The sequence below is a fragment of the Anomalospiza imberbis genome, chromosome Z (assembly GCF_031753505.1).
Source record: "Anomalospiza imberbis isolate Cuckoo-Finch-1a 21T00152 chromosome Z, ASM3175350v1, whole genome shotgun sequence".
Lineage (NCBI taxonomy): Eukaryota > Metazoa > Chordata > Aves > Passeriformes > Viduidae > Anomalospiza > Anomalospiza imberbis.
Window position 1 is genome coordinate 68,994,327 of NC_089721.1, and position 72,089 is coordinate 69,066,415.

General features: G+C 41.6%; 1 protein-coding gene and 1 long non-coding RNA gene across 2 annotated transcripts in view; both read right to left on the bottom strand.

Moving 5' to 3' along the window:
- The window catches only part of LOC137464805 (uncharacterized), a 5,089-nt gene extending 3,281 nt beyond the window's left edge, over window positions 1-1,808 (bottom strand). The window contains exon 1 of the long non-coding RNA XR_010994434.1: window positions 1,611-1,808. This is a non-coding gene — a long non-coding RNA (uncharacterized lncRNA). The remainder of the gene's footprint in view (window positions 1-1,610) is intronic.
- Window positions 1,809-20,244: 18,436 nt separating this feature from the next.
- On the bottom strand, window positions 20,245-50,139 carry PCSK1 (proprotein convertase subtilisin/kexin type 1). Its single transcript, XM_068177496.1, has 14 exons — window positions 49,742-50,139; window positions 48,142-48,246; window positions 44,725-44,835; window positions 42,335-42,481; window positions 41,799-41,875; window positions 40,098-40,186; window positions 34,459-34,631; window positions 32,122-32,334; window positions 30,910-31,010; window positions 29,716-29,949; window positions 28,409-28,566; window positions 26,378-26,511; window positions 24,610-24,771; window positions 20,245-23,224 (listed from the first exon to the last, which is right to left on the bottom strand). The coding sequence occupies exons 1-14, from the start codon at window positions 49,922-49,924 to the stop codon at window positions 22,862-22,864; spliced, it is 2,250 nt and encodes a 749-aa protein (XP_068033597.1). The 5' UTR covers window positions 49,925-50,139; the 3' UTR covers window positions 20,245-22,861.
- Window positions 50,140-72,089: the final 21,950 nt, after the last annotated feature.

The window sequence follows — 72,089 nt, forward strand, 5'->3', positions numbered from 1 at the left end:
CTGGGGAAATTTACTGCTGCCCAAGTGATTTAAATCTTCAGCCCAGCAACTGCCCCAAGATAGGGAAATACTGGATCTACTTCTCTGTGAAAGCTTCAATGCCAAGGAAAAGTTCTTTTCCTAAAAGCAATTTTACTAGGAACTTTGCTTCATTTCACAATCTCAGTCAAAATATTTTGTATTAGCTTTTAATGTTGCTGAGTACAGCTAGCTATGTTGACATTTATGTGATCACCACTTTCTAATAGATTTTTACTTCAAACTCATCCCATTCTTCTGAAATTTCTTCCTAGCTGGAGAAGGATGAAACAACCAGAAGAGACATGGTGGGAAAACACAGAGAATTAGTGGACACAATGATGGGGAACATCTGTCAGATGCCAGGAAGTCAAGCCTCAAGAAGAACAGTGGAAAAACAGTTTGGAGAAAATACTAAAGACAGGGCACAAGTGAGGTGCTCTGTCCAAGAATTTAAGTTGATATTGTATGAAAAACACCACACGAGGAGAGCAAGGCCCCAAGAGACCAGGAAGAAGAAGCGGTAAGTTAAAAACTGAAAAAGAAATGAGAAGCAACACCATGACTATTTGGCTTCTTTGACATGTGTCACAATAAAAACAAAACCAGAGAAAAAACCCCAACAAAGAACAAAACAAAACTAACAAAAAACCCCAACCAAACAAAAAACAGTCTGAGAATTTTAAACCAACCGAGATTTTTGTAATATGTGTGTTCTCCAAATGAATGAAAGTGCAGATTTCTTATTATCTTTAAAAAAATCTGGCAGTATAAGTGCACTTGCAAGTTTCAGAATCTCCTTCCATCCTTGCAAGGTTACAAAGTCCAGGAGTGCTCCAGTCTTTTCAGTGAACACCAAAGGTTCACAAATACATCTCCTGTACTAAATTTAAAGAGTATTAGACTTACTTAGGTAACAAAAAATGCATCTCCCCAGCTTTTAAGTGTGAGAAATATCTCCCTGTTTGAGAAGGATTAAGAAAATTGGAGTTTCTGAATGCAAAACTAATAGGGGGGAAAATATGTAGGTAAACCCCCTCCTTTTCACATACTACTATCATAACACACGTTATATGTATAAAAACAAAACCAAGGACGACATGAAGAGGCCAGATATGAGCAATGAATAGCTAGAAATACCTGAAAAGTTGAAAGAAAAAAGCAGCACAATGAGAGCTCTCGGGGAGAAAGAAAAAGTTTTTGGAAAGAATGTAAACTAATAAACAGGATTAGATTTTATTTTTTATTTCCCCTGAAATGTAGAGGGAAGAACTGCTGGCATAATGATAAGCAGGAAGTGGAGAGGGACACCTTAATTACAGTTCTGTACACACCAAGGGAAGGAAGAACAGAAGGTGAGGAGCAAGAGGAAAAAAAAGGGATTGATAGGTTTAGCAGGTTATATTTAATTCATATAAGACAGCAAGGGCTTTCTAAACTCTTAGGAGCTTACAGAAGCAGATGAGTAAGATATGGGAAAATAAGAGACTTTCAAAAAAGGCTGTAACCGTAAAACCTTGTGCAATCTCTGCTTGCTTTCATGACTTGGGACTGATGTAGCCTCTGGTCTATGATTTTTGGGTTTTTATTACCTTGAAGTTCCAAAAGTTTGCTTTTTACATCCCACAGCTCGTCCTCTGCAGAATGCAGCTGTATATGAGCCTCTTTTCTAGTAAATGACTTTGCACTCTCCAGATGCTGATGAAAAGCTTCTCCTCTCTCAAGTTTCAACCTTAATTTCATTATATTTTTTCATAGTGAGATATCTAGAAAATAAATATTTCAGAAATTGCATTCACAGCTGCCATCTTATTCCATCTGAATTTGAAGTACAGTCCTGAAACTGCACATTTTAGATACTTTTTTTTGAAAACTGATCCTGTTCCTAGATCACTTTCGTGTACCTCAAACATACCTCTCTGTTTTTCCAAACATACTCTGCCTTAAGAAAATAAAAACTATAATTATATTCCACAGGCAATTTTCTGGTAACTGCATTTAGCCACTAGAAAAGCAGTTGTGTTGGGATACTAGATTATCAGACACCTGGTGACTCACTATGTAAACACAAACTTCAGTCCAATGATGTCCAACAGTCATAATAGCAGTTAATAGCAGTATGCTATTAAAGACAACAAACAGAACAAAGAAAAGGCTTCAAAATGGCTCTTATCTGGTGTGAGAAAGCTAATCTAGTCACTGCTGCCAAAAACTGGACCCAGGAAAACACATTCAAGCCATTTGAATGCAAGAAGGTGGAAAGTAAAACATGCACTTCTTCAGAACATCTACAAAGCAGCAGCATCATTATTAACAGGAGCTCCATTCATGGGAAATAATTGAACCCCATTACAAAGGTTTTCTCTGATGCTCTTGTGGCAAACTGGTACCTAAATGCAGCAGCAGTGAAAAAATACTCCATTAAAATTTTCTTTTGTTTGAATTTTATTACTGCTCTAAGTAACAATTCTACTCTGAGGAGTTTGTTAGGGAAGCTGGTGTGGGTGCTCATTCATCTGTCTTCTACTAAATACAGCCAATAAACAAGTTTGTTGTTCCCTATCCTTTTATTTAGAGATTCCTGCTTCTCCCGCAGTGACTTGCTCTTGTCGTGCTCCCACTGCTCCATCAGTGGTGGGGTGATTCTGTAAAATGGATCCCTGGAGTAACTGGGATTAAAACACTCAAACAAACCACATCTTACATTGAGAATTCCAAAACTGGGGGTGCAAAATATTCTTCTGCATGACTTTGTTGTTGTGAAGTGCTCAAGTTTCTTGCACACACCTTCAACAATTAGCAATGACGCTAGAAGTGATATCAGTTCCTACAGACAGGCGAAAGATGTCTGTACAATGCTACTTCGATATTTTCCAACTACTGAATGTGATTTTGAGTCACCTGATGAGAGGATTATTTCAAGGAAACAAATTACATTTATTCCAAGGGTAAAATAAAGCAAACAAACAAACAAGAAAAGTCCTTACCTCTTGATTGTGTTGATTGTGTAATTCCAAATTTCTTTTCTCCAGCCTATGGAGTTTTCTTCTCAGATCTTCAACAGTGTCCATTTCTAGTTGTTTTCTATCCTGAGACAACTGGAACTCTTCTATATCATTATCTGAGCTGAAAAATGTGTTTTTAAAAAACATGAGCATTCCTTTGATGTTTGAATGCTTCTTTACTTCAATTACCCAATCATGGGTCCAGGGTTTTAAACCTTCAAGTAAGTAAAATTATTTGGTGCAGTTTTCACTTTACTATTGCTCTCAGAAGGAAGGATTATATAGAATTGTGCAAGATTATAAAGATTATATAGAATTGTGCAAGATAAGAGAGATGCGGCAGCAGGAACTTTAAAGAGAGATTCACCTTGGATTAACAAAGTTGATATAAGTGTAACACATTCATTACTATTTTTCAGTATCTTTGTTTCCGATAATGAACTTCCTTCATTTTTGATAATTATCTTCCAGGAGGTATAAAAACATAATTCCAATTATGCAAGTTAAAACGACTGGCAAACTTTTTTGTCTCCACAATAAGTCTCATTTTTTAACATTAGTTACTGTCTCAAAACCACCTCTGTCATGAATCAAATGCACAGATGTGTGAAAAAAACCTCTCTTTTACTCGCTTTGTGTTCAGAGATACATACATTCAAACTACAGACATGCAACTGATCACAAACACAACACAAATTGAAGGTTTAGTTCTCCAAACTGCCCTGTTCTATCATAATTTCCATTACTATTGCAGTTAAAACAAAATCTACTTGGCAATTAGCAGAATCAGCCCTCAAGCACTGCAAACAATAACAATAAGAGTCCAAACCAAGTTTCTATACGTAAAGTGGAAAATGTATACAAAGAATATATAAATTTATATATATATACTCGCACATAAAAATGTATGTATACATATACATATGAATAGGTATAGAAGAAAAAGTATTTTATTAACCAGTTGAGTAATTTTAAGTGAAATTTTATATTATGACTTCAAACTGGAAAACTTCTAAGTTATTTCAGTTCTTGAAAATCAGTGTTTACATTATTTGATATGTTCATTTTCACATTATTTTAAGTATGTAAGACTGCCATAATTATTTTCTCCAGACAAAAGTGCAAGAGTTTATGGGCAATAAATGTGAAATACGCTGATAAAAGAAACATGATTAAATTAAGCACTAAACTGGTATCCTATAATACAGAAATAGAAATACTAAAATACTTTGCCTTTGTCTACATGAAGTATTTTGTACAGAAATAACATTGTACTGGCATTTAATTAATAGCTCTTTCTAAATAAAAAGTGACCACTTTACCTATAGATTTGTGTCTAGGCACAATTAACGTTTTTCATGACCAAAAATTACCCAATGACATATGTTTTCACACGGTTTTTTTTGACTGGCCAAAGAGACACAAATGCCATCAACAAGTGGATCGGTAACTTAGATTAAATCTTGGCTTTAAAGACATTACTACTGTTAAAGAATGAAGTTTCAGGTTTTTAGCTGCAGACCATAAATATTTTAAAATTGAATAAATACTAAGTGTATTCCCATTTAAAAAGAAGACAGACTTCATCTGTCAGATCAGAACATCTATACGTGATCAGAAATTGTTCCACAAGGTGCCGTCCTCTTAACATATTTTCTGTATTTAATAAATGTAGGAGATAATAATCATTAAAACCTGCATGCACTGCAAGAAAACCACAAGCTCATTATTGGAGTTCAGTACTTACTACCAGAGCAAGCAATATGACTCAAAGAGCAAGAGATCAGCAACAATTAAAATCACTTTTTTAAATGCAACTCAGCTACTACAATAAGAAGATTTGGAAATAAGTGGAACCTGAACAGCCAGAGCATCTGTAAGCTAAAGAAAATATTGTTTGTGGACATTGTGTCATAGCTTTGAGTGACCGTTTTTTCTCCCTTTCTGGGGAAAACACAGAAGAAATAAGGGCAAGTAATTTTGTTTGGAGATGATGAATGAACTGCCAATCTCAGCTGAAAATAGATAAAAGCCAGGCAGCACCAAGGGGGAAAAATGAAACCCAAACTGAAAACTGGGGAAGACTTGTTCCAAGAAACACGGGTGATGGAAAGGGACCATTTATTTGGTCTGTAGGCAGCAGGAGAATCATTTGCCTTCTTTTAACCTGGTGAGATTTAACATTATTTTCATGGAGACCACACAGAATGAAAGCAAGAGAATAACCGCTTTTTGCAAAAACCTTTAAGACTTTAATTAATTACATTGGTTTGTATGGCAGTCAGAATAAAGAAATCTGTTTCTTTCAGCTCTCCTATGAAATATCCACCAACAAAAAATCATAAGGGAAAGACACATTAAAACTTACTCAGAGGAGAAACTAACTATGCAATTAACTATTCCGCTTAACTGAATCTGTGGGGGTGCTGTGGGGGAGAATAAAAAAACAAAACTATACCATGCACAAACGATATGACACCACAAGCATTAGCAAATTAAGGATGCTATGGAAATGAAAAATGTGTATTAGAGCATTAAAACAGAGAACATAATACTAAGTACTGGCAAAAAAAGCATTAGACACCTTTTGAAATAGCTTATGCACCACTTCTGAAGTTACAATACAATTGATGGAAACTTAAAAACATATATCAGAAAACCCTGATTTCTTTCTTAGTATAGAACAAAAAAAAAAAAAAAGCCCCAAACCAACAAAAACAAACAAATGAAAATCCCCAGCCAGCCAGTGCCAGCACTGTTGAACTATTGCTTATGTTACCCACTTCGTTTTGGTTGTCTACTTACACATTTTCAAATAAAATAGAAACTAGCCCGAAGAATTTTGTTTTCTGTGATACTTTCTTTAATTGTCACAGCATTGCCAGAAAATGCAGGACTTTATGAAAGCTTCCTACTACCACTTCTAGGAGATTTTTCCTTCCATCTTCATGTAACAGCTAGAAGTGCTACAGCCATAAAGCTCTCAGAAGATTCAGTCAAAGACAAAACCACACAAAGTCCCTGGAAGGTTTCAAAGTATGCACAATTTGCAGTCTAACAAAATTCAGAGAATGTTTTCTACATCCATTTTCATATATTAGTAGCTCATCAACCCTTCATTTAACCCTGACTTCAATTTCCCTGCTGCATGTGGGGAAAGGAGCTGTTTTCCTTGCTAAAAAACATGCCCTGCATGCTGTCATCAGTGACACAGGTGCTGGTATGGGAGAAGATGCCTTTGGGTTTGATCTCATCAGCCAGATTTTCAGCTGCAAAAAAGCAGCTTAAACATCACTGACCACTGCTGAAATTCAAGATGCAGTTTTCCTAAGGTTTAAGCAAATGGTACCAGTTTTTTATTAGAAAATAATTACTCTCTCTCTGACTTGAGAGATCTATCTCCTGTAGGATAAAAGCATAGCTCTAAAGAGCAGGAGTGTTTATAATACATGATCTTCTGCTTTCTTGCCTTCCTTGTCCAGGGTCCCATGCAGCTGATTTTACTTTGGGTTTAACCAGATGCTCGTCCCTTTCCTTAGTCTTGTAGTTATGCTCTGAGCATCTCTGGGGAATAAGAGGCTCCAATTTGTTCCCCAAAATGTTCCACCTGGTCCTGCACATCTACAGGTGAGCCTGCTTTGGGGTGATGCCTGAACTCCTCCCACCAAGACCATCCATGTCCATCCAGGTCCAGCCATGCCAGACATGCAGCTTTGTCCATCAGTGACTCCGACATGGACATTAAGAGAGATTCAATGCTGAGAAATGCAAGGTAGGTGCCATTAAAAAGTAATAAGTAAAAGGCCATCAGAAAGCGTGTCCATGGCTCTGAGAGACCCGCTGAGCTCCAGATCCCCGAGAGATGTGGTGGCCTCCAGCCCCCTTGGCCAGGGGCTGCTGCTGGTGGCCAGCAGACATGAGATGAAGCTCTGAGCCTGACGATGAGCTGGGTGTGCACAATCCCTCCTGCTCTCTGCACTCCTTTTCCCCTTCTTCCCTCCTGCACAAATGTGGAGCTGTGGGTGTGTAAACCATTTTCTTATTGAATGAGTGCTTATTTCAAATGTCAGTTTGAGGTTTTTCTTTCCCATCTGCATCTCTGACTTTTCTGCTTTGCTCTCTTGTTCACCACAGGCCCTGCTGGGTGAGGACTCAACCCACCAGTGTGACCAGAGAGTGGGGCCCAGTTGTGAACACAGAACATCAGGCCAGCTTCACTCTATTTTCCCGCTGAAAGCTGTGGGAGGCAGGGATTATTAGTGGACTCAGAAGGTTGGTAATGACAAAAAATGGAGATTGACTCAGACAGAGCCCTGGCCAAGAATTTCCAGGAGTTTGCTGAAGATGTTGGGGTAATTCTGCCATTCGGCCGTTCCTGTAATTGTGGCAGGAGGTCAATGTCCTTCCTGCAGCCATGGCACAGACAGCTCCCAGTATATTTAGAGGCCTGGAGACCAAACGAGTCATCAGAATGACCTTGCCCACCTTTGCAAGGGATTGTTTGTTCAGGAAAGTTTTTCATTATTTTTCTGCTCAGGTAGAGGGTGGCAGTGGTGATGTCATGCCGATGGCAGCTGAGGAGAGGCAGAAGTTGTCCTTCTTATTGCAGAAGAAGATTGCAGTTGCAGTGTTTCCCTGGGCTGTACTCCAGGTGCTCTCAGTCCCTGTGTTGCCTGCAAGGCTCAGTCCTGGCAGCCCCAAGCAGATTTGCTCTGAGGGATTCTCTGGTGGACCCAGGCCCTGTGGGTGGGCTTTGGGCCCCTCATCCCAGCCCTTTGGAATCAGTTTGGAGAGGTGATTTACCTCTGGCCAGCACACTGAACCTGGGCCCTGCTGGGTTTGGGATCAGAAGGCACCAGCTCTAGCGGTCTCTGCCCTAAATGACAGCATTTAGTAGCATTTGCCTGCTATCACTGAGTTCACATTCCCTAATGATGAGGAAGATTCTTTTCTGTTTTGTTCCTGTTTGATTGATACATAGGGAGTACTTGACCTCAAACAAAGCTAAAATTGGGGGAAGTAAAATACATGTCAATAAAAATGGGACATCGTCTCTGATCACAAGACCTGTGCTCTACTACAAGTGTTTTTTTCATTTAGTACCTGCCTTTCACCTTTTGACAGGTGGCCAAGTGGCAGAGTCACCTCTCCTGGAGGGATTTAATAACTGTGGAAATATGGTGATCAGGGACATGGTTTAGTGGTGGGCTTGGCAGTGCTGGTTTAACAGCTTGAATCAAGGATCTTAGGGGGCTTTTCCATCCTCAGTGATCCATGAGGCTGTGATTATACATTGTCCAGTAAAACACCATGGATTATATCCATTTTACCATTTTGTGAAGGGAGTTCCATTTAGGAATGGGGAAGCAGAGGCCAAGGGAATATGTTTTCAGCTGGAGGGAGACATGTTTGCCATAGAGAAATATGAAAGGATGGAATAAATCATGGCATTGATGAACCTAGGGAAGTCAAGGGGAACACTTCATGCAACTAATGATGAGGTGGCAGCCATCCTCATTTCAAGGTCATGCTTTAATTAGAAATGAAACATATGGCCTAGACCAGCTGAAGAAAAATGTGCAGTGCTTTTCCTGCAAGAGAGCAGTGACTTCCAAAAGTCCCAAGGCAATACGAAAATTACAAAACAGCTTTTCAGCTCTTCACAGTAATGTTGTTTTTTTCCTCCATTTTACTGATGGTGAAATCAAGACTACTATTTTAACTTGTATGCTGCAATTGTTGCACGAATAGATAAGATGATTTGGCAAGTAGAAAGAGCAAGAGGTTTTCATGCTGATAATACATATTATTGACAATTTGATGCTTTTATCAAGTAATGGTAATCAACCTTTACTTGCTTGATAAATACATAGCCCAGAGTGTTGATTTTATCAAAATTACCTTAGCAGTTAAGGGTGTAATTTTCTGCTGGTAAAATGACGGATGTTCTCAGTAATTCGTAATTGTCCAGTTATTTGGTATATTTTTTTTTTATGTTTTAACATGTTCCATGACTTTCAAGGCAGCTTGAGTGCTCTGAATACAATGCTGAATACAAAGTCACCTCTCAGTGTTTTTATTATACACAGTCTTCTTGCTAACTAGGAAAATAAGACCTGAGGGTGTTTTTTATTGCTGACTGTGAAAAACACATCACATTTACTCACACCAGATCACAAAACAAACATTACCCAATTCCCCTTCCACTTCAAAAACGATGTTATTTATTAGTGCTTGCCAGGGGACAAAATGATGCCCAGTTAAAAGAGTTCTATGTCACTCAGTGGGGACAGCTTCCACCAAAAATGTGATGATTCTGGGTGCAGTGTTACATCTGGTACCACCGATGCACTGCATACTTGTCTATCCAGAAATAAAGACTCTCCTGATAAAGATTGCAACCCCTGGGTGGGCTGGTGCTTCCCCTGGGCAGGAGGAAGATTATGCTGACAGCATGGGCACTCCCATCAGATGAGCTGCTGGCAAGATCCGCAGCAGCAGGATGAGAAAGGGACTGGCTTGCTACAGCTAGCTGCAATGAACAGGGCGACAAGTAACACCAGCAGCACCAGGAAACCCTTCAACCAAACCTGAGCTGTGAGCTGCAAAGAGGAAACCATTCTTAATTTACCTCTATTTACCAGCTTCATATGCTTAGCAGCCACTTTCCAGCCTGCCTTTCTCCATTTCCACCCCAGCTTTTCTTACACTATTACCTTAAACAGCAAGGAGCACATCTAAGTGTTTGCAGCTGAACAAGATGAAAACCCAACAGCTGTCTGAATATTACTCCTGTAGTAGGTTATGCTTAAGAAACAATACCCTATACCTGACAATTGTAGCAGATGAATTTTATCACTGTGAAAAGACTGTCTGGGTCTTTGCAGAGAAGTGAAACACAGATTACACACAGTGTTTGGTACCACCAGGAATTCAGAAGGCCAAAACCCCCTAAGCAGTGAGCAACAAGTGTTGCCTGGCAGTATTACTGTTGTTTTTATTCTGGAAGAATCCAAGCCAAAGAAAGCACTAGAGGGCACAGTTGCAGGAGAGCAAAACCAACCACATTTGGACTGCAGTGAAACACTTGACTCACTGACAAAATTCCTCTCTGATAAATTAATGTAAATCAGGCTTGGAAGGAACATTCTCATTTCCAAGTTGGCTGAAGGAGCAGAACAAAATGATAGGTGACCATATAGCAAACTGGGGAGTGTTTGTATAATACAATGACACAGGGATAGGTGTCAGGAGTTGCTCTATTTAAAACCCTCATCAATCATTCAGAAGAAGAAACAAGCAGAGAGTAATGAGATTTGATACTTGGGAGGATTAGTTAGAATTTGTGAGAGCTGCAAATTAATGCAAAGCAACAGACACCAGAACCACACCAGAATCACAGACACAGAAAAGCAAAAGGCACAAAGCACATGGATGGAATCAAAATTTAATAAAGAGAAACCTGGAGGAACTGCAGGCACAATAAACATCAGTCCAGCAAGAGGAAACCTAGGAAAGGGTAACATGGGAAGTTATCTCAGCAAGTTGAGCTGACAAGTTATCACAAGCCAGGTTGTGCTGTGAAGATGCTTCAGTGACATCTGCATCGCCCAGCAAGGAGCTCCAACACCTCTGGATCCCTTCACCATACTGGCAATTAATTCCCACCATTGTGCTCAGCTGCCCTGCCCTGCACATCCCTGCTGCAGCTGGAATCCAGATGAGAGTAGTGAGAAAGGAGCTGGGTTGCTCACTCTCCAGGAAAAGCCTGGAAGTGCTGCAGCTTCACTGCAGTAGAACAGATTGGGAAAGGCACAGCTTTGAGAAGATGGTGGGGAAGCATAACCATCACCAGCATAGGAAGGAGGCATAGGAAAGCAAAGAGCAGCTGAGAACACTAGAACAACAGCTTTGTCTGCTGAGCAAGGAAGATGGGACTCTTTCTAAAGTATTTGGGCCATAGTGTACATGGAAATTCCAACATTTCAGAATATTAGAGCAATCTGAGTAAATTGTATTGACAGAGAAATCCCCTCAGTGGAGGGACCTGTCCATTTAAAACTGCAGACTGTGGTTGCAGAGGAGCGGCAAAGGCAGTGAGGGTTATTCTATGTCTGGGCAGCAGTGGGATGTGGGTTTCTCTGCCTGTGCTGAGCAGAAAGCAAACTTATGTCAAGGAAGCTGCTGAGCAGCATCCAGGGAAAAAGAGCTCTGGAAGCTGGCAGCTCCCATCTTGCAGCCTTTCTGTTAAGAGCAGAAGAAAACAAGTCATTCACAGAATCCCAGGAGGGGTCAGGTTGGAAGGGACCACAGTGGGTCGTCTGATCCCACCTCCCTGCTCCAGCAGGGTCATCCCAGAGCACGTGGCACAGGGTTGGGTCCAGGCTCTGGAATATCTCCAGCGAGAGAATCTCCAAATCTCTCTGGGCAGTGTGGTCAGGGCTCGGTCACTGCACAGAGAAGAAGTTCTGCCTCATGTCCAGGTGGAACTTCCTGGGATCAGTCCCTGCCCGTTGCTCTGCTGCCATTGCTGGGCCCTGGAGCAGAGCCTGGGCCCTGCTCTGCCCCTCCCTGCAGACAGGGATACCCAGGGCTGAGGGCCCATCTCAGCTGGGGCTCCTCTCCAGGCTGAGCAGTCCCAACTCCCCCAGCCTTTCCTGGTGAGGGAGATGCTCCAGGCCCTTGCTCACGCCCAGAGCCTTTGCTGGCTCTGCTCCAGGAGCTCTGTGTCCCTCCTCCCTGGGGAGCCCAGAGCTGGGCACAGCACTCCAGAGGTGCCTTCCAGGGCTGGGCAGAGGGGCAGGATCCCCCCCTGACCTGCTGGCAGTGTCCTTCCAAGGGCACTCCAGGATCCCATTGGCCTCCTCGTCCCCAGGACAGTCTGCTGGCTCAGGACAGCTCTTTGTCCTCCAGGACCTCCAGGTCTTTCTCTGCAGAGCTGTTTGCCAGACCACCCTGGCCTGTGCTGGTGCTTGGGGTCATTCCTGCCCAGGTGCAGGACCCTACATTTCATTTGTTGAATTTTGGCATCTTCCTGACATCCTTGGCTAAATTGAATTCCAGATGGGCCTTGGCTTTCCTTGTCTCATTTCTACTTACTCTGACAACCTCTTTGTGTTCATTCCAAGTGGCCTGACCCAGCTTCCATCTCCTGTATATTTCCTGCTTACTACTGCATAATGACAGGAGTTCCTTTTTCATCCATGCAGGTCTCTTGCACCCTTTTCCCTCTTCTTCTTGCTTTATTCTGCTCCAACTCTGGTCTGCTCAGTTCAGGCACTGTCACACAAAACCTGTCTGCCAGCTGTCTCCGGCAGCCAGCTTCATCTTGTTCCAGGAGTGTTTATCGGGATAAAGCCAAAGTTTTGTCTAGCAGAGGAAAGCAATGCTGGGAATTCTTGTATTACCCAAAGCCAAAAAAAATAATAAATAACATTTTAATCTGGCTGAGGGACTTCTGGTCAACCCTATTTGTCAGCAGCACTACTGAGGATATGCCAAGCATTACCTCAGATCAGAAGGTTTTTGAACAGCAGTCACACAGATGGCACAATTAGCTATTAAACATGATATGCATAGGAAGATGACTCAGCCTTCGACTCTCAGGGCAAACAAAAGCAAATCCTGCCTGACCTGTGTTATTCTTCCGGTTAGCTGAAGTGCTAGTGCTTATCTAACAAGAGTTTTTTTCCAATATATTAATGACAAAAGCCAAGGTAGAATTAACATTGCCCCATTCCAGGATGAGGATGGTCACCTCACAAACACAAACACAGACAAGGCAGAGGTGTTTAGCACATTCTTTACCTCTGTCTTCAACAAAGATGATGGACCCTGGGAGTCTCAGTGCCCTGAGCTGGAAGACCACATCTGCAAGAACAGTTAACTCCCAGCTGACCCTTATGTGGGATCTGCTGCTCCAACAGGATCCCTACAGGTCTGTGGAGCCTGCTGAGATTTGTCTGAGAATTTTCAGCTGCTGATGTCATCCCAAAGACTCCCGCAATGATTTTTGAGCAGTCAGGAACTGCAGAGGTCCCAGCTGTCTGGAAGTGGGTGAACATTGTCCTGATTTTCAAGAAGGGCGAGAAGGAAAACCCCAGAAACAACAGGCTTATCAGTCTCATTTCACTGACTGGTAAAATCATGAAGAAGATTATTTTGGGAGGTATTGAAAAACACCTGAAGAACAATGCCAGCATAGCTTTATGAGGGGAAAGTCCTGCTTGCCAAACCTGATTTCCTTTTACAACAAGATAACCCTCCTTGTGGATCAAGGGAAACCAGCTAATGTAATCTTTTTGGATTTCAGCAAAGCTTTCCATGCTGTCTTTCCCAGGATCCTTCTGGACAAAATGTCCATCCCATGGCTGGATAAACTCATCCATGTGATGAGTGAGCAGCTGGCTCATGGGTTGGGAGGAAAGAGTTATAGAGAATCAGGTAACATCAGACTGGTGACCTGTCATTAGTGGGGTTTTGCAGGGCTACGTCTTAGGGAAGGTTCTCTTCAACATCTTCACAAAAGACCTGAATGCAGACCTGGAAGGAACACTAAGTCTGACAACAGCATTAAGCTGGGAGGAGCTGCTGACTGCCTCAAAAGAAGAGGGGCCCTGCAGAGGCCACCTTGACAAATTAAAGTGCTGGACAATCACTTGTGAAGTTCCACAAGGGAAGGTGCTGGATTCTGCCCTGGGATGGTCCTGGAGATCCTGTTTGATGGCCAGTTGGACATGAGCCAGCAGTGCCCTGGAGCCAGGAGGGACACCCCTGTCCTGGGGGCACCAGGCCCAGCATGGCCGGCTGGGCCAGGGGGGGATTTTCCTGGTCTGCTCTGGGCTTGGGCAGCCTCACCTGGATATTGTGTACAGTTCTGGGCATGACAATATAAAAATGACATTAAACTGTCAGAGACCAAAGGATGCCATGAGGATGATGAAGAGCCTGAAGGTGAAGCCCTAGGAAGAGTTTCTGAGGACATTGGTCTGTTCAGCTGGAGGAGACTGAGGGGAGACCTCATTAGGGCTCCAACATCCTTGCAAAGGACAGGTACCAATCTGCTCACTCTCTGACACCAGTGACAGGACTCCAGGAAATGGCCTGAAGTTGAGCTGGGGGAGGTTTATGTTGGATGCCAGGAAAGGTTTTCCCCCAGGGGGTTGGTTGGGCCCTGGAACAGGCACCCCAGGGCAGTGGTCATGGAACCAAGACTGAGAGTTCGGAAGCATTTGGACACTGCTCTCAGGATCATGGTGTGACTCTTGGGATGTCCTGCATGGGACCAGGGCTTGGACTCAATGATCCTGATGGGCCCCTTCCAACTCAGCATGATTCTATGGTTCTATGGTCTTTCTCCTGGCCACCTGTGGGCTGGAAAAAGTTAAAAACCATGACAGCCGCTGGAACAGGAGGGCTCTGCCACTCTGGTCTCCATTTGCTGTCTACAAAGAAGTGGGAAGCATTGTCACCAAAGGAAAATTAATGCTACTCAAGAGAGCAGTTAGTGATGCTTACCTTTGTGCGTTTCCACTGATTGATGTAGACATATATCTATGCTTGTTTGTGTATATTATTGCTAATTCTAGAGGACAATGACCACTACCTTCAGGTTGGGTAGTTATGTTTCAAATCCATCAGCTTTGGCTGTTTTACAACTTTCTGGTCCTGAGGATATTTTTTTCCTGGGTTAACTACTGTCTGGAGTCTGCTTTGGAACCAACAGGACAGCCATCATATGCCCACATGTTATGGGACCTGCAAATCTTGCAAGCAATGTGTAGATCCAAGTGATGGCAATAAGAATTAAATGTATGAGATACTGTTTTTTCATTAATTTCAATCCACTAAAAATGCCCTTCACAGAGGGTGAAGGCTAAGAGGATTGAGGGCAGCCTCTATGAAGCAAAATCCTTGTTGTTTTTAAATGTCTAAATCCCAGGAGGCTCTTCATATTTTTCATCATTTGCTTATTACCGAGGGACAGCATTGTGCTGATGAAAACCAAGCGCCTGAGCTAAAGAGCTCCACTTGTGACTCAGGAAAGGAGGAGATGATGGGGCAGGGTGATCTAGACATCAGGTGCAATGCTACATGCAATGCAGTAAATCAAATATTTTCCACTCTTACTCCCACACACAGGGAAACTAATTGCATGACTCCACACACTTCAGATACAAACACGAGGTATTTGGAAGCTGAGCCTTGAGTTTGAGCTTATAGAACATTCAACTTAGTACAGTGCATAATCACAGTTGGAAATCCATGCATGGATATTTTGTTCCAGGGAGGTGCAATATTGGCTGGGTTTTAAAATATATCTGAAGGGGTTTATCTTCTCAGATGCCACTGAAAGATAAGGAAAGTTGGGCCCCTCCTTCCCTCTGCTTCCTTTAAAAGTTTCTGTAAAGACAGATCCTTCCATCAGCAAGAATGGTGTGTGGTGGTCATGCTTCTGATAGGTGTCTGTAGTGTTTTTGAACAGTGCAACATGCTGAGCTGAGGAAATTGCCATTAGCTTTTCTAAGAAAGGTAAATTCTCATCATCTCTAAAGATAAGTACATGTTGATGACTGCTCCCAGAAATGGATAATGGCTTAGGCTCTCAGCTAGTAAAAAATTACAGGGGTGAATTCAAAGAACCAAGGTCATTAACACAAGCTGCAGAGCGGATAAACCTTGAATAGCTGGAAATGCTGGGCTTTGGATTTTATAATTAGACTTCTGATAGGAAAGAGAGACATGAGAGATCAAGAAAGCAATTAATTCTGTCACAAAACAAACCATATCTGACTCATCAACATGAGCGGCAGAAATATCTCTAAAATTTGTCCTTTGAAGCCAGGGTACTGTAACAGAGCTCTCTGAATAAAGAGAATGGAAAAGCACAAAATGCACAAAATGCGCTCCTTCTTGCCTGGCTCTGTTTCCAAACTGCCATCGTCTTTTCAGCTGCTGTGGAATAACACCCAAGTCAAATAATTGTCATCTGTTTTCATTTCTTGGGTATGTGAGTGCATTCAGAGTAAGCATTGCAGAATTACTCAAAATTAATAACAAGAAATCTATCTTCTGACTCTTCTTCAATCTTGATTCATCTGTACAGCCCCATAATATGAAAAGAAATTAATTGTTATAATACACTACACATGGTCTAGCTTCTTATAAGCTCCCACAGAAGAGTAAGGTCACACAGGTGTGAAATCCCTGAACAACTGACATGTTTCTTAAGGACATTAAGGTATCCTCTGTGGAAGTAAGGTCTCCAAATGTAAGATGCTTGTCAGGGGATCTGCAAGTGTTGTTTGCCTAATAAAGAAGGATTTGCATGCATTTCCCAGAGGGAAGGTGATTCACCATGCCAGGTTGAAACCTAGTACGCTGCAATGTAAGCAGCTCATGAGACTTGGTGGCACAGTGTATGGAATTCCAGGCATGACTCACACACTCAGTATAGGATTGCAAGGAGGTATTTGCAGTAATTGAGCAGAACTTTAGCATCATATACCCCCTGTTCCGTGCAGAAGTACCATGCAAGATCCTTTCTGATTCAGCCAAGTGTTCAGGGAGGTGCTTGATCCCACACACGCACTTAAACAGGACAGGAGACTGATTTAAGCAAGTAAATAGGATTAAGTGTAGGCCTAATGGTTTTGCATCACACGCAGCCTGTGCTTTAACGACTTGCTAAAACGAAGAATGCCTTTTGTTTTCTGAATTGATTTTTCTCAAGTCTGTGGGGTTGAGGAAAGAGAACAGTCCAATTGCAGAGACAATCTTGGACAGCAATGGGAGATCCTTGCAAGTTTTCTGTAGCCATCAGTGGACTGGAGTTCTCCATTGTCTGAACACACACAAGAGCTTCAGCCCAGCTTTACAAAAGGTGGACTCAGCATGGCTCAGCACCATCCTGGGAGCGAGAAGGGGGAAGGGATGAAGGTAACGTTAACACTGCCTAACTGTAGACACATAAATTCAGTGCCTGAATGAAGAGTGTGATTCACAATTGCTGTATACATCTGGAGACAGATAGTCTCCTCCATAGTGTGACTCAGAATGACCTCTGGAACCTATAGATGCTCTGGAGGAGGCTGTGTCTATTAATTTTAAAGTAAATACAAATAAATATTCAAGGTATTATGAATACTTCTTCCAGAAAAGCTTCAAATTTGATGCTCAAAGTCTTGAAAGAATTTTGACTGCAATGTTTTTGCTAGAGACTCAAGATCCAGTGTTTGCAGAGCCCAATACACACTTTTCAGTTGTGTTACAAAGCCAGCAATGTTTAACTGTCTTCACTGTTCAAAGCTCCCTGCAGAGTTATGGCTATCTTTTGCATTATAAGAATATAATTATTTTTCTGTTAGATCAATTGCAAAAATACAGAATTCTTTGGGAAATTCTTCACGGCTAATTGCCAAAGGGACCAAACAAGCAAATCTCCCTTCCTCTTCTGTCCCACTCCAAAACAACCTGCACTATTAATACTACTATGATGGAAAATCCAAGCTCCAATTTAGCTTTAAACTTTGTTTTACCAAATTAGTGCTGCATCTTCTTCCTTCTTGCTGTTCCTGCTAAGAATTTCTACATTCAAGCATCAAAGAGACTTTACATGGAGTTGTACATGGAGTTGTTACATGTGCACATGTGTGTATTTTTCTATGTAAAAGTGTAAGCAATGAACAACATTCAGATACCTTGATGCCTGAAACTTATGGATGAAGTGGTGTTTTTAATAACTATTGGTATTTTCAGAAAAACTTTCTTTCAAGGATGGTACACCTCTGTGAAGTGAGGTAATAGAAATATAGTGTAAAAAAGGAGAAGCTCATAGCTGAGAGTTCTTTCGAAAACCTCAGTTTTTAATGTCTCTCATGAACACTGAATGAGGATAGAAGTAGCTGAGCTCCCTGTTGAATTGTGGGGCCGAACTTCGTCCTGACATCCCGGATGTTCGTGGTGCTCTGCACCCCACCAATGTTATTCTGAAGAGGGCAATTAATTCTCTGGGTCTAATGGGGCTGGCATTTGGCTCTCCTCTTTGTCCAGCCTTTATGGGTCTGTTTCATATGAGCCCTTCATGCAGCAGCACACACAGAGCTGCATGCCCCTTGTTCTAAGTGCACTTCCTTATCAGAATATATGGCACTGCATTATGCTGCATGTTTATGGTTTGAAACACTGCCTGATAATGTGGCCATAGTCAAACAAAATGCTGCATGCAACAGCAGCCAATTCATTTGTTTTAGGGAAACAAATTTGTTTCCCATTTGTTTTAGGGAAAGAATATGACATTAGAAAGAAAGAGATATATGCTTAGCTACATTTGATTGGAGGCAGTCATATAGCTGAAATGATATAAACATTAAGATATATCTTCCTGATAACCACCCACTTTCATAAATTATGTATTTATTTTTCTCTGGTATCTAAGGTCTCTAAATGTAAGATGCTTGCCAGGGGATCTGCAAGTGTTGTTTCCCTAATACAAAAGGTTTATTAGGGACTTGGAAAATATTAGATGTACTTTTTTTCCAGTAGGCATTTAGTGCATTGCTGGAAACAAAATTTCTCATTCTTTCTGGTTACATTCATCTCACAATAGCAGTGTGAGAAGTGATATTTTTAATGGCTACTTGTGTAATTAAATACAATAATGTTCACAGAAATTAGCTTTATTAGTGCCTAGAGTGGTTGGAGTTTGAACCTTTTCAGTCCACAGTTAGAAATATTAGATAGCCATTTGATTCCGAGCAAAATAAACATTTCTAGAGTTTTCCTTTTCTAAAATGCTGCTGTGAATGGAATGGCTCCTCAGAGCTTTGAAAATGGACTTCCTGAAAGGAAATACTTGATCAAACAGAAAGGGTTTAGGCTGTGCAGTTATTCTGTCTTGTATAATAACTCTTTCTTTTTCTCCCTGTAATTTTTCTTCTATAATTATTTTTTAGAGCTGTACTAAATCAGATGCCAACTTTCCTTGGATTTGTAATGTTTGGAAAACTGCAGTGGCAGAGGCTGGCTTAATGTTGCAGAAGGAGACTCTCAGGGACAGTGCAGTCCCTCCTGTTGCTCCGATGCACAAGGAGTTAATTGTGACTGTCACCTCCACAGTGCGATCTACAAACAAAAAAAAAACAAACAAACAAACAAACAAAAAAAAAACCCACAAAAAAACCCCCAAACAATCAGGTGTTTCCCCTTCCCCTGCATGTGCTCTTTTAACAAACAGACCATGTCCTCATTTAATCTATGATACTAAGATAATGCAATAAGAAATACTAGAGCTAGCATTTTATTTGTAAGACCCCCCCTTTTCACTCTTAAATTCGCCTTCTGTTTACTGAAAATGCTTATGTTTGTTTTCAGAGTGAAGAGGAGAGGGAGAGATAAGAAAGAGGACACTTCATTTGAAAATTAAATTGACAAGTTTGGAGTTACAAGATGTGACTTATCAGAAACTCTGATTGGAAAACTCAAAGTGGTGAAGGTAAAAGCTCAAATGCAGCATTTTAAAACATAGTCAACTTGAGAGAAAAAAATACTGTTTAGTGTGGAAGCTAGGCTGTAATTTAGGCTTAGATTTCTCTGTTTTCTTCAGAAATCCATTTTCTGTTTACACTTACTGTAAGTATTTCTCATAAGGGAATGTATTGAAATCACATTAAGAATGTTTTAATTATCCTTAGGACATTTGACAAAGCAGATATTGTAATTGAGAGGTAGTTGGTTGCACTATGTAGATTGTACAAGGCTTTAAGGGCTTGTTTCTCTGCTGGCTTGAAACGTGAGTAGTGGTGGAGGGAATAACGATTATTTCAACTGTTTTCATGCAAAAAAGTGAAGACCCATATGCTTACCTTGACCCCCTGACTTTTTTTGCTTCATTACTTCATTTTAGTGCCTCTGACACACACATCTCTGTATTAAATAGGCAGAATTCTTTTAATTGTCTGAATTACAGACAGTGCTGCTGTCAGTGATGTCCACAGCAAACATTACTTGGCTGCTGTTGTAAGAAGGAAACAAGTGAGTATTGCTGAAGAGATCCCTTGAAAGCCCTCATTTTCAATATATTCCACATTTTTTTCCACCCAATCCTGGTTATTTCCTCAAGCCATTATTTTTCATTCTAAACTCAATTTCACATTCTTTTTAAGTCAATAACTTGACTTTATCTTACTGTTTTCTTTACAAATGTTAAGACCACACACTGAGCTCTGCTAACACATTGTATTATGCTACTAGTAGACAAATTTTAACATCACATCACATACATGTTGCAGTTGCTGTTGTAACATGCCTTTTAAAAAATACGTTTATTGGATGAAATCCTCTCTTTCTCAAGAAAAAATCTGGTTCTTCAATATAATTTATTATGCCTTTTAAAATTCTGTCTGTTCAATAAAATCTTTGCTATATTATAAATACCTGTAACGAAAATATAATTTAAAATTCTGAGAGAAAACTTTTTTTTTACTTTTACATTTTTCACAAAACCCACACAGGCACCAAGGAAAGACTAACAATAAAAATAATTTACTCCTGTACAAGCTGATCTGGGTTGGAAACATTCAAAAGAGAGATTTTAAACTTGTCATCTGTTGAAACTTTGGCTACAGCATAGGAACTGATCTTAATACAAAGGAGGGTCTTTTGTTTCCCACCCTTTTAACCTGAACATTTCTTTCAAGGCCTGATGGAGTGCTGTTAGTACTTTCCTCACTGTAGTATACATGAATGAGGACTGGCTAAATTTGTTGTTATCTGAAGAAACCAGCCTCGAAGCTTCATTGCACAGGACTAAAAGTGGCCCTTACCTTGCCATATGAGTCTGTTCTGAAAATTAAACATTAGTGAAAATAAGTGCTCTCATTCTGTAATAGCAGCAATTAGAAATTTTCATGGTTTGCTTGTTCATTAGTTATGCATTGCCAGAAAGCTCTTGCGTGGAAAGGACAGCAAAGGGAAAGGTTTCTGATCTGGACCACTTGCAGGAATTTTTTTTTTTTTGGACTTCTCTTCCTAAGCAAATTTCTTAGTGGAGAGGGAACGATTCAGTACAAGCAGCATTCAATAGCAGAGATATTATCCTTCAACTGCTGACTAGAAGAATATTAAAATATCCTTAAAACTGGCAAAAAGGCAGGCTAAGACCAAGATAGGCATGAAGCCACCACAAAGAATGGTTTTTTTTGAATCTTATGTTTGGTAAGAAAATTTCCAAGGTTGTCTTTAGAGAAGTCCTTTTTTCCACAGAAGTCTTAATTAGTTACAATTAATAGGTTTACCTTTAAATTACAGGATGTAGTGTAAAGTTTGAAAAACTTTAATTTGAACTGATGGATTATGAGCAAAATGTAAAATTCCTGTTTCAGAGACACTTGCATAATTTTAAGGAATAGACAGTGAAAAAGAATCTAATCAAATATTTATAGAGAGTCTGCAAAACACATGTCAGTAGTAGGCAAGAGTAAGAAAAGTAAAAATCAGTCAGTTTTTTGGGTTTTCTTTAGCACTTCAATGAGGTAATTATCCCCTGGGTATCTTCATTTCCTTATTCTAGATCCCCTAGCTTTTCTGAGCATCCAACATGCTTCTTTTTTTTTTTTTTCAATTATTAGAAGCAAAATAATATATAATTTTGACTCTCATTAAAGAGGTATGTGTGGAAAACTGCCAATGTTAGGGGATTACTCACCCTAGTTGCCTTCTGACAGCCACCTCTGCCTCAACCTCTTCTTCCCACTCCACATTCCATGCTCACCCTTCTTAGGGTTTTTTTCTTTTTTTAAATCTCAGACAAGTTTGCCTTGTCTTCCTAGATATTTTAGAAATTTTACAGTCTTTGGATGGACTTTTCTGCAACAGCTAGCCTTTCTGTTCCATTTGGCCTGGCTACTTGCAGATGCAGACATCACAGAAGGCAGCTTTCTACTACTTTGGAGACCTAACTGAGGCTCCACAGGTAGTGGGTTGGAGCCGAAAGCTCATATAATTGACACAAATAGATCAATACTCCATCAGGTGATTCATAACTGGCAAAAAGAAAGCCAAGTGCTCTGAAGTGAGACTTTGTCCTCATTAAACACATATGGCCTAGAAAGACCAGGCTCATAATTCAGGCACTTCACTTGGGTAAGCTCCAAGTCTGCTGGAGAGAATGCCATCCCATGGTCTGGGATGTCTCAGCGGGGGCTCTTTTTCATTAGTGTGTTTATGTCTGTAGTCTAAATTGTGAATAACTTCATCAGTGTTCACTGATGCCCCAGTCCAACTCCAGACTCCCAGATGTTCCTCTACAGGAGAACAGAAGGGCAAGGGAGCATTGTTTGGAGAAAGAACAAAACACCTATGACGGAAGCGGTACTGGCTGCAAGTATTAAATCTGAATAAATGACAAATATAACAAAGACTTCAATATTCATGACAAATCCATGGATGAGAATATATCCCCATAGCTTTGGCAGTTTGGTTCAAAACTGCTTGGTAATTCAGGTTTTGAATCCTACTGCATGCTTAAGTGAAGAGGGTGAAAGAATAAGTAATGTGAAAATTGTTTAAAATAGAGTATTAGGTTTTTCAGGGGAGTACTATTGCATTTAATGCCTGAGGGGGCAAATCTACTCTGAAGAAAGGTTTTGAAAAAAGATAATACTAAAAAGTGTAATTTTCCTGTCTTATCCCCTCACACCCGTTTTTCCCTTCCTTGATATTTGTATTAAATATGAAGCAATCAAAGCAGAAATCACACAACTAGAGCATACACAGACTTTGGAAAAAAAAACTACAGGTGGGGAGAACGAATATTTCCAACTCAGTGCCATACCCTATAGTTAATTTCCTTCATTTATGATATCAACCAACGCTTGCAGCAGTCTATCATCTCTATGCTTGTAAGGTTTGGCATTGTAAAAAAGATCAACGTAGTCACTGTACAGACTTTCTTCTGAGCCTCTTAACTGGGAGGGCTTGTTCAATTTTTTGAGGGCTTGATAGAAGTGTTCATATGGAATGTTTAACTTCTCACTTGTGGTCTTCTTTGGCAGTTGCTTCTGATCCATCTGTCTGCTAAAAGCACTTTGCAGTAAATGCAGCATGGCTTCTGATGGAATTTTATCTTCTGCTTTGTCACTGCTGCTGCTGGTGTCTTCTGTGGCCTTGGGTTTTTCACTCAGGCTCTCCAGTGTGGTATGGTCCTAGAATACAGATAAGCATGAAAAAAGGTCAGGTGTCAATGAAAGATTGACTGGATTAAGGCTTGCTCTGGTTGGTGATCTCCATCTGTGTGTGAGAAAATGTTATTTTTTCATTCAGGAGCCGCTCGGGCATCTAGAAAACAAGCAGACCCTTATCAACCAAAGCAAACTTTTGAAAGAACTACACTGTATAAATATCAAATCCTCCCACAATATAGGCAGTTATAAATTCAAATTCCACATTGACAGGAGAAAACACACCATTTTTTGCCAGTATTTGTCCCAGTCTTAAGAGATATTTCTGGTTGTGCCACAGGACACAGCACTCTAAATGAGGGAAACCTGTATGCAGTGGTGTTGGCAGCTCTGATTGTGCCTTGTACTCTTAGGAAATGATGGAACCAGTGTTTCCATGAAACCTTCTCTGTAGATGATCTCACCTGAGAAAAAGGCAGTGAAGTATGGCTAATGAGTGATCATAACATATTCCTAGGAGACCTTGGGAGACTAATCCCAAGTATAGGTGCACAGAGCAGTTAGTGAGAGGCATGATCTTATTTCAATACTAGTATATGCCTGCAGGGCTTCCTCATTCAACCCATAACTGTATTTCTAACGGAACACTCATTTTATCTTCATGTAATTTTTACCATGTCCACCCATTTTCTCCTACAGCACCTGCTGAATCCACTTTTACTTTCTTCCAATTTGTTTTCTTGACAATGGCTGCCAGACCTGGGGACATTTATGGAATAGATTTAGAGACCATTCTCACACACACCTTTCATAACCTGTCTGAGGAAGGTTAAACTATCTGTGCTTTATGGATGTCCTAATTACTTAATGGGGAGACAATTTGATGTGATGGGATTATTTTCTGATGCTGTTGGCGTAATCAAGCACTATGAAAATGTGCATTACTACCATCCTTGCATCCTGAAACCCAGGGTCACCCTGCCTTGTTGTATTTTTAGAGCACTGTTATATGTAGGGTAAACAGGGGTGCTAAAGGATCTGGCAGCAACAGATCCACTGAGCCAAAACTTTTGAATCAGTGAGTCCTTGACTTTTGTCAAGCCCTTTGTTCCTGAAATTCCTTGCAAACCCACTGGAAGCACTCCAGAAGGTACAGTTCCTTTGGAATGTGACACTCATTCTCAGTAGAATTACATAAATGTGGTGTGTCTGTCAGAGAGGTCTTCCTCCCTCCACCACTCAACTGCATTAGCCACAGAGTTCTGAAATGAATACAAAATAAATATGTGTCTTCTTACTAGGCAAAAAAAACAAAACAAAACAAAACAAAAAAAAACCCAACACCACCAACATTTCCTTATAAACTGAAAAACATGTAAGGAATAGGAATAAATGTAATATAACTCTACCTCTACAAGATCAGTCATCTTCTCCACTCCTCTTCTGTCATTCTGCACAGCATTGTAGGATGTATAAACACGTGGCTGCTTCATGTGTTCAGGCTGGGTAGCAGTGCCATGCAAAATCAATTTCCAGTTTACAATCCTCCCCTCATTTTGTATTCGTCTGGACTGAAAAACAAGTGTGACATCAGAAAAGGCTCTCAGGACATAAAAGAGCAAAATAGATACTTGAATGCAAAGTACCCAGAGGAGACCAAAGCAAATTATCAGGCTTTCAATACCTACCAATAGAGTATGATTCATAAGCACAAAACCTCCAGATGTAGTAGAGACAGAGTATATTAGAATGTGGGATTTGATACAATAGCTTAACCACTCAAATTATTCACATTTGGATGTAACATAATTATTAATTCATCATGTAAGCATCAATAGAATTTTGTCATAACACAGAATTCTAGAAGCTACTAAAGTAATATTTTGTATTTTTAGAACTTGTTCACTAGGCCATTCCTTTGTAATTTCCTTATAAAAGTTACCATTGGAAATGATAATGTGAAATACTATTCTTTGTTATTATGTAGTGCACAACAATCTGAAATACAGTATGTGGAAGCAAGCAGCAAATGTTTATTTATAAATATTGGTGGCAGTAGAAATAGAAGTAGTAGTGGAAGTAGAAAGTGGAAGAGACAATACAGAGAACACAAAAACCTACAAGGTGTGGAAAGAGTGTATTATACCTTGAGGGCAAAAATCTTGCTTTATTGTAAATTTCAGGAAGTTCTCACTTGAAATGAGAGCTAATTTGCAAACAAAATCCTCTTCTTAACTTTGTTCCACAAAAATGCATTCAAAGAGCAGGATATCTGTAACCATGGGGCTATCTATAAGCCTGAAGCATTAACACTACACTGCTGATAGTCATATTTACTCCTGGTGCCTTGTCCATCTGCTCAGCTCTTGGCAATACCCTCCTGTTTACAATTTGAGGCCAGTAGGGGCTGAAGGCTCAGTGTCTAACAGGAAGCTTTCAGTTTTTGGCAAGATCTGACCCCTAAGGACAAGGTTATTAACAGACCACTTCAATGAGATGAATGAGCTTGATCACTCTCTCTTTGAGGTGAATTATTTTTCAGTTGCCTATCAAGCAGCTTAATTCTGGTGTCTTGCTGTTGTAATCCATATCCCCAGGTGGCTTTAGTAAACTGATTTATTTTTTATCTGTAGACTACTTAGCCTTAATCCTTAAACGTTGTTCAGCACTAGATACTCTCAGCAAGAAATTAGGGAAATGTATACATCAGAATAGGTTGCTGACATCCCCCAAAAAATCGTTAATTCAAAAGGTTCTCAGTTAATGAAAACTGCACATGGACCAAGAGAAGACTAGATCCATGCTGTGTTCTTTTCTGCAAAAAAGAATTTCTAGTTAACCATATGTTAATTTGGCTTCATATTTCAATCTAAGAATCACAGAAAACTTTATCAAGTGATTAATTTTGGCGACGTGTGTCTGAAAAACACAGGCCTGAAATTTTTTGACAGGTACATGCCAGTGAAATGAGAATGGTGCTTTGCAGGTAGGTAAAGAACAAGAAAATCTGACCCTACTTTTTTCTTTAATCCTTAACCCAGCTGGATATCTTAAATAACCCCTGATTTATCTTGCTTAATGAGAAGGCTCATTACTCAATGTGCTTCGTAGTGGTGAGTGATCATTTAATTTGTGTTAGCTCCCAAACACAGCTAGTTAGCATACAGGCATACTCACCATATCAGTAATTCTTAAAATCCAGGTGCCTGCTGGATTTTCCCCCCACGTGTGGACAGACATGAAGTCCCAGTTCTTGAAGCCATTGGGAGATTTGTCTCTCTCTCTCTCAGCCAGTAAGACAGTGCTGGTCCCTGTGTGGGTGCAAGATCAAGACTCTGATTGCCCATGCACTGCCTGTTCCTACTTTTCATATTTGTTGTCTTGCACAATGCCTAGAGCAGAGGTGTTGCCTTCTGCTAAGAAGACAGGCAACCTGGTTTCAAGGGACAGCACGGCAACCCAGCCTCGCCCGGGTCACTCGGGCCATAGACACGCACAGACACCAATGTGGTGGATGGTCAAAATGGCGTTTATTACCTTATCTCGTGGAGTTATATAGTCAAGGGGGCTTCACTACGTCAGAGGGGGACGGTGAGACTAACTAGGGTTAGTAAGGAGTGGAAAACTACTGGAGTTAGGAGGGGTTGCATACCTTCAGGGGTGATGACATATTTTAGGATGAAAGGGGAAGGCTCTTGGATGAGGGGGGAAGGGTCCTGCTGCTTTCCGTTACATCCTGAAATCTTCCGTCCGCCTGTCCCTATCTACTACACAGAGGTGACCTGGAAAATACACTGTTCATCAGTGCCTCCTTTAGCAGTGGCTCCTGTAATTATTTTTACAGCAGTGCTTAGGAGTGCACAAGCTGTTAGGTCACACCAAGAAGGTACATCTTGTTCAGTATTCTATCTCTGGTACAAAAAGGTAGGGAATGCACATAGAAGAAGCATAAGGAGAAGTTGTCATGCACAACCAGTCTTTTCCACCGATGAGCCATTCAAGAAACTTCTGAAATGGAAGTTTTGAAGGTAAAACTCATGCAGTATTATGAAACCACAGTCTTACCATGATTTCATCACTGTTTTGGGGTTTTTTTTTTGGTGAGTAGATGTATATTGTCATAGCCTGGTCCTCCAACAGGGTGAAAAAATGCATTTGCATTGTTATTGTTATAAAAATGCTGCAGCTCATAAAGCATTTCTGCAGCAAAAGAGATTCTGCTGCACAGGAGGAAATTTGTTTGGCTTGTTTATGTATAAGAAAAAAAAGCAAGGGAGCAATATTTACATAATAAGGAGCAGTGAAGCCCCAAGGAGGCTTGTCACTATTTATAAATATATTTAAAGGCAACACCATAAATACAGAAAAGGAATGACATACATTTGCCACTAATGCTTTGCAGGAAAGCAGAAAGGCAGCAAGAAACAATAGAAAAGCAATTTAACCACGAAAGCAAAATGATAGTGCAGTGGAGGCAGCAGTACTTGATGATTGCTGCCTAGAAACAGAAAAATTAGATCAACTTGATATTTAAATTCATCTGTGAAAGCTTGTCTTTTTTTTTCCTTTTAATGCCAGTTGATCTAACAGACTTTACTCTTAGTTGTTTATAATATTTTTAATCTTTTTTGTTTGTTTTGTTTGTTTGCTTGTTTTGTTTGTTTGTTTGTTGGTTTTTTGTTTGGTTGAGGTTTTTTTTTTTGTGTGTGTTGTTTCAGGACATTGCCAAGACAGCTTGCCATATTCTAGCTCATTTAGTATAGTTGTACTAAGGTGCCTAACAGAAATACTTTGTTTTTTTAAATACACATATGGGGAGATGCATGAAATGAAACCTAAGGAATCAGATATCCTCAGTTTTTCCATTAGTCTGCTAAATCACAGTAAGTCTGATAAGAATTATTGATCTATAATCCATTGTCTGCCAGGAGCCCTGAGGTTTCATAGGTCCAATTGCCTCTGCGAAAATGTTCTGTTCCTTCATTTTCTGAAGTATGATTTTCAAATCTCTTTCCATAAAAAGAACCCAGAACAGGTGAAGGTTGAAGAGGGGTCTCTATAGCTCCCTGGATGCTTTATCCTCACTGGACTTGTCCAATGATATATTTAGCTCTCTTTAACCACTGAAAACCACTTTTTTTTTTTTTTTCATGAAGTAAATGTTACACACTACAGCAAGCAAACAAAATGTGTCTTTGCCTCCCATACCTGATGGAGAAACCAGAGTGACATGGAGATCACCTCTACGGGAATACTCAATTGTTGCCTCGAGCTGCACATGCTCCAGAGATGCAATGGAGTTCTCTTGACCCTCGCAGGCTTTTGTGGGAATTTCAATAATGACTTCTTCATTTGCTCTTAATAATCTGTCAAAATTGAAGTAGTTCTTTGATTACCCACAGGAACTCTTGATTCTGGGTCATGAGTGACACGTTTAACAGCCATTTCAGAGTGATGAGAAAGGAAGAGTCAATGCCAGCTCAACAAAAAAAGGTAATGTCTGCTGTTCATGCTCTGCACAGAGAGAGATTCGGCATAGCTTTCTCTGCACAGTTCCCTTTACTTCCAAATAGAATGGATATCTAAATCTCCACATAAATAATTCTAAGCTCAGTATCATGGGATCTTTGTTTTCATAATGTAACATACAGGACTGCAATAAAAATACATGAAGAGCAAGCGTGGCATACATCAGTAGTGGGTCAACATTCTGTGAAACAGACAGAGTCCGTAAAACCAATTTGATACTAAAATAACATAAATAATAAGATTACCAAGCAGTGACTCTACGAAGCACCGCAATATATTTCTGCACAGACCTTTGTTGCATTCACATGGTATAATTTCAGCCTTTGAAACAGATAACTTTTTCTGGATAAAAATCTGTATGCGAACATGTAGAGATAAAAAGAGTGTAGATATCCTTATTGATTAACCAGCTCAGTGACTAATGATAATTAATCTGTATGTTCAGGCTCAGTGTGCTGTTAGCACGGGGCTGATAAGACTTTCCAGTGAGCCTTTGACACAGTTTTTTTCATAAGAAAATGCTACAGACATTATAAAGCTCAATACATCATCCTGATTTCAACACATACAAGCCTGTCACAGGAGAAGAATTGCTAAGACCCATTACAGACACTTTTATTTTTTAAAAATCTTTGTGAGACATCAGTATCTTTTAATCTGTCTTCTGATGGTTGTCTAAAAATTCACAGCCTTCCTGATTGGGCTCAGCCTCACAGCATCATTCTTTCATATACTGTCTGCACAAGCAGACATAATAATCTTAGTCTTTGTTAAGGCTTCATGCAAGTGATTTCCATCAGTTTTTCACTAAAAAAACAAACCAAGAAGCAATGCTGCTTGCCTGCCTGCAGGGAATACATTCTGGCAAAACTAAATGAATGAAAATAAGTCACTTATTCTCGTTCAGAGCAATCTGTGAAGAATATGATCCTTCAGGCTTTATTACGATAGGCACCAGGTTGGTAACTGGTAATGCAAATCCTTACCTGGGTTCAAAGCTCTTGTCTTTGACAATGCACTCTCTCTTTTCTGGTACACTTTTCCATCTCTTGGGATCAGCTAGATCCACCAAGGCATTGGCGTTGAGTAGCCCAAACCCAAATCGGCTGTTGACCATCAGGCCTGCTCCATTTTTTTTCCATCCTGGATTTCCAGCCAGTGGATCATATTCTGAGGTCCACACTACCAGGTGCTGCATATCCCTCCACGTTAGATCCGGGCTGTTTGGAAAATGTTCCTGATTAGTTTTTTCACAGCTATCTATAATTTTTCTATTACTAGACTGAAACAGAATGTGCTTTGAGTGCGTGTGGCATCCCACTGTTTTACAACACAGAGAGCATGTTGCACTTATCCTCACATCCTTCTCTGGGCAGACAAGATTTCTGTGTCCATGAAGATCAGGGATCTAGCAAGAGTAGAGTCCAATCCTCCAAAACAATTCAGGCATTTAAATATAGCAATACTAGAATATCCCACCCATCTTTTTAGGACCTGGGCTTTGAAAACTGGCTATTTGATTCCATCTGTGATTCACTCTACCCTTTAAAATATCTATTTTTAAATATCTAATATATAATTTAGGCTCATGTCACCAAAGGGGTGTGCAGTAGAAAATTGAGCTGAATCTACACCATACAAGCATTAAACCTATTCACTACTGCATACAGTGCTTTCTGGGAAAAAAAACATTGTCCTGTCCTTTCTTAGCTTCCCCAAAACCTAAATTCTGACTACCTGTCCTACAGGATCCAAACCTGGCTGCTCCCTGCCTGCTCTGACAGACAAGCTTGGGCACCTTCTCTTTTGCGCTTCATCACTGGCAGAAATTCTTCTGTAAATTGGCTGAGGCTTAGTTTAAACTCCTGCAGCCTGTTGTCTTCAAATCACATTTTCCCGAATCCAGGTGCACCCTCAGTTTTAGGTGCATCTGACCAAAAATCAATAGATGCTGTTGCCAATATACAAAATACTCCTCAGTGATCATGATTTATTCACCTTCTTTTCTAGGAAGGTGTTGGGGCAAGTAGCTGCTTATTTTTCGTCATCAGCCTGTACAAGTCTGACTGACAAAAGTGGAGCTGCAGTATGAGGTAGTGCCTCTTAAAACAGGCATTTTGGGTAAGGCAGTGGGGTGGTTGAGAAAAAGAAGTTTCAAAGGTCATGGTGTGACAACTTACTTTGCTTCTAGCGCCAGAGCAAAAATTCCTGCTGCCAGAGGTGCAGATGCAGAGGTCCCTGTGTGAGTTTCTGTACATTCATTGTGAAGATCAACACTTGTCTGACAGAAAATAAAAATAAAAAAAAAAGAAAGAAAAAAGAAAAAGAAAAAAAAAGCATAAACAGTTGTAAATACCATCGTGTCCACACTCACAAATGTAACCATGTGTCCCTTACTTGGTGCGTATTAATACACTCACCAGCAGAAGAAATGATGAGTGTTTAAATCTGTTCATATTTCAAGCCACTCTTTTTACTTCAACTATAATTTTAGTATCAAAATGTTTTTTGTTGGAACAAAATACTCCTACTCTGAATATCTTATTTTAGTCTAAAAGTTTCACAATAAGTGTTTCAGGCTTACTGGTGATTCATGAAAACAGATCATTGTGTTGGGCCTAGAACATTCAAAATTACTGCTTACTAGGATATTACTCATAGGATTAGCATTGGTGTTCTGCTCCCTCTTCAGCAGAAGAACTATAATTTGCAAAGAATAAACACCAAACTCATCAGCTGATTTATCTAAATCTTGACTATAAAGAGAAGCCACATAGTAAAGCCTGATCTCCAGGCTAACTTGGAATGACACTCTTTTAATCCCCATCAGTACTGTAAAATTAGCATCTACCAGGGGTGGACAAAAATTACAAGTATTTCAACATTATTGTGCCACAGCAATATTCTTCAGCACAATTAAGGAAGGGACACAGACTAGTATGCCTGCTTGCTGAGTCTGGAAGGTTTGGAGGCACTGTTGTTGCTGTCTCTTGTCTTAAAAAATGGAATAAAAATGTATAACAGCAGCCCTGACATCACAGGTTTTCTTTTTACTCTGAATCTCTCTTCATTTGCCCTTTGTGAAGAATAGTGCCATTTCAAACCATGCAGAGACCACTTTCAACACAAACAGTGCTCACAAACTGCAGACAGATTCAGCATGTTGATTTAACTGCATCGACAAAATGATTTTGTTTAACCATTGCTTTAAGGTAGAAGAATAGAGGAATACAATCCCTTTTTGGATTACAAATCCCTTAAATTTTCCAAACAAAAGCACTAAGCATATAACACAAAGCAAGCACTCGAAGCCAAGCATTTAACAGGTTTTGTTTGTTATTTGCATAGATCATACCTTTGTATTTGTTCTGAAAGTCGTAAAAGCAACTTACAATTCTTTGGTCAGTATAATCCCCGCTGCTGTATGCTGTGGCCAGAGTTGAAGAGCACTTCTCTGCATACCAGGGAGAAAGCCCTTGCTGAGAAGCACTGCTAATGGAGATGGTGTAGATGCTATCAGTGTAACCATCACAGTCACAGTTGTCACCCTGACGACCTCCGTTCCCTGAAGCCCACACGAAAATGGAGCCTTTCCCTTTTCGACCCTAGGGAAAAAAAAAAAAAAAAAAAAGGAAATGAACGGCTAGCAAAGAGATTTCTCACAATGTATCCTTAACAGCTCCTTTCCCCAAAAAGCCTAATTTAGCAAACATAGAAGAGGAGCAATTTCCATAAGCACTGTAGAAGACAGAGACAGAATAAACCAGCTGTTTGCAACATCCCACTGCTCACCCTACAGCACAACTCTTAATCTCACTGGCTTGGTTTAGTGTTCCTGATACAGCAGCTTTCCTCAGATTTTCAAGTTAAAAATAGAGTCTGTGTTCAATTAGTAAATTTTCCCACATGTTGCTGTTTGAGCCTTACCATTTCTAGAAAAAAAAAGCCTTAAAAAAATTGACAAGTTTATCAGGGGTTATTTAATTTTCCTTTCCTGTACTCACAGAGGTATGGGTTATATGAGTGATGGACACACTGAAAACCCTCCCTTCTCTCACAGATCCATGGGTCAGCATCACCAGCCTCCAGGCATAACCATGTAAAACATGACAGCTATCACGGAGGAAACATGCATCACTATGCAGTCTTAAGCTCTACTCACTCTTCAGAGGAAAAAAGTGTGTTTTGTGTGGCAAGCAGAATTTCACGTGTTGTTCATTATTAATATACGCACATTTAATATTCCACAACAGCTGGAATACAATTTTTTTTTAATCATTCCACTCAGGTGCGATTTGAAGTTCTTTATGCAAATGATAAGATATTTGCAGCACTTAAAACATTAAAAGCAAAGTGAAATAATATGTACTTTGTGATACGAGTTTTAAATTTGAAAAGACAAGCCACATCAACTACAGAAAATTATATAGTATCTTTGAGAACAAAGTGTCTTTGAGACTGCTTTTCTGCAGTCCAGAAAAGCACTGGTGTATCCCAGCACCTGCTCTGATTTCACTCAGAGTGATGGTAACACTTCCTTGGTTCTTCAGGTTAAGACTGTGCTCAGGTGCTTCACCAGGGCAGCAGTGAAGGATCCAGGGATTAGAGCTGTTGTCAATCCCAGCACTGGCTGACTTTAAACAGAATGGAAACCAGACAGACCTTTGCAAAAGGAATCCTTGAATCCTGAGAGACAAACTGGTAAATTTGTTCCCCATTAGAAAGAAAACAAGCTGCAAAAAAAGATACATTCTCCATCAAATAACCTGTTTTTTCAGAGTAAGACCAATTAATATTTGTTGCCTAATTTTCACCTTTAATTCCCCCTCTGCTTTTGCTACCTACCTATGGGCACATAACCTGCTACAAGCTCCCTCGTTTGTCTCCATTATTCTCTTAGAGTATCTTTGTCAGCTGTCAGCATTTAAATTGTTCTCTCCTTTTCTCCTGCCTAATGATGTTAATTGCCCTTTATCCAAAATTTTCTGTTTGCTTGTCCTTCAAGCTATTTCTCTCTTCTCCCCTCTATTATTCAGTCTTCCTCTCTTTATTAGTACCTGTCCATCTTTAGATATCTTTTCACCTCACTGGCAAGATTTAGAATAGTTTACTAATAAATTCATGGCAGCTCTCAGTTGGCACCCTATTTATCATCCAACAGATCCAAAGAGTGTGACATGAAAAAAAGAAACCCATAAAAATATTGCTCCCAGTACTCCTTGTCATGCATTTGTTCTATTTTCATTTTAATTGGATCATGACATGCAACAATTTATAAATTAATGCAATTAGTACAATACAAGCTCATCCACAGGGTGCTAAAATGCATCACTATTTCACATAGCAAAATATTCACGAAGCAGGAATTTTGTATTAAATTTTATGGGATTTCAGTGCAGAAATCCAATTACTGTTCAGTGTAAAACAAGCAGCAGAGAAGGGTGGGTGTAGGGTGAGACCAAGGCAGCAAAATTAAGGATGTAAAAAAAAACCTTATCCATGGAGATTAGCAGCTAAAAACTAGTTTAGAAAACCCTAATGTTATTTTCTCAAAAGTCCTTTCTGGCTGGAAATTTCTCTCACCTGTACTATTAAAATACATTGTGTCCATTCAAATATATTTGAGCAAAGACAGCACAAACTATTTTCATTTCTTCTCTGGTATCAACCGTTTTAAAACTCTCTTCTCTGCCAAATGTTTTGCTTTATTTTTCCCTGAAGTATAGTACCTGGTTTATCCCATACTCGAATGCCTTCTGTGCCAGTCTCCCAGGTCCCTCCACAGTTTTGCCGTCGTCATTGGGGCCCCAGCTTGCACTGTAAATATCCACATGTTCTGGATTGAAACCGATTGAACTGGCCTCAATAGCATCGGTGACTATTCCATCCAGCATTCGTATACCTTCACAGGAAAAAAAAAAAAAGCAGACTGGATTTGCTTTCTGTTCCCTCCTCCTTGTCTTAGTTAACCGGGTTTAATGTTTCCAGTAAAATTAAGTACTGCAACCACAGCCGACTGCTGTTCACGTAAAAAGTATTGAGGACAGCTCCTGTCAGTGTAAAACAGTACAGTTAGACTTTATTTGCAAACCTCAGTGTTTCTCTACAGAAGGGAAAAAAAAAACAAACAAAAAAAAAAAAAACCAAAACCAACCAACCAAACAAAAAAACCCTTAAAATCTTCTTAGCTTCCTATTTACTTTTTCCTCTCCTTCTACAGATACCAAAGAAGATGTCTTGTTTACTGTTCCTGTTTTTTTTCTATTGCATTCTCTTTCCTGCTCCTTCTTCTCTCTTAGATCTGCAACAAAGACTTCTCCAAATGCTAAAATGCCACTGAAACTAAATAGGTTTTACCAGCATTGCTTTTATCTATAAGAGTTCAAAGAGTTTTAGTTCAAAGACGTAGTTCTGAATGTTCTGACCAAAGCATTTGTCCCTAACAGTCATTAAAGGTTTTGCTGTCTATGTGACACTGCAATTTCACCGGCTCTTCAATTTCCGCCACAGGAAAAAAAACCTCACTGTTTTTCTACTGCCTCGTTTTTTTCTGCTGTGAGCAATCCAGAGATATCTAGTCATTAACAATTTATTAGGAGCCACATCATCTAATTTCCTTCAGAGCAAGCCTGAACACAGTGGTACTTAAAATTCAGGTGCAGGCAGTGGTTCATCTGCAGTGGATCCTTTGCTGTGTGAAGCCACAGCTCTGCAGTGGGCTGCTACCACGGTCCAATGCTGGAAGACAGCAGAAAAAGCAGAAATCTGGCAAAATTCCCACTGTGGAATGTCTCTTACAGCAAAAGCAGCAATATAACAGTCACCTCAGTCAGGATTCAGCCTGTGTTTACAAGCAATAAAAATGTCTGGCTTCCCTTGGATTTGGCAGGTTAGTGCTACAGCAGCTGCACCATTGCTGGCAGTTGGTGAATTATGACTACTCATTTTCTAGTATTTTCCACAAAAGACAGCAGGCAAAATGTAGTCATTCTATTTCAAAAAAACTCCAAAAATACCCAACAACAAAAAACCTCCAACCTTACCCTTGCAGCTCGGTGTCTTGTTGGTTTTTTTATGCTATCAAGCAGGGAAAAAACGACTGCAAGCATAATTTCTTTCCCAAATGGCTGACCTCTTAATACTCCTAATACCTCCGAGATAAAGCTGAGCTTTATTATTTCATATTCATTAGTGCTAAAATCAGACAAAGGAGTTAATCCCCTCTACCACAGCTGCTCCACTATCACTCACAAAGCTGGGAAAAGCAGCGAGGTATATCCTGTGCCTCAGGTACTAAAAAAACCACTTACCCAGGATTGTCTTAAACTGAGAATGGTTTGATTAGTCTTTTTTTTTTTTTGTTGGCTCAGAATTTCCACATTCTTTCATGCCAGCAAAGATCTGCCTGTGTGAAAGTGACTGCAAGCCCCAGGTGAGAGCTTGCGACACGTAATGAGATAGTGGGAAGGTGAAGAGTAATGTGCACATACTTCCCACAGAAAAAGACAAAGACAAGTTTGTGGATAAATAAAGTAGTAAGGGGAAAACAAAACAAAACAAAACAAAACCCCCAAAAACCCCAAGAACAATGACTCCACATTGACGAAAACAGCTCAAGGAAAAAATCACTGCCTTGCCTTCCTGATCCTCAGAAATCCTGATTGCTCAAGTCAACTCAGGGATTTGATGACTGCAGTGATATTCCCGTAAGCAGATTCCAATTATGTCCTCTTTCATAAACTCTTTTCTATTCTTGCTCCCATCATGAGTCCCACAAAATCAAAAGCAGGCAAAGCCCAAGGTAATTTCAGACACACATCTGCCTGGCAGAAGGGCTATTTTTAGCAGCACAAACTCTCAGCCCAGTCCTTTGTAAAATGGAGCTTCTTAATAATTTAATTTCCATGTCAGCACCATGGAAATATCATAACACTGTGGTACAGTCAGGTATGCACGAAAATACACATACACTGATTTATACCAGAGGTGATCGATACACATTTCTCAGCTCTACAAAGACCAAGAGGTGAATGTTAAAGGTGTCACTTTGAAAACTGGCATGAAGAGTATTTTTCCTTCACACAGTGCACAGTGAAGCCCATGGTACTCACAGCCACAAAGCAGTGAAGAGGCTGGTCAATGTTGCAGAATAGTGACTGGAGAGAGCATTCAGGACTGTTAAACTCAATACTTTCACATAAAACAAAAAAACACACAAAAAAAAAAAAATCAATGGAATGTTTTGTTTCACCCCTCAAGGCAAAGTTAAACCAACCTGTGATGCTGAAGGTTGGAGAACAAGGTATACCACATTGTTAGGGTTTCTTTCCCTGAAGCAGATGTTGCTGACTATCAAGGGAGAAGGCACTGGCTGTGGACCACTGGATTTGTCCAATATGGCAACAGCTACAAGTAAACAGCCTCTTAAGGAAGTCATCCTGAACTAATGTCTAGTAGAAGTGTGCAATATGTCATTTCATGGATTAAAAAAAAAAAAAAAAAAAAAGAAAAGAAAAAGAAAAGGAGAAAAACAGCCTCTGGAGAAATGAATCCTGTAGAACTCGGATCATCAAAAAAGCTTCCAGTGTTTATCCACTCCAAATTTATCTGAATATTTTGAAGACTTCTCTTATCTTCCACTGCTTTTTGAACATATTTTTCTTACACCCCTGTCTGGGTGTTAATCAGTCTGGTCACATCTAACAGCTTACAATTTCTTTCAACTTTCCATTCTTCCTCCTCCCCACCCAAGTGTATGCTGCTTGCTGGGTAATATGGATTGCTGGACTGCTTTTCCTGCTGTTATTTCCCTTTCCTAGATAAATCATACAGCACAGATCTGTAGTTTGCATTTGCAAATTAGCACAGATCATGTGCAAATAGCTGTGGAAGAACCTCCTCTGTAGATGCAAGAGCCTTAAAATATGGGCACAGTGGGAGTTCAGACATCTTTGCAGCTTCATCCATTTTGCCTTGCTTTGAAAATCTGACGTCTTCATATTATGAGTGAGATATTTTATTTAAACAGATCATGACAGTGTAATGCCTTATGGAAATGGGAAACTGCAAATGTGACATCCATGACAGCTCAGTGGAGTAACTGTGAGTTGACAAAACACCATACTGAAATGGTGGGAACGACAGTTATGGGTGTCAATTGCCACTCCTGTAGTTTAAAAGGAAAAAGAGGGGGTGTCGTGGTTTGACATGAAAGTGATTTTTTTTTTTCAGGAAGTTGGGTCAAACCAATCAGTGGTCAAGTTTGGATATTGGCACCTGAAGTGACCACTGAAGATAGGGATACGCCTCTGAGAACACAGGGGGTTAAAAGCAAGAACTCCCAAGAGCTCACTCTCTTTGGTTCCGGTCAAGGTGCTGTGCGGACCTCCCCTGCCCAGCCATGGGGCTGGGTGGGGGAGGGGGAGCCATGAGGCCTGGTCGAGGTGAGCCGAGGGGTAGAAGGACTGGAACCGAGCCAGCTCAGGTGGACGGAAGGGTGGAAAGAAGCAGAGATGTCTTTGTCATTCCCCCCCACAGAGGGAAGAGATAGAGAGTCCGGACGGCACCTGTAACTTTGCCGGCGCGGAGGAGAAGGAGGCGGGGGGGGAAGGCGCCCAGCCTTGGCCTTGGGAACCGGCTGCTGGGCAGAGATATCAGCCGTCCAGGGAGTCTGAGCTTTTAACCCTTTCCTGAGAAATGAAGGCTTTGTAAAATATTGCTCCTCCTTGATTTGAAGTAGAAGAGAGACAGTCTGGGATCCGAAATGATGGAAGAAGAAATTCTCGAGTTGGAAGGAGATGATGGAGTGGCTTGTGGCTGGACTTCTCTTGTTAGCCATAGACTGAACCAAATTCTCCTAACAGAAGCTGCAATTAGGGTGGTGCATTGGTGTGCCAGGAGACCTGTTTCAGTGATTACCAGCAGAGGAGTAGAGAGAAGGTGTGGAGAAGCCCTCTATCTTCAAGGAAGAAGAAGAGGAGAAGAAGACCTCTGCTCTTGGACCCTCAGCCCCAGGGGAAAATGGGGGGGACTGTAGTCCCAAGATGAGAAACTGAACTGTTGTCTCTTTTGGTCCATGGCAAAGCATCCTTAAAGGAGCCCTATGAGCAGTCTGTCCATGCACGGTGGTGAGAGCACTGTGACATGGAAAGGAGAGTGTCACCATGGCAAATTTCCTCCAGGCAGTTGCCATGTGTGACATGGAAACACAAGGGTGGCAATTGTGTTTCCTGGGGGGGGGGGGGGTCTGTGGCACAGGAGAGACTCCTGTCTCCCTTGAAAGACTGAGTATTTGAATATCTGAAGGGGAGCAACTTGATCAGGATCCTGGGTGGTGTCTCACCGTTAGGTTTGTTTAGAAATTAGGTGGGAGGAGGAGGGGTGTTTTGGAAAGTCTTCATCCAGGATTTAGTGTTTGTAGTTTTTTCTAGTAGTAGTAGATTAATAAAGTTCTTTTTTTTTGTTACTAAGATGGGCCTGCTCTGCTCTGTTCCTGATCACATCTCACAGCAATTATTTAAAAAAGTATATTTTCATGGGGGCGCTGGCATCGTGCCAGTGTCAAACCATGACAGGGGGAAATGGAAAAAGAAGGACTGTACAAATAACTTCCTCTGAGCTAAATAACCATCTACAACTGATACTTGCATCATTATTATTTCATAAACAACTAACAGATTGAGTCACTGATTAAAAACCAAAAGTATGATATTGAATGATGGGCAAGAAAGATTTTACTTGTTTTCAAATTTAACTTGTGGTGACAGTAGTGAAGGAAGGTGTTGAAACAAAAAGGACAGCAGTTTGCAGGACTTGACTGACATGACCTTTTGAATGTGATTGTGTAAATGGAAACAATATGCTGCAAATATTGATGGGTATAATTTTGTGTACTCCTACTTTCACTCTACTCAATCCCTCTCCTTCCCTGGATAAATAATAACAAGTAGTTAATTCTTCATTCCTTAAAATATACTGTCTTAACTCTAGGTAAGTTATAAGTTGTTGCTATCATTGTTGTTGTTAATATTATTTATTGTTGTTTACATTCCTAACATTATGATTTCTAGTTTTATTATTATTATTGTTATCATCATCATCCCCACCTATACTATTGCTGCTGTTGTTAGATACTCTACCTATATATCTATTCATAACCAAACTCCAGACTTCATTAAAGAAATCCTGTCATGTACAGGTGTCACTCGGCACTGTTGCCAGACAGGATTTTGAAGCTTATAATAATGCAAAATAAATGTTTTCTGAGAATGACCAATCATTCATATTTCAGACTAATGGTATCTGACAACACTCAGCATCTGTCTTGTTTCCATTCATATTAGACATCTAATTATTTTTGTTTCCTTACCTCCAACCCCGGAGTTGTAGGCTACCCCAACTCCGCATTTTCTGTTGTTGGCTTGCATAGCAATTTCTCCTGCACACCGTGTCCCATGCCTGAATAAATATAGCAAGAATAAAGAATACATCATAACAGCTTTGTTGTATTGTACAGAAAGACTCATCAAGGACCTTGGTTTTTTCAAATTCTTCCTTTCAATTAATGCAATGCAGTTATTGAAGAGCTTTTGAATTTTATCTGCATGATACAAAAAATACTTACTTCTCCTAAGCTTCATTAAATATAATTTTACCTACTTAATGCTCAAAGAAATATTTTCATGAGATGATAAATGCTTTCTTTAATCTCACTGCAGGTATCAGTGTTTTAGTAGAGTGAAAAAATGGCATAAAATTATGGGGCTAAGAAGCTTCAGATGGAAACATGATACAAATATTTTTTAATCACACATTTAGATACGTCTTTTCTAAATGACTGCATTTATTTAGGATTTCAGAAAGTGAGCTTTTAAAGTATCCCTGTTGCTAATTTTTTCTTGTAACAAACTATTTTCTGTGCAATTCATTTTTTTGTCCCCATGGGTGATTCTAATTCATGAATACAGAATGCCTTCCTACAAGTCTCAAGGTAAGAGCATTGTATTATGTAATGCTACAGTCTGTTATTCAATGACTTGCTTCAGTGCTTCTGGGCTGAATTCCATTTACTTATTAATAAAGATTGGAGACAATACAGGTAGATTTAAGAGATAATGACATAACAAGAAGATAATGGATTCTTTCTCTAAAATAACACTGTAACAAAGTAGAAATGTCATTTTTCAAGTGTCTTATTCATGGATATATTATTGTCAGACTGATCTTTCTTTTTTTTCCCTCATACAATGATTTGTGTTGTGAATGCTACTCTATTGTCTGATAGGAAACAGGGAACCAATGCATCAGTTTCTTGCTATCTTTACTGAATAGTGGCATTCTAATTTGTTTAAGAAATTGACTATTTTGTGTACCAGCTTCTAGGGAGATCCCTCCTGTTCTCTTTCTTACAGACAAAATCCATAACTGGACTGTGACAGACGTGCCCAGGTCTGACAGACCCATCAAGAGACTTTTTTTTTTTTAATTGCCAGTGCAAAGCAGAGAATTGAAGTTAAAATATACTTGGGAGGTATCATTCCAGAGACACACAGAGACACAAGAGTAGATTATTCCCTTCACCTTGCAGAAACACCTCAGCACCTTACATGTGACGTGAAGAAATTCAGGACATCATAGGGAGATTACAATTATGAAGTTCTTCATCTGGCAATTTTATCCCAGTGTATATATGAATGTTATGTGAGAATGCTCCTGCAAACTAGAACACAGGAGGTTCCTTCTGAACATCCAATAGTGATTCTTTACATTGAGGGCAACTGAGCACTGCCACAGGTTGCCCAGGGAGGTTGTGGCCTCTCCCTCCTTGGAAGTGCTCAAAAGCCATCCTGATCTACCTGGGCAGCAGGCTCTGGAGCTCTCTGCTTGAGCAGATGACCTTCAGAAGTCCCTTCCAAGCTCTACAATCTTGTGCTTCTGTTACACAAATTCTTCCTCTTACAAAATATTTGCCACAGGACACCTACACAGAAATTTCTCCACTTGTACCTTCTATCACACAAACTAACACTGTAATGTTTTGCTCTCTTCTGACAGCTGTGAAGCTACTCACTTGTTTTCATTTGTTGGGTCATATCTAGGAAAGGGATCATGATCATTGTCGTTGAAATCGTAACTTGCCTTTGGGTCCTACATGCAAAAAAAAAGAGAAGCAGAATTAATTCAGATAACTAGAAAAGGCATTTCTAAATTGCTAACAAAATGGGTTCTAGAGTCTGTATTTATTTACTTGATGTGCCTCATATTGGCAGCAGTCAAGCTGGTAGAATTTGATGGCTATTAACAATTCCATAACTTTTTCATGGAGCTTTAATAATTTAGCATTAAACCACTACATACAAATATGTCTGGGAACTAAATCTACTGAAGGAAAAGCAAAACAACAGAATATCCGCCCCGCTACCATTGGTAAGTGACATTCAGCTTCCTGTGACACAGACCAGGTTCCAAATCATGCCAAAGGCAAGTATTTCAGTCTTTGTACCTCAAGAGCTGACTTACAGCACAGACAATGAGCTGGGGAAGTGTCTGTTTATCAAATTTACAATGAGTTAATGTATTCCATAGCATTCTGATGCTCAAGCTTACATAGTTAGCATAGATGTCAGTGTGATTCCACTCCAATCCATCGTCTAGGACCGTGATGACAACTCCCTTGCCTGTGAATCCTTTCTGCCACACAGGAATAACGTGGAGATCCAGTTTGGGCAGGGATGGAGTAATTCTTGTATCTTGCTGTGGAACAGAAGGAATTCAAATATATCAACATTTTATCCATTTATACCAAACATGTCCAAAGTCGTATTCTAAAGATGCTGTAAACAGTCTCAGCCAGAACTTGTGTGTTTTTGCTCAAATTTTGCAAATACAAAACAAAAATAAATTTAATCCGATATCTGTGGGACTGAAAGATTTACCCCACTGCTTGAATATCCCTAAGACCACTCCTGAACAAAAAAGATCTTGTATTTTTGGTAAATAGGCAGCAGAAACTGAAAGGAATGGTGGGGATGCACCCATGGACTTTGGAACACTGGGTTAATAATCAGACCTGCTTATGTTTGTTCTTTCCATTTGATGAGGAGCCAAGACAGTGCCCGCAGTGCAGTTATCTGGATTTCCTCCAAGTGTACTTTCTCCTTGGACATTTAAGTTAGCCAGGGCAAAATAATTAATGGGTAAAACAATTAAGGTAGTAGTTTGGTTGGGAACAACTGTGTTGAATGACAATTTTCTCTTTACTACCCTCATTGCTGTTCCTGTGGTAAATCAGCTGGAAATATGAATCATGTATAGCCTTATTTTCTGCAGCAAGTTTTTTGAAGAGTATCTCCTAAATGGGTCATTTTCCCCTCTAACACTAAAGGAGCAGTACAAACATATAATTTAGAAAACATGCTTACAAGCCCCTATAAAAGCAGAGATGTAAAAAGAAGCACTTTCATTCTGTTTCTCTGTGCACAATTAGGTTAGCTGACAGCAGGTTTTCTGTATGTCTTTGTTTCCAAAGAAATACTGCATAAAATGCAAGGCTTAGGAAAAAAAATTTGTTGTGGGGGTGAAATTTCTTTCATTTTCTGCTATCTGTATCTGGCTGCTTCCATTCAGGAAATTATTTGAGAATTCAAGATTTGTTCTCTTGAATCCATCAAATAATATTTTTTCCTGGTAATGTATGAAGGTACACAGGATAGAGCTAAAACTATTGCCATCAAATAATAAAAATAAGGTAATAGTCAGTTATTCACTACAAGGCAAAAAACCTTGTTATTTTGGAAGAAAATGTCTAACACTTTCATGCATTTTATCAGAAAAATTCAATGTTCATTGTGAGCAAGGCTAAGCAGCATGTTTTTATTTCTCATGTGTGAAAACTAGAGGGAAAAGTAGTGAAAACCATAAATAGGTGGGAAAAGGAACTAAATCTCCTGGAGAGCAGAACATTGCCAGGTTTTTTTATCCCAACTGCTTTTATGAATGATGTGAGTGTTTGTGTATTTGTCTAATATAGACATCTTGGAAATGTCCTGCTTTTTTGGATACGGGCAAGGAAGCAAACAGACATTCTTGATCAAAGAAAAGCTGAATTCTTACAGATAACATTTTTTTTTTCCTGTTCAAAAGAAGTCAGTAGGAATCTTCATGGAAATATTTTATGCTATGTTGTTTATAATTTATCTTCCCTAGTTCAAATGAAAGAAAACAGCCTAGAGTTTGGTATGATTTCCCTAAGATGAACTGAGGAAAAGTATTTCCAGCCACTCACGCCCCATTTGTGCTTGACCTTTCTTTCTGATTTGTTATACCCTCCTTAAAGCCTATCCCTGTTCTGAGTGAAAGCAATGAATCCCAGATTGAAGGTACAGTTAGATGCACAATGGAAACACAGGCTTTTGGAAGAAACCATGTAAAACCTAAGTGATCAACTGTATTTCTCAACTGACACACAGACAGAAACCATGGAGCACAGGAAATTTTTTCCCTGAGTTTTTGAGCATGTAAGCGAGCTTTAGAGACCCTCTAATATATAAATCCTAGTCCATGTGGCTGAAAGTGCTTGTTGCATGCATGAAGATGCTTTTGTTTTCATCTGGTGTATGCTGCACTACCAATTTTAATAAAGAAAGAAATGGCCAGCTTCAGATATGGTAATGGACTTCTTACACAAAAAAACCACAAATATTTTTAAATTATCATTAAATTGGTTTTTAACAGTTAACAATTTGTGATATCATCCCCCTCCTCCATACTAAATAGCAGCTGAATTGGCATCTAGAATCTTTGTAGAAGTGATATTCCACAGAAGAGAAAACATTGCCTGAAAATGTTATGCACATAGATCACTCATTTTTACAGCATATGATAATGAAAAGGACTCTTCATTTATTCCCTTTGGCGCAATCACTCTGATACTGGTAAAATAGTGCAGCTGGTGGCAGAACCACCTTCCCCAGCTCCACAGGGCAACAAATTCTTACCAGATACCACTGCTGATTCCACATAGGGTCGTTGAAAAAGCTTTCTGCTGAGTCTCTCATGGCAGCACGCTTAGTTCGCTTTTTTTCATACTGCTGCTCTGCCCATGACACCTACAATTATTTGTAAAAATATGATAAGTGAACCTCTTTAATTTGGGACTGTCTTAACCTGGAGTATAAGGGCTTTCGTCACACAGAGAGATTTTGGTGCCTAAAGCAAAATGAGCAACATTAAGTACAGAGAAGAGGATTATTTAAACTGTAGTACAGTGAGATTTAGGGAAGAGAATTTGGTGAAATCACAATATTATGGAATCAATTCACAGAAAATCGTTAGGTACAAGTTAACAAGGAACACCTGTGAATCATACAAGGCAAGTTTTTACATCAAATAAAACCATGTAGTATGGCTAGAAGGTCATCTAAGCAATGGTTCTTACTGAAACAAGGAAAACCACAGCCTGCTTCTTTCTCCTATTTTGCTTTTATTCACTCTCTATTGAGACTGAAAAGGAAAGAAGAAAGATTATCTCTGGCTTTAGTCTAGCAATTATAATGATGTTGTTACTCACAGACCAGCTGGACCTCCAAGTCCCCTTCCTAGTGGTGTTTTGAAGAGTGGTCAATTAGCAAGCTACGAGTATTAGACTAACTTCGTCACCAGCATAATTCCACTTAAGGCAACCGAAAGCCAAAATGCTTCAGCATGCTTTGATAAAGCATCAAACAAGTTGCACAGCCTTTGTGCACAGACACAGCAGTCTCCAAGGCACTAGGTTGTATTTTAAATGTGTATGGCCCTTGAATGCATTACTGAACCCAGTTCAGATGAAATCCTGATGATGATGCCTCTCTCTGTGCTTTGTGCTCTTTTTGGAAAGGGAATAAAACATTATGAGTTGTTCCTTGTATGGTCACTCTGATGCAGATATAGTTGGTCCTTTTCACCCCAAATTCCAAGCAGGCAAAGCAAACTCAGGTTCAGTAAGATTACCAAGTTCCTGTGACAAGCCTCACATGGAGCATGCCTTGGATCTAATCTTTTACTTTCAAGCTCTGAATAGATTCTGTTCCTTTTATCTGCTGTGATTGAGCAACTTTATGATTCTGACATCTATCACAATATATGAGATAATAATGACTCAGAAGTTGTGATTAAAAAGTAGGATTTGATTAAAATGCAATTTTCTAATGAAAGCCTAATGAAAATTCACTACAAGAACATAAATCCTTTAAAATGGTATCTGCATTAGGCATGTTTATGATTCTCTTTGCTATATATTTAGTCCTAAACCCCCTACAAACTTTGGTCATAGAAGATGAATATATCTATACAAGCTTAGGTATTTTAAACTGCTCTATTGATATCTCAGGCCGTACATACTTGTGCACACATTGGAGCAATTACCTCTCTCTCTCTTCCCTTCCCACAGCAAAGCTTGACCTCTTCACCACCCAACAGTAATTAGCAGTTGACAACTTCCATGCTTGTTATTTCTTTTCACGGTGAGCAAGTTCACTGAAGGGAAATAAGCTGAAACTCCCAAGCACATATGACAGGCAAACAAGGAAAATGTTTGTCACTCAGCAGCTGGGTGAGGTTCCAGCCATCCATCTCCAGCAAAAGTTGAAGGCCCCATGCCAAATCTCCAATCACTGATACATAAGCAATAAAAAAATTCTCAGTTCAAATCTACTTGCAAGAAAGTAGACTTGGGAACTAGTGCAAATACTAGAAGAAGTTAGGTAACCAGATAATTATATCCCTTCAATGTATTCACAGCCTTTATCTGTTTTACAACAAAAAGTATAGGAAGCAAATAAATATTCAGATTAGAGCCAAGTTTTACCATACTTTCACACTTAACATACCGTAAAATTCATGAAGGCGTTATACAAACAAAAATAGGATTCCCTTTTCTCTCCCTTTTTAAAGGTTGAAGTTAAATCTTTTTAAGTAGGCTGCTGCTGAGCAAGAGCAGCTCTTCAGAGCACAGGTCCCTGTGTAACTACGCAGTTACATGATTGCTTTGTGTTTATACACTTACATAATGCATAATTACATCTCATTTATTCACAGAATTAATTTGCATACTGGATGGTAAATAAAATGGAAATTGGAGTAAATTTAGCAAATCACCTGCAGCACTTTGAATCTAAATGTCTGGTATCAATATAATATAATCACTCCATTCTACTACTATTTTAGAATGTGATGCATTGGACACTCTCATTCTTCCCCGTGTAACAGATTCATTTGATGCAGTAAAAAAGAGAGACTGCACCCAAAACTCTGATCCTGAACATCGTACTACAATGACATGGGACATGTGGTCATATATGTAGGCATAAATTGGAACTAGTTTAGACTGAATCTGCAGGTTTGAACATCCTCAAATTAGGATTATTTCAGCTTTAACTGTTAAACCAGTTCCTGTTTGCAAGGAAATAGATGAAATTGTACAATTTTGAAACAAAACAGGCAAAACAAACACCCTGTCTTGCCATACAGAATATTTCCTCCTAGTTGACATTTGCATCTAAAACCTCCAGATAGAAGATTACTCATTCTGAAGTGATTTTTCCTTATATGATAATTTGCTGGTTTTGACAACTAGGTTACTTCATGGTTTGGACAGCTCATATTGCCACAATGATTGTTGCAACAATGCTGATCTTAAAATCAAATGCTGTTGTTGTGACATTTCCCAGAAAATAGTTTGTAAGAGAGGCTGACAGTCTGCTCTTTAAATTTGTCATGCACCTCAGTTTTTCATTATGGTTACAAACAGAAATGCTTTTCTCTGAAATAAAGCCAGACAAACGAGGGGTCTGCTTCACCAGTGGGTTGTACCTTAGACCCCTCTCCAGTTTGCCTGTTCTCTGATTGCAGTGGTATATCATTGCAACAAAAGACTGCAATTCTGGAATGTGTGATGGATCCTTTGAGAAGGGATTTTGGCTTGTTGTAGAAGCCAATCCAGCAGAACATCAGCCCTTTATCCCTGCTTCTTTTTTTTTTACTTAATATTCAGTCACTTTAAATCAAACCTAATTCACATGGTAATTGCACAGACGTGGCCTAATTAAACTTGGTGCATCTATGGATTTTTACTTTGAATCCAGCCCCTTAGTTCCCTGTTCACATTTTCTTCAGTGGCACATCAACATATGAAATTCTGGTGCTGCACATCTTAAATCTTAATTTGGAAAGCTCTCCTAAAATATGTGGTAAGGGAGGGTCAGGCTCTGCCTCTGAATGACAGAATAGTTAAGTATTATTCAGCATGAGTATGGATGGCTGAATATATTAGACTTGCAAAATGAGGAAGGCCTGCCTGTGACCTCTTTACGAAGCTAGTGGTAAAGAGACAGAATAAAAAAACTTACAAAAAAAAGAATAAATTTAACACTTACCCGCTCATCATCAGAAAGTCTCTTAGTGATATGAATAGCACTTCTTCGGGACCGTCTTGGGTGACTCTTATGTCTGAATAAGTAGTGGTTTTTCAGTGATCCAATCTGTAAGACACAGGCATGCTTTAATTATCAGGAAGTATTTCCCCACTGTGAGCAAGTACCAACAATAAAAACCTGAAAGAATTCACACTGCCTTAAATACAAAAGAGCAAGAAACTAGCCTCTAGATATTTTAATCCAAATAAGGAAGCACTCTTCCAGTAAAAAGTGCTTCTTTCAGCCTGTGTGCTGCTAGAAGAAGCTGGGGGAGTAATTTCATTTGGGCTACACAAGTGCAGTCATTACTACTACAGGACTCAAGTCACACAGCACCTGTACTAGTGACCGCTACAATCATGGACACACCTTGGCAAGGCCACATTTCGGTGGGCAGGTCGCACACCAGTTTTATCTGCTTTTCCTGCGTTTCAGCTGGACAGGTGTGAAAAGCTTTGCATGACTTCAGACACCTCACTGCAGGGCTGGGCTGTACAGGCACCCACCGTAGCACCATTTCCGCTTGCTCAGTAGCCAGCCAGCCACCGGGCAAGCCAGGTGCACCCCACTGACTTTGAACACCCCACTTCCCTAAGGACCGGCTCTTTGACAGCTGTAGGAGCAAATGAACAGGCTACAAGGGCAGGAGGACCAAACCCACAGAGGTGGGATCACACCTGTGCGTTTGGGAGCGCGTTGAACACGGCCGTGCCCTAAAGCAGGGATGGGCAGGCGGCCAGAGGGGACTGCCGGCGGACAGCACCAGTAGCACGGACAGGGGCTGATCGCGACCTCGACCACGGGGCCGGGCCGGGGGCAGTAGGGTCCCAGCGCTGGGGGACGCCGTGCCCACCACAGGACCCTCACCGGGAGGTGAGACAAAGCTGCTTCCCTCACGGCGGTTACTCATCCCTGACAACGCTGACGTCACGACATCCCAAAAAAGCGCCCAAGGGATGGCTGGAGAGAAGCCCCGCGATGGCAATGGAGCCGGCGGGGCGGAGGCGGCGCGGAGTCGCAGCCGACACCCCCCGCGCCCTCCTCCTCCTGCCCGGCCTGCCGGGGGAGAGCCGGGCCCCCTACCCGGTCCCCTGTGGCACTGTGGGGTGGCCGGCCGGTCTCCTCAGGAGGAGCGGGGTGCCCTGACTGACTCAGTCCGTTCTCCCCAGGGAGAGCCAGCTGCCCTGCCTGGACCCCTCCAGGGAGAGCCGGACCTCCCGCCCGACCCTGCCCAGTCCCGCCAAGGAGAACGGGAGCGCCCTGCCCGCTCCCGTCAAGGAGAGTCGGAGGTCCCCGCCCCGTCCCCTGAGGAAGAGCCGAGTCCCCCTGCTCCGTCCCCTCCGAGAGAGCTGTCCCTGGCCGGGCGCCAGGGGCGGACCCGGACCCGGGGAGGCTGCGGTGGGGGACCGGGCGCTTTACACTCGCCGGAGCCCCGCCGGCGGCAGCCGAGCACAAGTTTGAGGGAGAGGGGAGGGAAGGAGCCTCGCGGGATGGGAAAGGAGCCCCGTCGCGGAGCATCCTGCGGGATGAGCGGCGGCGGCTGTCCCCTACCCGGCCGTACCTGCCCCACCAGGTCGTAGTCCAGCTCGTCCGCGATGGCTCTGGCAGCGTCGGGGCCGGCCGGGATCTCCGCTGCCCACTCGTTGAGGAAGAGCCGCCCGGCGCTGCCTCCTCGGGGCAGGGACCAGGCTGCCAGGAGCACGGCCAGGGCCGCGCACCGGCTGGCCCAGCGCCGCCCGGCCATGGCCGCGGGACGCGGGAGGGATGCGGGAGGGCGGGATGCGGGCGGGATGCGGCGCCGCGTTGCTACGCGATAGCGCGGAGCGGAGCCCTGCCTGCCTGCCTGCCGGCGCGGCTGCCCGAGGCTCACAGACCCTCCGGAGCCGGAATGGAAATGAGTGTTTACACGTCAAAACGACGACAGCCATCCTGACGTCAAGTGTACCTGGCCCCCGAGCCGGGGGGGTGATTCCCGGGGCGGGAGGGTGGGGCGCGGAAGCGAGAGGGATGGAGGCGGGGGCGCGAGGGCGAAGCCCGGGGGACGGGGGGGTGGCAGCGACTCGGCAGGACGGGGGATGCGGGGTCTGGTCCCCGAGGGTCGAGGGGCAGCGTCGGTGCCGGTGCGCGATCGTTTCCATTGTTGCAGGTGATCGGTGAGACCGAGCCCGAGCCGAGGTGAGGGAGGAGCGCGGACCCCGCCCGCCCTTCGCACCCATCCCGTCGCGGGTGGGTTTTCTGCCCCCAGCCCGCGTCCCATCTCGCCTCGCTGCGAGGGCACAGCGAGGTGAATTTAGCATTTTTTGTTCAATTGGGCTTCTAACCCACTGGGCGGCACAGCACGATTACCGCGCATTGTCCCCCGACACCTCTGACACACCACAGACGTGCTGCATTAATGGGCACCCTGCCCGCCCTGGTGATGGTGTGTAAATATATTTATCCTCAAATACAGTTATTAATTTTGTACAATTTCTCTTTTAAAAATAATTTCCATTTTTATTCTTTTAATCACATCCAGTGGTCTGCACGTTGTACTTTTTCAGCAATTACTTCAATTTCTTAAACACTTATTTATACATTTTCAGTTTGCATCTGCATTTCCCCAGCCCCTTCAGTTTTATTTAATATTCCCTCTACCTTTTCATTATCTTTTCACGTGTTAGAAAATGCTTCTAAAACTTTCCTGATGCTTTCTAAATGCCCTTTGCCTGTGAAATTGAACCTTTTAGCATCTTCACTTTATGGTTCACTGTATTTCATTTCTTGATTCTTCCAACTTTTTAACTGTAAAATTTAGCAAGCTGGTTTTAGATCTGTGCTTCAATACTGTGCTTCCTTCCATTTATTATGGACTGACTGATATGCCTGCCTTGCTCTTCACTGGCTTCTAAAATGGGAAAATAACCAAAACATAAATATGAAACAGTGAGGAGAGGAAAATATTTAAAAAGATCAGTGTTTCAGTGTCTGACATCTCATTCCCAGACATTCCCATGAGAGTGGATATGGTTCTGGGCATCTCCATGGACCCACAAGGATCAGGGCACTGTAATCACTGCCACTACTCTGCCAGCCATAAGAGCTCAAATAACAGGAATATGAATGGATCCATGAGAGGGGGAAAGGGTGAATGTGTAGTAAGTATACTAGAAATGCCAAGAGAGTATCAATAAATATTGATATAGAATAGAACACTGATAAAATGGCACTGGAACACCATCCTGTTGTTCACTCATGTTTGCTTTCTGCAACATGGTGTAACAACAGTAAAGGTTTACCAAAGCCAAGGCAGCAATGAGGGCATGTGGTTCCTGTTCATTTTAATTTATTTTATTCTCTGCATGATTCTCTCAGTGCTCACTGCCAAAAATGTCTTTTCTTCACTTTCCTGGACAGATGCCTTAAAGTTCCCTCTATTCCATTTTTAGAATTGTTTCTGAGGCTTTATTTAAATGTGGCCACCTCACCAAGCAATTTCTGATTCCATGTAGGTTTTTCCTGTATTAGTGTTATCACCAGTGTTCTACTCAAAACACAAAGTGCTTTTTTACCTCTCATTTCTCATCACTGAGACTGCAAGCTGGCATGGGTTTTTACTGCATTTTGTGTTAAGGAGCTCTGCACAAATATTGTCTCCATACAGAAATGGAATCAGAGTCATATGTAGGTAAAATGACAATTTATATCCTCAAGTCTTTAAGTAGTGGTCAGAACATCTACATCCACAGAAGTGTTTTGAAAGTCTAGGCACTCTTTTCTAAATGATAAATTCATTCACATGTGTTTGGTTTTTAAGAAATCCTTCCATGCAGGATGATGGGCTGTGTACAGAGTTCTGAATTGTGCTGGAGAATGAGTCTGTGCTACATGGACTTGCTTATGTCATCCATTCAGGAAAGATGCTGTCCAAGGCACTACATTCCCATCTAATAATAGCACAACAAATAGGAACAGCTTGCTCAGCAGCATCAGGTGGAGTCAAAGATAATTGTTTTATGCTTCATAAACAATTTAGGCTTGTTGTTTATCTGTGAAATATTTATTTAGTCCCTACTGCACCCAGTGGTACTGTACCCGAGTGTAAGATCAGAAACAAGGCTGGTTATGAAAATATTATTTCTTCTTTATAACTTCAGTTTAACATGGAATTCAAGGTAAACCTGCTTCTAGGGGATCCACATCCCAATAAGGAACTCATGCAGAGGTTTTTTTCAGTGGGAATCATTACATTCCCCAAGCAGAAATATACCCTTGTAGACCAATGCAAAATATTCCTTTGAACATAGGTAAGATATCTACCAATACAGCATGTAGCACTGAGGATGAAATCCTAAGTTACAAGGACCAGGAGTTTAACTGAGTGGGTTTTTCTCCCTTATTGTCAAAAGGCATGCAAATATTTGAGGTTGTAGCTGTGTTTTTGTGCCCACATTTCTGATCCTTCAAAGACTTGTCCATGAAAAAGGGAGACAGGCTGGTTTTGAAAAGCCAGGTACTTTCATGCAACACTCTATTTCCTTGCTTGTTAGTAGACATAACTTATTCAAACCTACTAATCCTTATTCAAAGTTCAAGTCCATAATGTCAAGACCAGCTCTCTATTGGCTGCCATGGCATCTCTCCAGACATCTGTTCCTGGTGTGGGCATCACTCTCTGCAGCTGGTACCCTATGGCTTCACCACATCCACACTGATGTCTGACAAACCCATCCCTTCGGTCAGAACTGTGCAGTGGGGAAAGCTGGAGGGATTCAGGAGCTTCAGCACCTCTGAATAGTGGCCAGAACTCTGTGAAATGTATCTGTTACATGGTGGGAAGCACAGGCATGAGACTCTGTGAGCTGTGAATTGAGAAAGCTGTCGCAGAAATGAAAGCACCCCTGGAAGGGATAAAGTGATAAAAATGCATTTCTTCTTCTTTGCGCACCTTGTAGAAAAGGAGCTGTCTTCTTGCTGAGGCAATTAAGGAAAGAGCAGAGATAAACAGAAGCAGGTCATAAAGAAAACCAAAGGCAGGTAAAAGCACCATGTTTATCTTCAGAAAATTCAAAAGGGTTCAGGAGGATGCCACTGTTTTATCACCTTGTTTTGTTGCACAAATATTTTGAATGAAGAAAGGTATTATGTAATGACATTTTCTTTTAGATCAGTGACAATGTAAAAGCCAGACAGAAGATTCATCTCTGATGGTATATCTTGATCAGACCATTTGATTTTGTAAGATCAAGCCAAGCATATTTTATCTACACACAGAGCTTGCTTTCAGTATGTGAGCTGAATTTAGGTAAAAATACTGGTAGTTCTTGATGGGTAAACAATAAACCCTCTTTGTTAGAAACCAAAAGAGGTGTGTTTAGGGAGCAGGATGAACAAATCCTGAACATGTTACTGAGTCCCTGCACACACTGCTGGGTTGACAGAGAGAAGACCAGGTCTTGACTCTGGGAATCTTCCACCACCACAGACAACTAAAGCAAAGACTTCTCCTGTCCACTGCAAGCCTTGCTGTGACAGGAAGAGTGATGCAGAGACAGATTCACATGCTGGGGGGAACAAATCAAGGCACAGGGATCAACACTCAGCCCAGTCCTAGACTAAGTATTTTGGCTGCAGGTTATCACCAGTGATGTCTTAAGGGTGGTCCTCCAGCTGTTCAGCCTCCTCTCTTCTTTTATTTCTCCTGCAAGTGCATTCACCCAGGAGAAACAAATCTTGTAGAAAACCTGTTATATAAAGGGACCATTGACATTTCTGCCTGTGCCTCATTCCAAAATCTTCCTGGTTTTAACACTGCAAGGCCAGTAGGTCTTACACAGCTGCTGGGAGCTAAATGTTTTTTTCAACACAAAACTTCAGGCTGTAATGTGTAAAACCAACCAGGAGCTGATACTATTTTACTGTTTCTATTTGAAGGGTCCAATTTGAGGATGTTAACACCATTCAAATGTGAATTTGTATTATATGTAGCTTTAATTTGCAAAGTCAGAGCACCACGTTTTAAAACTGGAGTAGCTGAAAATGCAGTTTGATGCCTGAAGTGCTTGTGGTGGCTGCTGCAGTTTAATTAGTTAAGTACTGAAAAGGGCTGTGCTGCTTGTATTTAATTTGGCTGTGGACCGAAGAACACTCTTGAAACCCACTCTTTTACAGTAACACTATTTCTTTTTCTGCAGGAGCCAGCATTACAAAGCAATTGGAGGACAGCATAAAAGAGGCCATATGTGCAGGCAATCACAGAGGATAAGGGGGAACACCTGTTTTTCCATCAATTACAGCCTGCGAGCTCGCGGGGCATATTTATTCTGGGGGCATTACATTTGCTTGGGTAATAGTGCATGACACATTTCTAGTTTTACAGCAGACAAGCCCTGAGAAGGAGCTAATCACGTCTGTACAAATGAAACACAAACATGCCCTCCCGGCCATACACGTGGTTAAACAGGGGCCCTAATGACACCAGGAGCCACCCGGGGCCAGCAGGAAGCGGCTGGGGAACAACCACGGGTTTGTGGCCACCTGGATGGTTCTGTTTGCTCTGCGGCTGAAGCCAAGCCAAGCAAAAAGCCCTGGGAAAATGCATAGGTGGGACTGTAGGAGAGGTGGATGCCCACAGGGAAATGGTAATAATCTGTCTACTTGGTAAATAAAAAGTCCAACTCAAGTGTTTTTTACTGATGGCAATAGAAAGAAATATTATCGGCATTTATATTTTGTTTTTTGTTTTTTGTTTTTTTGTAATCCTGATAGGAGAAGTGAACAAAGAAAAAAAAATATTTTAGGGAAACATTTTATCACCCGTATCTGCAAATCTGACATTTTAAATTTCTTTATACTTGTGTTACACTTTTAATAATTTTTTTATGGTAATGATTTTATTGTCCTCGCTTGCAAGCTCTTCAATAAATCCCTATAGAAGGATGAATAAATTCATAAATCTGTTGTTGATTTATTTTAATAACAGCATAATTAATATTTCGCCTTGTTGAAAATATTTCTGAGAATTCAAAATTACTGTTTTAGTTACATGTTTATTTTAAAGGGGGTGGTTTTGTATGAGTATTTTTCGAAGATTAAGTACATTGATTAATTATTTTAAATGGCTCTTATGCTGTGTTCTTCCTCCTCATGTTCCATTTCAAGTAGGATGAAACAGAAAAGACCGGAAAGAACAAAGAGCAAGAATACATGAGAGAAGAGAAAAAATACATGGGAAAAGAGATTAAACCCCATTCAGAGCTATAAAAAAAGCTACATTTAAAAAATATGTCATCCTTTTCTCTCTTTTTTTTTTTTTTTTTTTAAGTAATGAGTGGGTAACAAAAAATTACAATAAATGATGATTTTAGTTTAAAATTTCAGGGAAGTTTTCTTGTTGAGGAGAGGGTAGTCTCGCTGAAGAAAACTAGGAGAAATTAAATTGCTAGTGCTCCTTACCAAAGCCAATACTGGGTCTATAATATACACAGATAAGAGAAAAGAATCACAGAACAGGAAAAGACCTTTAAGTCCAGGCCAGCACTGCCAATCCCACCACCCAGCTACGTCCCTAAACTTGCTTAAAATCGGTCTCATTTCTTCATGGTGCATAAAATTCCTCTCCTCATAATTTCACTGCTTAAAGGCTTGTAAAATGCCAGTGAGGAAGGAGTCTAACCATCCTTACACTGAAAGTAAAACATCCCCATGTTGGTTTGCCCAATACAGCATCAGGCCGCAGATCAGCCAGGTCTGTGCCTGGGTATTGCTGCTCCTCGGGGCAGTGTTTTAAATGTCTGTGCTACACAGCCTGCCCTGCTGGGTGACACTTGGCCACACATCATGCTTTTGAGTGCTTTATGATGCTTTTGGTTGCTTCCAAGGGCTGCCTGTTTATCTAATAACTCAAGTGTTGTTGTAGTGCCACACAACTAACAACTAACAACTACTAATTTGTTATTCAAATTCAAATGATTACAATTTAGCTTCAAAGTTGCAAGAGTTTGGCCTACTGAAGTGCCAGTGACAGTTGGAAAAGATTGCTTTAAATATTCTTTGAGTCCAGGTTCAGCTGTGACAAAGCAATGGTATTTCAAAGTAAATCACTCAGCCCTGCCCGAGGCTTGTTGATAAACACACAGAACCAGCCCTTCTGTTTGTGTGTCATGCATGTGCTTGGAAGCATTTTTACCAGTGCTGTGGCAACCTAAGCAAACACAATTTTTAAGGGTATGGTATGCATTTTAGAAAATGCTTCAAAGATGCAGCAGTGAATTTAGAGGTTTTCCACAGTGCATGATCATGCACCCCTCCATCTAACTCTGTCCCATAGGAGCTCCATCCAGGACCTCCAGGTTCCCTGGGTCTCCACTGTCTCCTCATCAAAGACTTTTCCTGAACCCAGAAAGGAATGCCAAGTATATTTCTCTTATATCATGCGCACACTCATCCCATTAAAGATGCCTGGATCTTGCTGTGCTGAGCCCTGCATCTGTTCTACTGTTGAATTCTTTCCCCAGGGGATTTCCTAGAGGGGCTTTCAAAAGCCTTCTGCACCACAGGAAATATAAGCCCAAAATTACAAAAAAAACCCCCAAGGTGTCACCCTAAATAAAAAGTGTATTAAGTGCTAATGATACAAAGTTATTAAATACCTTCATTTGTGTGGTGGGATGACCAGGAGTACCTGCCAGGCCTCCACCCTGCTGCTCTCTCCCTCATCCTTCTCCAAAGGGTGGTGGGAAAGAAATAAGCAACAGCAGGAGCTCATGGGTTGAGATGAGGACAGGGAGATCACTACTTGCCAATTACTGTCACAGGCTAAACAGATATGACTTGGGGGAAATTAATTTCATTTAACTAATTCAATTTAATTGACAATATTTTATTACTGCTTGAAAATAAGGGAAGGATGGTGAGAAGCAAAGATAAGAAGGGAAACCTCTGCTTCCCACTTCATGGGCTAAAATACATGATCCTGTGATTAAGTGTCCTGTGCCACAGCAAATGGAGCTGCCCTGGTCCTGCTGACCTCAGGGAGATTTCTAAAATTAAGAGGTCTTCTGAGAAGTCTCCTCATCACTCTGTTGGGACTTGGCTGTGTCTTTCCCAGCATTCAGCATCATTAGAGGGCCATGGTTGAGGCAGAGATCCATGCCATCAATAAGTACAGAAGAAAGGACCCCTTCTGAGCAGCTGTCTTCCCCTGTAATTTTTGCTCATGGCCTTTCAGTGTAGAGTTGGCTTCACCATCTCACTTTCTTACATCCTCCTGGGCAGTAAGAAGAGCAAGAGGATGGCATCTGGATCTGCTTTTTCCCTCCAGTTAGGAATAGGAAGGACCTGGTCAGGGATTTCAGATAAAGACAAGCAGTTAGAAGAGTTAGTGTACCAAACTTGGACTGGAAACACCCAGAAGAGTGGAATAAATCTGGGGAATGTTTTATTGTTGCAATGCTGTGAGGGGCCAAGCACTGAAGCTTTGTCATGTTTGTAAATTGGCCGCTTTTGTTGGTGTTGTGATGACATTACTTTCATTTTGGTGTGGGGAATATTTTGGTGTGGGGAGAGGTGCACGTGCAGGGGTTCATTCTCAGTCAGGAGCTGAGGCTCATGGAGAGGACCCACACTGGCGTGGGCTTGCCTGAGGGGCTGCAGCCCAGGGAGAGGGCCTGTGCTGGAGCAGGAAGAAAGTGTGAGGAGAAAGGAGTGTCAGAGGGAATGTTATGAGCTGATGATAGTCCTCATTCCTCATTGCCACCCACTGCTTGGGTGGGAGGAGGTAGAGGCAGAAATGGAGGGTTTGAAGGGCTGAAGGGGAAGGTTTTTTTAGCTTCCATCTGGCTGGGATGGAGGTCACTTTCCTCACAGCAGCCTGTGTGATGCATTGCTGTGGGCTGTGGTGCTCACCCCACATTGAGGTTTCCTCTCTTACCTCCACCCTGTCCCAAAGCAAGCAGTCTGGGAGTGGGGTGGAAGTTAGGAGGGGACATGGAGATATTCAAGCTGACCTTGGGCCTATCCCATGCCATATAATGTCAGGCTCAGCATAAAAGCTCAGGGAAAGGAGGAGGAAGATGGGATATTAGTGATTATGGCATTTGTCTTTGCAAGTGGCCATTAACCAAGCTGAGGCTCTGCTTCTCAGGAAGAAGCTGGACATCCGCCTGCCAGTGGGATGCAATGAATGAATTTTTTATTTTGTTTTGCTTACATGGGCAGCTTTTGTGTTGCTTAATAAACTCCATTATCTCAACCCACGACTCTCTTTGCCTCCCTTTTGAATTTTTTCCTCCCCATCCCCCAGCAAAAGGGAATGAATGAAAGGCAGGGTGGATGCTTGGATGCTGGCTGGGGTCAGCCCACTACAATGTGTCATCAACATCTATAAACGATCACAAAGGTAATGTGTCTGTTGAGATTTAGGATTTCTAACATTGGCAATGACAGGCAGGGGAGCCAAGAAGAGACACGAGTCTCTTTCCCTACCTGTACTGTCTCAGCACCCTGTGCTGCCACACGAAAGGGCTGAAATCCCCCACAAGCAAAGCAGAACCAGGAGCTGTCCAAGAAGCACTGAAGTGTGCTGGTGGGGTACAAAAGAAGGTGCTGCATGCTTTAAGCAGGCAGGAAAACTACCCCTAGACATATGTATTGGCATTTCTGAATTTCTGAATTTACTGTGTAACCTGAACCCATCTCTTTGGGTTTTTTTTTTTTTTTTTTAATGTTACATTCCACACAGTATCTGCCAGTTACCTGAAGAAATATTTCCTTTGTCATCTACAAAAGTAGCAGCTTCACGTGACACTGGATGTTTTAATCTCATCCTGTATTTGAGGAAAGCCACAAAAGATGAAGTGTGTATGTCTTAAAGACAAATCACCTTTCTTATGCCAAACAATCACAGAAATGTATTCCTCCTGCATAGAAAAGACATATTGGGATTTCTCCAGTGGCCACTGTTGGGTCCAGGGAAGAGCAATCTGCCATCCTTTCCTCTAGGAAAAGACAATTCAGGCAGAGCACAGAGCCACAGGACTGGGGAGAACCTTACAGGACAAACAAAGCCGACCACATAAGCAAAGAAAATTCAGCTCCCAACAAGCTAAAATTAATTCCAGTGACAGCTGAAAACATTAAGCGTCTTCCAAGATGATGGTGTCCTGCCACAGGCAAAAATGTCCTTTCTGGGGAATACAGTCACCTGAGTATCATCAGAAAAGAGATGTAAAAGGTTAGTGAAATCAAAGCATATGCATTTGAAACTTCAGTCATCTCACAGAAATGTTTTCAGTAGTCCTGCAAAAGCCACCAGATTGGGTGCAAAACAAAAGGTATCCTACCATAATATTGCTGGGGAATTGAATGGAACTACATAAATAGAAATACTTGGGGTTTCTTGGAATTTTACAGAACATTTAACAAGCCCTATTCTCTAAAATAAAGTATTATGGACAGCCTGCTTTTATCCAAGCTGCTTTCCATCAACCCATTTCCTTTGTCTTCTGTTACCCCTGATATGTTTGAACAGATGTCACATAAAGATGTATTTAAGCACATTAAAATCAAAGCCTTTGTTTCGATGCAAGCAAGCACTCCCAGTTAGTTCCCCACAGATCAGATACTTCAGGTTTATATTTCATTGCTCAAATCTACCAAGGTAAAACAGTTCCATCCAAGATTAATACCAGCAATATTTCCAGAAAAGGTTATCCTGAATCATACTGTTGGATGTTTTTTGTGTTTTTATATAACCTACATGAGATCCTGTTGCTAAGCAGAAAGCAAAATCAATATAGAAGGCAAGCCATACCAGCTCCTCTTTGAATTGCTGTAGACATTACACTTTCTTGCAACTGCTTCTCTTTTAATGGTTTTCTCCCATAAAAATCTGGCTTGACTTTGTGACTAGTATTTTATAGTTCACCATATCCTAGAATATATCACATAAGACATTGTGCTATTTGGCTTAAATGTACCACTTTGATGAGGCTGCTAAGACAGCCTTCATTATTAAATGACCTTCTCTAACTAAGGAGTGAAATGGAATCAATTTTAATTAGAGACTACTTCAGCTACTCTGCCAATAGCTGTATTTGTCTTCCTCCTCCAGCCAAATCATGGCAACTTTTGCTGAAATTATATATTGCAGAAAATTCCTTATTTTCAATTACAAGAACCACTTAAAAGTTTGCTCTCCACATCAAGTAAATAAAAAGTTTATTTTATTTTTCTAACAGGATACAATCACTGAACATTCAACCTCCTGCGTCATGGCTGCCAAGAAGGGTCATGCAGGTGAGTGGAGCTCCTCCTTTGTAACTCATCCTTTCTCCTGCTCACGTGTCTGGCAGAAGTGTCCTGCTCAGGCCAGCACATCTGATGTATGTTATAGTCACAGTAATTTTAGCCATGCTTCCTTTACAATCATAGAATCATTTGGATTGGAAAACTCTCTAAGATCATCAAGTTCAACCTCAACCCAGCACTGCAAAGCCCACCACAGAACAATTTCCCTTAGTCCCACATCTACATGTCTTTTAAATCCTCCCAGGTATGGTGACCCCATCACTGCCCTGGGAAGCCTGTTCCAACACTTGACAGCCCCTTTGGTGTCAAGAAGAAATTTCTCCCAGTTACAAATTAAACCCTCTCTAGCACAATATGAGGCCATTACCTCTTGTCCTGTTGCTTCCAGATATTTATTCTCCATGGGGTCTGGACTAAAATAATTGTGCACTGTGTAGTATTGGCTTTTGATATGACAGTGCTGCTGGTTGTGAAACTCATCTTGTCTATGTGTTCAGTACTTCAATCACCCTCATATTCATGACTCATCTGGTGGAAACATTTTCCTACATCTTGATCCTTGCCTGAGGAAGCAGGCATTGACAAAGCCTTTGGGAAAATGACACGAGCCCTCAGACTCTGGAGGCTACTTCTGCCAAATGTGAGGGAAAGGCACCCTGAGCTCTGGTTGTGCTGAACTCCTCTTGAACTGCGTCATCAGTCTCTGCAGTGTGCAGATTCTCTGCCCCAGTGTCCAAAATTGGTCTCCAGACCTCATTTTCTGTCACTCCACCAGGCTAACAGGACAGAGGGACCTCCCTCTGACAATTTGGCTACTGCCTGGGCACCGTTCCATAACAGGAACCCAAAGCATTCCCCCAGTGCTCAGAAGTTCTGTTGGGAGGGTGTGCCCAACCTGCCCATGGCCATGGACCAGGGCATGCTGACAGCACTGTCTGTGGCTGGTGGTCCTGCATGGCCCATCTCTCTCCACTGCCCTCTGCACTGTGCTCTGACTTGTGGACGTGTCTGAAACAACCTGCCCAAATTGATACCAGCACAGCCCACTCCACAGTCCAGCATGGGCAACAGTATGACAGAATGGTCAGTGACACCCCAACACCTGGACTGGTGCCTGAGTGGCCACAGCTCCCATCCTCAGCCACAATAAGGAGGAGATTGGACAGAGAAAAGTTGCTGAGCACCTGGTGTGTGTGTCCAGGCTCTGAGCTATGAGGACACTCATGCTATCACACTGCACATGCACTTCAACGTGGTGTGAAACTCTGGACAAACCCAATAAAACAAACAGCCTCAGTTTACCCTCTCCCTTCAGACAGTGGGATTGACTACCATGCTGCTAAATCTGTTTTCTTTTGCAAAAATCAACTGCTTTACTTCTTTAAGCTGGAAATTCCTCTCAGCACTTCTGGGAAAAAAAAAAAAAAAAAAAAAAAAAAACCACAACAACCAAACCAAAAATATTCCATCCTGAATACCCAGAACAGAAATAAATGTCTCGTGATTGAGCAGATATAGCACAGCTTTTGCCAGATTAAAAGGATGATTAATTCATGCACTTTATATTTACAAGTTATTTTGGAAAGAGTGTGAGCAATATATGCCTGGAAATTCCCAATTAGATTCAAGAGCATGTTGGAGTGAGCAAGCCCACACCCACAGGAGCAGATGTTTGTTTGCACCATCAGAGTGTCATGCATCACCTACACAACTGATTTCAGAGATTAGAGGGGTGGTTAAATGGCTCTGCAGTATTCAAAGTGACCGTGGCATTCATTTGAACATTGCAGTTCTCAGAATAAACAGTTATTGAAGAAAATTTCAGAACAAAATGCCAATGAGAGAGAGAGAGATAGAGAAGAAAATTCTAACCGTGTTTCCTGAGTGCAAGCTTTTTTGCTGATAATTTTCTCGGAGCTAAAAAAAAAAGAAGTAGTGAGGGAGTGTAGGGGAAAATGGAGAAAAAATATGTTGAACATAGTCTCAGCCACCTGATAGTTTTCTAATTAATTCTGTGAGCTTTAATATGTTGGGGATGGTCTCTGATGCAATTCCCTGGCCTCACTGTCATCTTGGCATCCAGCTCTCCTTCTGGATTTCAGGGCACTTATGTGTCAACTCCTCTGTCCATGTGCTCTTTTCTTGTCTTGCCTTGCCTAGCCTTCCCTCCTTCAACTGATGAAATTTAAGAGGTGTTGTGTCAGCATCTTGGTGTTTTTTCAGGTTGCTTCCTTGAGCAAAAACCCATCCTTGGCTGCCAGAGCAATGGATGTTCCAGCCAGGCAGCCTGGTATCTCATTTATCTGTTCCGTGCCCATCAGGGGCTTATGTGCCACACCATGGTGTCCATCTCTCTGGGTGCCTCTCTGGCTGCAGATCCAGGACAACAATGGTCCTTGGAAAGGTGGGAGAGGCTGTCAGTCCTCCTTTCTACCTCTTCTTTTGGCTTCTGCAAACAAAGGAAGAGGACTAAGAACAAACACAGAGCTGCAAAGCAGAATTTTCTCACTGGTGCAAGGTAATGAAACTCCCAAATCTATTAATGCATGAGGTTTCACCAGCATTTCTAGGACCAGTGTGTCAGCTCTTAGTTTGGAGAGAAAGCCAAAAATCATAGATATGTTTCAACTGAATAAACAACAACATATGTTCTAGTTTTACAAATGCTAAGAATATCTTAAGGAGAAATCCCAGTGTTTTTAATACGTACTCTGACAGTGTCCCATAATTCTTTTTGGGAGAATGGCAAGTTAAGATAAAACACGGAGACAGCATGATTCATCAACTTAATTCTTCACAAGGAACGGAAATGTTATTTCTCTTTTATTCAGAGGGAAACTGGAAGAAGAGATGACATGACTTTTCAGGGACCATGCAGCCAGACAGATATAAAATCTCAGCAGTCAGGGGACAAGCCAGTGCTTTATCCAGACACTGAGTTAACTTTAAAAATCCATTTCATTCTTCATATCCATTGGAAGCCAGTTTTGAAGCACTGAAAGAGCTTAGTTAGCTCCTAATTTTTCCACTGGAGCAAATTGGTTTTGCCCCCCTGAGGGGAGGGGAAGGTGGATGTTTACTGACAAGCAACAATCACCACTGTGCAGAGCTTTGAAATCCCAGGCTCTACAGGGCACTTTGCTGATACCATCAAGAGTCAACAGATGTCCACCAAACAGCAGCAATATATTCAATTTTGGGAAAAAAAGCCCCGAGCAAACAGCAAACATTGGTATCTACTGAAACCTAATTTCTAGGGTTTCCTTCAAAATCCTCTTCAAACTATACTGAGGGCAGAGATAAAATAATGTAGATATGTCAAGACTCATATCAGATCAGTATCTGATATAATATCTGATCAATATATCAGATCAATATCTGATCTATCTGGCATAATTTTGGTCAAAATGTGATCTTAGATTTGAATTCCTCCTCCAAAATCATAACATCATTTGAAGACTATCCAGTTGCACTCTGCCTGCCACTGGCAGGGAATTCTTCCCCTAGACCAGGCTGGTCAAAGCCCTGTCCAACCTGGTCTTCAGCATTTCCAGAGATGGGGTATGCACAGCTCCTCTGCAAACCTGTGCCAGTGCCTCACCACCATCACATTTCTTCAAACGTGTGTTTCTCTTAAACCAAGTTTTTATCTAAAACCAAGAAAATCCATTGCTGTGTTGCTTTGACAGCAACCCTTCCTCATTTTTCCTTGTGTGGCTCCAGGGGCTGCCCACATGTGTGGGTTCATGCCTTGAGAAGAGCACAGAGATCCTTGGAATGCAGCAGCAAGGGTGCCAGCAGGTTTTTGGGAATGTGTGGCCCCTCACCTGCCAGTGGTAACCCCATGTAGCCATCCTGGGTGCAGCAAAGGGCCAGGGCAGCACTGGGACAGAGGTCTCTGCTCAAGGCATTTGGGTCATTGTGAACCCAATTTTATCTGCTGCACTCCTGTGACACAAAGAGGTGCTTGATCCTGGCCTTTTTTATTTTTAAGAATTCCTTGTGCTCTGTCTGGGAAATGCTGGTTCTGCCCTGTTTTTCTCTTCCCTTTGATCTGAAATAGATGAGAATCAAGACCATCTCTGGCTCCTTTTCTGCCGTGCTAATGAGGTGGCTGGAGCACAAGGCACAAGCAGGAAGGATGAAAAAAAAAACAAAAAAAGAAAAAAAAAATTGCATGAGAAAAGGCAGAAGCCCTAAAGGCAAGTTTTTCATGTCAAAACACTAGTTGTCTGCTTGTTTGGAGTGCTTCAATTTAAACAATGTATGAAAGGCAGTGGCCCAAATCCTCCCAGCTGGAGCCTTGGGGAGACCAAGGGAAGTGCCACAGCTGCTGCTGCTGCTCTATGCCACTGAGCAGGCCACAAGATGCTCTTGTTTCAATTTATTTTTAGATATGGAAACCTCTGCTTCTCTCTGATACTCAGCATTGCTGCACTGGGAGGGCTGTCAGAAGAAATTCAGTTTCTGTGCTCCCTTTTGCTGTGACCTTATAATCTACAGCTCTGAGCTCTGCTCAACATTTCCAGAAAAACCTTATTCTCCAGACTGTCTTGGTGGTTTTTTTAAGCACTGACACCACTCGTAAAATTTCAGAGAAATAAGATAATTAGTGCTGCTTCTAAGTAACTTTTAGGGAACAGTCAGCTGCTCTGCATTCAGCATATGCTCAAGCAGTGTTCTTCAAATGCTTGAAATTTTATTTCCAGCTTCCTGTGGATGAACAGGTCACATCTAAAGTGTGTCATAACTGAAGGGGCACCAGAAAATTATAGATATCAGAAACTTGCAGACTGTGTTAAATATGGAAGACTAAAATGAGCACTGAAGAAAATAGAGAAGGTGAAGTGAGATTTGTGGTAAGAGCATCATGGTAGTGGAGGATACTGTTATAAACGCCAATCACTTGGTTTTTAAAATTTTAAAAGTTTAATAATAATAAAATAGTTATAAAAATAGTAATACAATTAGAGTAATGAAAATTTAGAGTTAGGACAATTACAAGACAATAAAAAGCAAAGAATTACGGACGTCCGGATGCTCTCGGGCACTTAAGCCCAATAAGCATGCCTTGTGAACAAAGGAATAATCTTTAAAAGCAGTAGCCTGTTGCATATTCATACATCTCATACATGATGCATAAATTCCTTGCAAATTAAGAACTTTTCTGGTTTTTGCCAACTTCTTCCCCTTAATCCTGGTGGTTCCATAAAGACGGAGAGAAGGTGGAAGAATGTTTGTCTTTTCCGATAAGGAGGCAGTAATTCTTTATGGGCCCCCATCATTGTCATCTCTGTGCGAAGAGTTTCTTCATTATCTCATCTCTTGCTTGAGTTAGTAAAAAAAACCCCCATATACATAGGCTCTATTTTAACTACAAAACTACATATACCATACTATTAAAATGTTAATACAGCACTTCTAATCAATATAACATAATACATATAGTATTCAATTTAATATTTGCGAAAAGTCAATCATAAAATATGCATTTTTCACAATACCTTCTGTCACTACTTTTGGGAGGTGTGTTTACCAGGAATTTTGGTGTTAGCTCTGATCTCAGTTGTCATCTACCACTGGTAAACAGTGTGCAGTTGTCTTCCTAGCCCTGTTTCTAGGGGTAAACAGCACTTCTGAGCCCTTCTTGTTTCAGAGCTGATTGATGGCTTTTTGAAAGGAAAGGTGTGGATGAAGGAATAAGCCAGTGGTGGTCACTATCCATAGGACATGGGGTCACTGCCAACACCTCCACTGCCCCATGAGCACCACTGGCCTGGCAGACCATTAGCTTTCCCTGCTGGATTTATAAATATTATCCCATTCTTCTCTATCATTGCAGTAGCCCCATGCTCCTCCATGCATGCTTGAAAATTATAGAAGTAATTAAAAAAAATGTTCCCAACATGAAGGCAAGAGCAAAATAACCAAGCTAAGCAAGCTGTCAGATTAATAACATTAATTTATTTTTCAATGAGCCCTGATTCCTTTGAAATCAGTTGCAAGTACGAAGGAAGAGATTTCTTTCTGTCTACTGAGTCTCCTGCCTAATTGCTGCAGCTAACTCATTTCAGGCAGGCTACTTTTCCCCTGCTTGCTCCCCTTGAGAGAAGCAACAGCTTGTTCTTATGAAGAAGCATTTCTCTTGATCTCTGTAGTGCCTCTCATCCTAATTGCAGCTATCTCGTTTAAAATGTCTCCTTATCTTACCAATTAGAAATCAGCCCCGGGGTTTGATTCCTGTCCTCTCAGCTCCCCAGCAGGGAGCTGGAGGCTTGCAATCAAGCTTGAGCCTTGTTCCCTGTCTCCTGAGCTGACAGGCTGGTTCAGAGGGACTGATGAAGGCAGGAGATATTATTTGTGTAAGGTCCCTATCAGCAAGCCCAAGACACAACCCGCAGATACCCACCTGCCAGCACTGCAGCTGACAGGCTGTGCCATAATAGCTGCTCACTGTTACAGTGCTCTCTAATTAAAAAAAAAAAAAAAAAAAAAAAAGTCAAGAATAAAAAAATAAAAAGAAAATAGAAGGGAAGCTTTCTGCATACTAAACACCCTCCTACTTGTCAGCATGGATGCACAGACATGTTTCCAATTGTTCCCCAGGAACAGGGAGCAGAAGTGTTGCCAGATGTGGCCATGGGAGCAGAACCTTTCTGAAGTCACTGAAGATGACTAACAGTGCAGGGCATGGGTGATAGAGATAGGACATTGCCTTCCAGGGGCTGGAAAAATCTTGGATGTCCTGCCTGTGAGGGCTGGGAGTAGAGGGCATGCTTTCTCCAGCCTTCTTCAAGGGACTACCCTTCCATTTCAGTCCAGACCTGCCTTTTTTCTTCCTCCCATATTTCCCCTTGGAGTCAGACTCAACAGGCCAGTTGTCTCAGTGCAAGTCTGGATAATTTATTTTTCTAAAATAAATAAAAAAACCACACCCCGATCTATTTATTTGAAACATACATGCAAGAGCAGGATTTACATATAATTCCCTCTGACTGCCAAGAAAGAGAAAAAAGCCCCCAACATTTAAAATCAGTCTTTTTCACTGATGGGAGAGCAGTGCTTAGTATTCAGGGAACCACATCTGAATACATTGAGTAAATTATACGTGCCAAACTATTCACGCTTCGCCTGACTTCAAGATTTACTCACACAACCAGCCACAGAAACGACATAGTAAGAAACCTTCAGCGTATTTCCAGAATACAGATATCCTGGCTGGGGAGCCAGCCAGACAAGGTGGTTTGTGCTCCAGGAGAGGAGACATCCACGTCTGCTGTAGGTACTCATTTAGGGAATCCAAACTCTGGCATCCCAGGCAGAGCTGGAGTTCATGCCTGTATGACCCAGGCAGCCCTTCTTTCTCTGCATGCAGAAATATCACGTTTTCTTATATCCCACCTGGGGTTCTTTCCTGCTCAAACAGGGCTAAGATGATTAAGCTGGATGTGCCAGTACATCTGAGAGCTTGTACCATTTCCCACAGAGCTGGTGGAGGGAAGTTCTGTCAGTTGGATGCATGTACAACCTGCCACAGGAGCACTTCAGGGCCACACTCAGGGAAATGAAATACACCATGCAGTAGCTACAAAAGGGAGGTAAGAAAGAACAGTGATTTTGAGTAGCTTCTACAAAAACCAGATGGAAAAACCCTATCTGAAGGGTTTGGTTGCATTTCTGGCTCTAGCTCACACTCTGAAGGGTTTTTTCCAGCTTCACAGCCATGTGGGAACACTGATGGATGTGCTGTCTCTGGTAAGTGTCCCACACAAGCCACCCCAAATGGAGACTGAGGCTCTCTTTGAGTGTCAAAATCTCTTTCAACTGAAATCAAACTAAATGAGGGACAGGATCTCCATCCTCTGGTTGTGGGAGATGATAACCTGAAGAAGCCTTTACACACACATTGCCTGCCAGAGGCTATGTGGGAGAGGTGGATATACCAGAAACTCCACAGGGATGGCAGATGTTTTCATAACCCATGTTGTACATGCTCTATTAAACTACATTTTCCCTTCTGTAACATTACTCCTGTAGTGCAGCTTTGGAGCTTTGAAAACCTGGATGTGAAGACAAACAGAGCTAGACTGCAGCAGGCTGTCCAGCAAAGTCCCAGCCTCTGCCATTCGAGCTTGTTGCCTCCTGCCACCTATCCAGCAGGTACCAGGGTGCTCCAGAGGAGCCCACCATCTTCAGGTAGCTGGGAAATAGATGCCAGTGAGATCAAAAGAGCAAGCAGACAGGCTATTCGGTATTTTCTGGTTCAGAGGGAAGGTCCAGAGACAGCTGGTCACAGCCAAGGGTGGGTGAAACCCCACATCTTGGCTATAAAATGTGGAATGGACTTAAGAGGAAAGCATTGGGTGCGTGGTGTGCCCCACAGTGCCCATCATCTCACCATATGAAATATACACAAAGAGCAGTGAGAAAGAGCTGGTGAAGGCTTGGAAATGAGGATAAATAATCCTGGAGAGTAGAGAACACAGCAAGGTTTGTGTCACAGTGGATGGCAAGTCTGGCAATGGCTGAGAGAGCTGGGGTTTTTCAGCCTGGAGAAGAAAAGGCTCTGAGGAGATCTTTGAGCTCCTTCCAGTGAGCTCCAAGAGAGCTAGAGAGGGACTTTGAACAAGGTTCTGGAGTGAAAGGACAAGGAATTATGGCTTTGAGCAGACAGAAGACAGGGTTAGGTGAGATATTGTGATTGGGATGAACATCTTGACTGTGGGAGTGTTGAAACACTGGAACAGGTTTCCCAGAGAGGCTGAGGCTGCCCTGTCCATGGGAGTGTTTAAAGCCAGACTGGATGAGGCTTGGAGCAACCTGGTCTAGTGGTCAAGTGTGTCCCTTGACCATGGCAGGGGTGCGACTGGATGGTCTTTATTGTCCCTTCCAACCCAAACAATGCTGTGATGACACGATTCTTTAACCTGCATCTTTGTTTTGCCTCAGGCAAGTGAAGCTGCCCAGCATTAGGTCTGGCTTCTGACAATGGGTGAGAAAAGTAAGAATCTTATTTCTATACATACACTCTGCATAGGCTGCACACCACAATTTCTGTATTTATTGAAGCATGATTGTCAGGATATGTGCCACCCTGCAGGGGAGCAAAGACTAAAGCTGAGATCATTAATCCTTAATACTAAGTAGATGCAGCTTGTTAGTTTGCATTTCTCCATGTAATTATCTCTGCCATGAAGCATTCTCAGAAATACTGGGCTGCTATTCCTCTGCACATCCAACCTGAAAAGACTGCGGAAAATGGGGCAGAGGCCAATGACGTGATGCTGGGAGCATTGCTCACTCATTTGTGGGGCAAAAGCTCAGCCACAGACATTTTATTCAGAAGCCTCCTTCCTGTCTGTGTCGGTGAGAACACACTGACAGCAGCTCTGAAATTAACTGCAGATTGGAGCAATTAATCTGAATTTAAATACAATGTGTTCAAGGATTTCATAGGCAATTAATGATCCTAAATATAATCTTCCCAAATGAAGTCCCAGCAAATTCCTCCAGGATCCTCAGGCACAACCTCCCATTGCTGGTCCCAGGACTGCAGCACCCAGGTTTAACTCTGTTGATCTGCTTGCACAGACCCATTTGCTCATGGATTCATCACACCCACCCCAGGAGCTCTCCTTAAGCATATGACAACATGATACACAGGGCTACCCTCCTCCCTTTCATCTTCTTAATTGCTCTTTTCAAAGCAGTCACTCAGCTCAGAGTTAAGATGCTTTGTGCAGAATTTTTTACTAAAATCTGAGTCTTGAAAGACGGTGGCAGCTCCACCCTGGAGGATGGATCCCCCACTGAACAGACACAATGCAGGCAACTTGCCCTGTCTGCTTGTGGAAGCATGAAGACGGGCTCACACTTGCTGGGAAGTGACAGGGACTGGGAGGGTGAACAGCCCTTGTGCCATCAACTGGTAACCAACCAAAATTGTCTCCAGCCAGGAAGGTTTTGCTAAACTACCACAGGGCTCTGCAGGAGATCAGTGAACATGTTTGGAAAAATAAGTCTCTGCTCATCCCTGGCCAGGAATGGTGGATGGAGCTGTGCTGGCACTCATGGCCACAGCAGGACTAGAGGATGAATGAGGCAGCAATCACTGGTGGGTGCAGGGGTGGCAAGCTGGGGAAGGGATCCTGCATGACAGGGGTGCTGTTATGCTGTCACAACCCCCTGGAATAATGTTAGGATCCCACTTCTGAAACAGTGTTAGGATCTGATTATTAAAAGATGCCTCTGCCAAAATTAAGGTGCAATTGAGACTATAGGTTGAAGCCAATAGTATGGATTTTATTTAGCAGTATATGTGAAGTAGAGAAAGGGACAGAGGGCGAGAGAAAGAGAGAAAGGGAGAGAGATTAAGCAAATAGTCACCACCACACAGGTTCCTGTGGTGTCCTGCTTGCCCCTCTTCCTCTGCTTCCCTGAGTGTTCTTCTGGAGGTGCCAGTTTTATACAGTCCAAGTCCAAGGTGTCCATGAGCCATACGAGCTGTTCGCACAGCTTGGGATGGAATATGTGTAAACAGTTGCTCCCTTTCCCACAGTTTGCCATGGAGGGAATTTTTGTCTGGATGGGTTATCCTGATCTGCCTCACCAGGACTGGCGTCTTCCTCTTGTTCCCTCCCTACTTTTTGCACAGGCTGCTCAGTGGAATTTTGTCCAGTGTGCTAATTCCAAGCCTTTTACCTCTGTCTAGGTCTGACATTAAGGCCTTCCTGCTTTCCATCTGTGCCTGTTGTGGCAGCTCCTCTTGTGGGAATGTCCTCCTCTGACAGTGCTTTGAGAAAAATTGATGACATTCTTTATGTCCTGGCAGGTGTCGACAGGGTTCCAAAGTCTGGGAGGATCTGTCAGACTGCAGGTGACTGCGGAGCCACTGGCTTTGCTGTCGAGTTGCTCCTCTGGCTCTCCTGCAGGACACAAATCATCTTCTGATTCAGATATTCTGTGCCTTGCCTTGTCCAGACAGTGAGTTACCACAGAAAATGCAAAGCAGTTTTTGTTCTCCATATCCATTGGAAGTCAGTTTTCAAAAAGTTTAGTTATTTTAAATATCTTACTTAGCATGTTCTTAATTTTTCCACCGGAGCAAGTTGGTTTTGCCCTCCTGAAGAGATGAGAAGGTGGCTGTTTACTGACAAGCAATAATCACCACTGTTCAGAGCTTTGAAATTCCAGGCTCTACAGAACACTTTGCTGATACCAAGATGTGTCAAGTCCCAACTCTGCCAGTGGCATCATTTTGGCTTAAAAGTGACTTTAGGTTGGAATTCATCCTCTAAAGTCATAGAATCATAGAATGGTTTGCGTTGGAAGGGACCTTTAAAGACCATCCAGTTGCACTCTGCCTGCCACTGGCAGGGAATTCTTCCCCTGGACCAGGCTGGTCAAAGCCCTGTCCAGCCTGGCCTGCAGCATTTCCAGAGATGGGGTATGCACAGCTCCTCTGCAAACCTGTGCCAGTGCCTCACCACTCTCATTTGTAGAAAACTTCCTGCTTTTCTCCAGTCTGAATCCTCGGAATTTTTATCCCAGGCTGTGTTAGAAGTGCAGTTAGGACAGCAGAGTCTCTCTGATGGCCCCACCTCTCACCCATCCCTCCCTTA

What these genes read in the sequence shown, in the direction of transcription:
- PCSK1 (XM_068177496.1), bottom strand. Translation starts at nt 49,924, where the DNA reads ATGGCCGGGCGGCGCTGGGCCAGCCGGTGCGCGGCCCTGGCCGTGCTC. An exon ending in GGAATCAGCAGTGGTATCTG is followed by an intron (nt 42,482 to 44,724) that starts GTAAGAATTTGT and finishes TCTGTTCCACAG; the next exon opens with CAAGATACAAGAATTACTCC. An exon ending in CTACAACTCCGGGGTTGGAG is followed by an intron (nt 34,632 to 40,097) that starts GTAAGGAAACAA and finishes TTTCCTGTGAAG; the next exon opens with GTATACGAATGCTGGATGGA.